Source organism: Bidens hawaiensis, unplaced genomic scaffold (genome assembly GCF_021521415.1).
Source record: "Bidens hawaiensis isolate Kalapana, Puna unplaced genomic scaffold, B.hawaiensis_p1.1 tig00018846_1, whole genome shotgun sequence".
Lineage (NCBI taxonomy): Eukaryota > Viridiplantae > Streptophyta > Magnoliopsida > Asterales > Asteraceae > Bidens > Bidens hawaiensis.
Window position 1 is genome coordinate 61067 of NW_027492863.1, and position 71384 is coordinate 132450.

The 71384-nt window shown below is 35.8% G+C and overlaps 6 protein-coding genes, 2 non-coding genes and 1 pseudogene across 9 annotated transcripts; 5 read left to right on the forward strand and 4 right to left on the reverse strand.

Moving 5' to 3' along the window:
• The first annotated feature begins 5337 nt into the window (after positions 1-5337).
• Positions 5338-9887, forward strand: LOC143557181 (transmembrane emp24 domain-containing protein p24delta9-like). Its single transcript, XM_077046311.1, has 4 exons — positions 5338-5604; positions 7629-7838; positions 8769-8845; positions 9631-9887. The coding sequence occupies exons 1-4, from the start codon at positions 5389-5391 to the stop codon at positions 9773-9775; spliced, it is 648 nt and encodes a 215-aa protein (XP_076902426.1). The 5' UTR covers positions 5338-5388; the 3' UTR covers positions 9776-9887.
• A 5067-nt stretch (positions 9888-14954) lies between these two features.
• On the forward strand, positions 14955-18406 carry LOC143557204 (G-type lectin S-receptor-like serine/threonine-protein kinase At5g35370). The gene is made up of 3 exons (XM_077046331.1): positions 14955-15471; positions 15801-16340; positions 16514-18406. Exons 1-3 carry the CDS (start codon positions 15141-15143, stop codon positions 18262-18264), a joined length of 2622 nt encoding a protein of 873 aa, XP_076902446.1. The 5' UTR covers positions 14955-15140; the 3' UTR covers positions 18265-18406.
• A 3029-nt stretch (positions 18407-21435) lies between these two features.
• Positions 21436-21596, reverse strand: LOC143557214 (U1 spliceosomal RNA). Its single transcript, XR_013139528.1, has one exon. It is a non-coding gene; the product is annotated as a U1 spliceosomal RNA (small nuclear RNA).
• Positions 21597-22813: 1217 nt separating this feature from the next.
• LOC143557182 (uncharacterized) lies at positions 22814-26701 on the reverse strand. Its single transcript, XM_077046313.1, has 5 exons — positions 26337-26701; positions 24805-24904; positions 24405-24525; positions 24227-24322; positions 22814-23120 (listed from the first exon to the last, which is right to left on the reverse strand). The coding sequence occupies exons 1-5, from the start codon at positions 26686-26688 to the stop codon at positions 22983-22985; spliced, it is 807 nt and encodes a 268-aa protein (XP_076902428.1). The 5' UTR covers positions 26689-26701; the 3' UTR covers positions 22814-22982.
• A 4051-nt stretch (positions 26702-30752) lies between these two features.
• LOC143557183 (vesicle transport v-SNARE 12-like) lies at positions 30753-45036 on the reverse strand (annotated as a pseudogene). The gene is made up of 6 exons (XR_013139525.1): positions 44924-45036; positions 34530-34666; positions 33019-33077; positions 32748-32936; positions 31822-31982; positions 30753-31024 (listed from the first exon to the last, which is right to left on the reverse strand). The product of XR_013139525.1 is annotated as a vesicle transport v-SNARE 12-like (transcript).
• Positions 33947-34052, forward strand: LOC143557215 (U6 spliceosomal RNA). The gene has a single exon (XR_013139529.1). It is a non-coding gene; the product is annotated as a U6 spliceosomal RNA (small nuclear RNA).
• A 4292-nt stretch (positions 45037-49328) lies between the features above and the next one.
• LOC143557205 (hyperosmolality-gated Ca2+ permeable channel 2.4-like) lies at positions 49329-56753 on the forward strand. Its single transcript, XM_077046332.1, has 10 exons — positions 49329-49672; positions 49757-49912; positions 49994-50057; positions 50968-51177; positions 51260-51385; positions 51712-52010; positions 52963-53239; positions 53312-53584; positions 55098-55331; positions 56402-56753. Exons 1-10 carry the CDS (start codon positions 49386-49388, stop codon positions 56564-56566), a joined length of 2091 nt encoding a protein of 696 aa, XP_076902447.1. The 5' UTR covers positions 49329-49385; the 3' UTR covers positions 56567-56753.
• Positions 56754-61004: 4251 nt separating this feature from the next.
• On the forward strand, positions 61005-65407 carry LOC143557184 (uncharacterized). Its single transcript, XM_077046314.1, has 3 exons — positions 61005-61140; positions 62941-63127; positions 65012-65407. The coding sequence occupies exons 2-3, from the start codon at positions 62990-62992 to the stop codon at positions 65375-65377; spliced, it is 504 nt and encodes a 167-aa protein (XP_076902429.1). The 5' UTR covers positions 61005-61140; positions 62941-62989; the 3' UTR covers positions 65378-65407.
• Positions 65408-68109: 2702 nt separating this feature from the next.
• LOC143557185 (uncharacterized) lies at positions 68110-71096 on the reverse strand. Its single transcript, XM_077046315.1, has 4 exons — positions 70780-71096; positions 69573-69662; positions 69358-69454; positions 68110-68321 (listed from the first exon to the last, which is right to left on the reverse strand). Exons 1-4 carry the CDS (start codon positions 70997-70999, stop codon positions 68183-68185), a joined length of 546 nt encoding a protein of 181 aa, XP_076902430.1. The 5' UTR covers positions 71000-71096; the 3' UTR covers positions 68110-68182.
• Between the last annotated feature and the right edge of the window lie 288 nt (positions 71097-71384).

Sequence of the window (71384 nt, forward strand, 5' to 3'; positions counted from 1 at the left end):
CTTCAAACACAAACAACATACAATTCATCATATGATGACTCATTAGTATTATTAATAGCTTAATTGTTCAAAAATCTCACGACTAGAAACTTATTTAGAAAACCTCAATCGGAATTAGATTGTATAAATTTCAACCGAATCAAGTGGGCTCGTATATAATTTCATGAGCCGACATGAGTTCACTCAAGTGAATTTAGCATAGATGACTCATTTTATTTGAAATGGAAATACTAATATACTATTAGTCTTTTTATTGTTATATCTATTCATATGTATCAAAATATTAGTTTTAATTGTTATATTTATCCAAATTTGAAAAAAAAAGGGTACAAGACCATCAAAAATTCTATACAAACTGGCAAGAGCTTTATCTGTGTCATGCTCTAGTTTAAATTTCAGCTTGCTTGTTAAGAATTTTTTTATTTTGCCTAAGGTGCCTCATTTATATTCAAGCCTGAGTATGAGTTAAAGTTGAATCGGCTCACTCTTCAAACAACCATAATTAATATACTTATCTATCTATATACTATATTATTAAGCATTTTAGAATCGCATGTTAAGAGTTTTTTTTGTTTCAACAGTTTTATAATTTTTTATGGGAAAATTCTTAAAATAGACTATTTGAGGAGAAAGAGTCTCAAAATAGGCATTTGAAGAGAGAGAGAGAGAGAGAGAGAGAGAGAGTCTCAAAATAGGCAAAAAGTTTTAAAAATTCTCAAAATAACAGCATATACCAACAAATACTTATAACAACAAAAAAAACATCTAATGATAACAAAATATAAATCAGCAAATACTTATAACGTCTCATAATCGAAAATTAGCAAATACGAATAACAGCAAACACCTATAAAAATAAACCTAATAATAACAACAAATTGGTTCTCACCGTTTTCATGTTAAGAATAAAATGTATTTAATCCTGTTTCCGAGAATGGATGTGAATAATCTAATGTTTTTAAATTTAAATTGCTAACAAACACACGACGCCGCCAAATACTAGGAGTGCTTATTAACCGTTGAAATCAAAGCAAACAAGCCAGCTTGAATATTACGGTTTGGTTTTAACATTTCAGTTTAAAACTGAAAATGTCTTTTAATATTTATTGCTTTTATTTTTATTTTCATTTTAGGAATATAATTAATGTTAATATGACACATTTATGAACAATTCTTATCGGTTCCAAATCATATATGTGTTAATTGATATTATTAGGGATTACTTTATAGAATAGTAACCAACTTTAAAAGTTGTTCTAATCAGGTCACTGATAAAAACTTTTGTTATATCTAGAATTGGAACAAAAATGAAAGTTCAATGACTTAATTGGAACAAAAATTTTTATTAGTGACCTGATTGAAAAAACTTTCAAAGTTGATTACTATTTTATGAAGTAATTCCATTTTATTATTATTATCTTTTTTTTTTTGAAAGACATGTTAAATGATATGATTTCAAGAAAATAATATGAATCCTTTTCTTAATACACTTGTGTAACGAAATAATTTTACACCAATCAAATTTTAATGTTTTGAATTTGAAATTTTAAGTATGTTAAGTGAGAATATATAAAATAAAAAATAGTTGCTTATGCCTTAATACTCTTATAGGGCTATAGGCCGTATTTGTGGGCATCTGGCAGCTATCTTTATTTATCGGCCCATTTTGTGTTTAGGAGGCTTATGCTTATTGGTCTTCAAAAATTGAACAAAAATCCCAAACTTTTTTTTGGTTTTGAACGACTAATTTTTTTTACATTAAACATGGTTTAAATTCATGACTTTCTATACCCTACCCAAACCCGATGCATAGGATATGATTGTTAGAGACAATATCTAACCCGAACCCGACCCAATTATTACCAATACCCGATCATACCCGTACCCGATCATACCCGAACCCGGGTATTTAAAAAGCCCGATTTATGCACCTCTACCTTAACCATTTTATAACATCATAAAAGTGAGAATGGCCAAAGAACCCATGACCTCCTTAATTATAAACTATTTATTTTTAAAAATGAGATACATGATATTATTATTAGATGCGTACATTACATTGTATACGGAACACTATACACATTTCACTTGTTTCTAGTCCATCTATTATGGTTGATCGACTTTTTATTGCTTATATATCTTTTTTATTTAGGGCTAATAGCAACCTTAATCAAATAATATATTGTTTTACCGGGTTATGTTTATTTATTATCGGGTTATTTACGTAACAAGTAAAGAAAAATATGTGGCTTTAGTTTTCACGCTGGACTTTTCTTTACTTTTTTATTCGAACCCCGGTTAACACAACTCGAAAAAACCTGAACCCGAAAAAACCATGAGATATATGGGTTGTGTTTCGGGTCTAAAATTAAAACTTTGAAATCCGAAAAACCCAACCCGAGAAACCCAAAACCCGAAGAACACCTCTATAAAACACAACACGTTGGGCTTTTCTTTACTTTTTATTTCTTTTTGTTTTCTTAGACACCCAAAACCCGATTAACTTAACCCAAACCCAAATAACCCGAACCCGAAAAAACCATGAGATTTCAGTTGGGTTTTCGGTCTAAAATTAAAACTTTAAAACCCAAAAAACTCGAATCCAAAAAACATCACTATAAAACACAGATGTTTTAATCCTTACTGCACCACCAACTAATATATTTTTATATTTTTCCACAAAGAAAGCGGTTTCCTAATACCTTCTTCCTTACTCCAATAATAATAATAATAAAACCCTAAACCACAATCACCACCATCACGCCGCCGTCACCACCACCATTCACCGCCATGTCATCCAAATCCGATGAACCCCAAAACCCATCATCCGACAACCTTAAAACCCCCGAACTCAACGACCCACATCAAGAAAACAAGAATCAACAACAAGAACAAGATGAACACGAAGAAGAAGAATGTGGGTTTTGTTTGTTTATGAAAGGTGGTGGGTGTAAAGAAGTGTTTATTAACTGGGAAAAATGTATTGAAGAAGGCGAAAAGAATAAGGAAGATATAGTGGACAAATGCTTTAATGTTACTTCTGTTTTGAGAAGTGTATGGAGGCGAATGCTGATTATTATGGCCCTGTTTTGCTGGCCGGGAAGGCGGCCGAGCAGGAGGCGATTAATCAGTTGAATAAGGAGAAGGACGCTGCTGCGGTGTCTGGGTCGGGGGAGGGGAAAGACGCCGCAACAGCGTCCGGTGATAGGAAAGACGCTGTTGCGGCGTCTGATTCCAAAGACGCTGCAGAACCAGCCTCTGGTGGTTCTGGTTCTGCAGCGTCTTCTTCTGGATATGTGGAAGAGGCCGCAGCGAGTTCTTGAACCGTGAGGAAATGATGATTTAGAGGGAATATTGTTGATCAATGATGATTATTGTTGAGTTTTTGAAATAAGGTAGTTGAAATTGAGGATGTGCATCTAATTATATGGTTGATTAATTGATGAGGTTATACAAGAATGTTTTTGGTGTTTTAAGTTATTTGATTTTTACTGTTTTATGGAGGAATGATTTAATTTTTATTGTTGTTGATATGAGGACCTTGTGTTAGAATAGTATCATTTGGAGGTCGATGGTTCAAATCCTGCCTACTAAAAGTAGATTGTATAAACCTATCTATCGAGTAAACCTTTGATAAATTATGTATCTTAGAGAGGGGTTGGGTTTTTTGTTTTAAGATGATAATAGAGTAACTTGACCGACAAATATGCGAAAATAACTAAACCGAACACATGTTTTGTAAGTTTTTGAAAGAGTTTTGTTGTTTTGATTGTGCATCATATGAAAGCATATAGATATTATTATGCAGTGTGTGTTTCAGTTTTGTTTCTTGTAGTTGGAAACAAACAAACAAGACCATTAGGAAACTGAATTTGAGCTAAAATTTGGCCTGTTTTTAGTTTTTTGGGGTCAAAACTGAATTTGCCCTTTTAGTAACTGATCAAATACTTATAACCTCAACTCTTGTCATATGCTAATGCACATTATTAAGATATCTTGTTTCCCTGAAAAGCATAAGGTTGTTGGTTGTTATTACAGCATGTAGTAACCAACCATAGTAGTCAGAGGCACAAGGCACTCACTAGACACCCAAGCGCGAACATATTGCCTTGAGGCCATTCGAGGCTCGCTGACTATCCAAGCAAATTCTGCAAAAAGAAAAACCATGTTAAGAACTGACATGAAATATAAAAGAAAAAGGTCCAAAACCATGCTCGGTAAAATCTTACCAATAGCAAAGGTCAGTGACGGTGAGATGTAGGTAAGTCATGCCTAGTAAAAGTATTGCTTTAAAAAATCCTCATTTTAAGAGGTTTGCATCTAGTCCCAAACCTCACTCTCTATGCCTAAGGCTCACCATTGTGCTAGTGGTTTGTAGACTTGTCCAAATCAATTTTAAACCCAAAGCGGTTTGGATTAAAAACCGGTTTAGGTTGGTCCACTCTTCGTCAAAACATGTTTGGGATAAACATAATCGGGTTGGAAACCGGCTTTCTGGCACATTTTTCAAATTAGGTCGTGTCCAAACCATTTTTTTTTCGTGTGTGGTGGTGTTGGGTTATTAACCGGTTCGGCAGCCTTAAACCGGATTTTTTAACCTCTAGTGGTTTGCGCAAAACAAAAATAACCAACATATCCATACCGAAATAACTAAACCGAATAAAAACAATCGACTAGTTTGGTTTTATTTTATTTACGAAACCGATTTTTTAGTTCGGTTTTAGTATATTCAAAAATCGAATCGAGATAACCGATTTCAAGTATAATAAACAAACAAATAATCCAACCCAAAATTTTCAAGTGCAAAATTATAATAATCAGTCAGCTATTTTGGGTCATTCTTTTTCACCCTAAATGGTAAAACTAAAACCAAACTCAACCGTAAAAACCCGTGAACGAAACCGAACGAGATAATACTAATTGAATCAGAATATTATTTTAATCGACTTAGTTAGAAGCTCTAATAACCATGAACATTATAATGGTATTTCAACCACAATAATCTTGTTTGGTCCCAAACCCGATGTGCACAAAACGAGTAATTTCAAGAACCATAACTGGGTATGAACCGGTTCATGGTATTAGACCTTTTTCAAGGTTTTTTCCGGGTATTTTTTGTTTCAATTCCAGTGGGCCTGGGTCGGTTCCAGTCCAATACCAGGTCGGGTCCGAAACCGGGTATTCTGTGCACCACTAATTTAAACGGAACACGATCGTTAAAAAAAACCCGTGAACCCATTCTCGGGCCCTACCCAACCCGACCCGGCCCGACCCGGCCCAGTTTCACCTCTTCCGTTAAATTAGTAACACCATTAAACCCCAGTTGAAACCCAATTGACTCTCATCAGTCTCATTTCTTCAAACAAATTACTCTGTTTCAGATCAACTATGAATCTGATTCACCAATCTGCCATCTGGGTTCTTCTAATTATTATCAGGTTTCTATCCACACCCGGCAAATCGATCCGATTCGAGCTGGAATCGGGTCGAACGAAGTGCATAGCGGAAGATATTAAGAGCAATTCGATGACTGTGGGTCATTACAAGATTGTTAATCCCAATGAAGGACAAGCCTTACCTGAATCGCATAAAATTACAATCAGAGTTAGTTCAATTCGTTATAATTTTTATAACTTTATTTTGATTTTTTTTGTTGGTTAGTTGATTTAATAATTTTATAATCTGATTTGTATTATGTTCTAACGCTAATTGAGCTGCTTAGGTTTAATTTTGGGTTAATTGTTGTATAACTTTTGTATTTGGTATGTGATTTGTTGGTGTATTAGAGGTGTGCACAGTTCGGTTTGGGTCGGTTTTGAGCATTGGATTTTTTATTTTTTATTATTATTTTTTAAATGGTTTCGGTTTCGGTCTTTATTTCCGGCCGAAACAAAAAAAAAAACTGGCTCAAAATAATGAATTTAGGGTTAAGTCATTTTGGTAGTTATTAACTAATTGATTATTATACATTTGAGCTAAAATATTTGAATAACGTATTTAATAATTTCTTATAATTTTTTTTTTTGGATTTTTATTTTTCAATACGGTTTGGTTTTGGTATTCGTTTTGGGCCGAAACATAAAAATTGGCTCAAAATAATGAATTTAGGCTTAATTAAATCATGTTGGTAATTATTCTAATTGATAATTACATATTTGGGCTAAAATATTGGAATGACGTATTTAATAATTTCTTATAAATTACTTGAAAATAATTTATATAAAAATGAAAATTTGTAATAAATTTGGTTTTTTCGGATTTTATTTCATGCAAAACCAAGTTCGTTTTTTACAAAATATAAAACCAAACCGTTGGTGGTTTTTGTCTTCGGACGCTTATTTGCAGTTTGAATCTGGTACAACTTGTATGCTTTGGATTGTAGTATAGTTTTGAATGTATAAGGTTTTTATATATTAAACAGATTTGTCTTGGATGAGGCTTCTTGTAAAATCATGTGTTTGATATATGTTGTTTAGGGGTGCAAACGAGCCAAGCCGCTCGCCAGCTACTTGAGATCGGATCGATAAAAGAATCGAAAATTGCTGTGCTTTTTCTAGCTCGATCCGAGCCCAAGCCTCAAATAAAATTTGTTTATTATTGAGCCCAAGCTCAAGCCTTAAATTTCACACTGCACAGCCGAGCCGCTCGCGAGCTACTCGAGTTCGAATCAATGAAAGCTTGAAATGGGCTGAGCTTTTTCGAGCTCGATCCGAGCCCGAGCCTCAAATCAAACTCGTTTAGTTATCGAGCTCAAGCCTTAAAATTTCAAACTGCACAGCTGAGCCGCTCGCGAGCTACTCGAGTTCGAATCAATGAAAAGCTTGAAACGGGCTGAGCTTTGTCGAGCTCGATCCGAGCCCGAGCCTCAAATCAAACTCGCTTAGTTATCGAGTTCAACCCTTTAATTTCACACTGCACAGCCTAGCCGCTCACGAGCTACTCGAGATCGGATCAATGAAAAGCTCGAAATGAGCTGAGCTTTTTCAAGCTCGGAGCCTCAAATAAAACTTGTTTAGTATTGAGCCCGAGCTCAAGCCTTATATTTCATACTGCACAGCCGAGCCGAACCGAGCCGAACTCAAGCCTCAAATAAAACTCGTTTAGCTATCGAGCCTGAGCTCAAGCCTTATGTGATATTAAATTTTACCTCTTTTGGACTTCTATATGTAATTTCACACCGAGCTGTTTTAAGATTTTTTTCAAAGTTTATAAAAATATTTAAAACCGTATATAACTTAGTTTATAAATAATAAACGAGCCGAGCTGTTTAAGATTTTTTTCAAAGTATATAAAAATAGTTAAAAACGTATATAACTTAGTTAACAAATAATAAACGAGCCGAGCCCGAGATTGAAAAAACGACTTACGCGCCAAGCTTGAGCTTTAGAAAAAGAGCTCCAAACGATTGGCTTGGCTCGTTGACACCCCTATTGTCGCTCCATTTAATATTTATGTTTTGAATTATTAGTTTAGGTCATTGTATTTGTTTAAAGTTTATAACTTTTATATAGATATTGTATGAACTTTTGCTGTATTTTTTGTTCGAATTTTATCATATACAATCCGGTACATATATGATATATATAAATTTAAATATTGCATTATTTGCTGTGTTTTATGTAATTTAGGTGACTTCTGCATACGGGAATAACTACCATTCTTCTGAAAACGTGCAATCGGGTCAATTTTCTTTTCAAGCTCCTGAGGCTGGAGATTATATGGCTTGCTTTTATGCCATTGACCATAAACCTCCGTTTAATATTACCGTTGAATTTGATTGGAGGTCTGGTATAGCTGCTAAAGACTGGTCAAATGTTGCCAAGAAAGGTTCAGTTGATGTAAGCGTATTAATTCATCTTTCTTAAGTTATCACATATAATGTTATGCAAATATTATATATCTCATAATGACTATGTGATGAGTGAGCTACAAATTATGATCACAACATACGAGTTATATTATCCACAATATTATAAGTTTATAACTACTTCTGTCTCTAAACAAATGCGCGTTTGAATAATGAATACAGTGGTTGACTGTTTATCAAATTATTAAACGCTTAATATTGATAGGTTAGGAGAACTAGGTGTACCAATATAGATTCTGCAGATATTTTGTAATGACTACTGATAGCAAATGATTAAAATTTGGACACAAAAGATACGATCAATAGCTGAAAGCATTTAAAAATGTCATATGATTAAACGAAAATAACTTTATTAATAAAGCTCAAACGGTAGATCGAAAGACCTATTGATATTGAGTTGGGTAGGAGACTCGTTTTGTCTTGGGACTTAACTTAAAAACCGAGTCGAGTCAAAGTTACCTAAAAAGTGTTGATTTGAAAGGCTGATTCGTAATACACCTAACATGCACCTTGGCACACGAGTATTGCTCGCTCGACTCGTTCCAACAGATGAGTCAGAGAAAGTATAACTCGGGCCGGTTTTGCTTTGACCAACAAGAAACCCTACGAGGCTATTTTTTTGGGTAACATGAGCAGGTCGTTCAGGTTGGGTAACATCTCAAAACGGGCCGGGTCAATACAGGTAGTTTTTGACTTTTGTTCAAGTTGGATTCAAAGACTATATTATTTCAATATTATTATAGACTCGCTTTCTTTTCAACTTACCTTTTTTTAATCGTACATTCGTACCTGCTAGAGATAATAGTCATAAAACATAGCTCGAGTTAATCCATTCATAAGTAAATGGGTTGAAATTGATTTTTTTTTTTTAATAAATTTGTTAACTTTGCTTATATTTCAGGCAATGGAATATGAGCTGAAGAAACTTGCAGACACCATCACTTCGATTCATGAGGAAATGTTTTATCTCCGAGAAAGGTTAGCGAATAATATACCAAAATATTCATATTCCATCACTTTCAGTAAAAATGATATAATATTGGTATATCAAAGGTCCATTTTTTTGTTCTTTATTACTAAAGTTAAATTTATGAGATTGATTTGAGTCAAAAAAATCTTTTTTTTATTTTTATGACTATTTCTACAAAAAAAAATTCATATTCATGAAAAGGTCAAATTTTTACAGTTTCATGGGATTTGGTCAACAAATGATTTGAACTATTTGATTTTTGTTTCAAATAAGCTATTATTATTTGTTCCTGCAAAAATACAAAAAACCGTACATAGGCGACCCAAGTTTTATTTTTGTTTTTTCGGTCAAAACCTCACCAAAAATCGTAAAATGACAAATATACCTCTAGCTCTACCAAAGAAATAATATTTATTCTTTTTGTGAAGAATGTGACAAATAATATTTTTGGCATGTAACATGTCGATACCTAATCGTGACAAATTGATGACAAACAATATTTTTGACCTCTTACACGTCGGTTCCTCGTCAAAAGGGTGTATATGTCTTCGTTTTTCTGAGGGTATTTTTGTCATCCTGCAAGTTGTTTGTTAGAATTTAGAACTAGAAAATGCAAGCAGCTCGATATTTTGGTCAGCGTTATGTAACTTTTTGAACACACACACGGTCAATGTTCACATTATCTTTATCTTTCACATTTTCGCAATAAATAGATAAATTTCAATGATAAGGACATTATGAATATATTATTATCTCTAGTGTTATTAATAAATATTTCATATGTTTATTTCAGGGAACGAGAGATGCAAGAGCTTAACAAAGTGACGAATTCGAGAATGGCGTGGTTAAGTTTTCTTTCGCTGTTCATATGCTTATCGGTTGCAGGCATGCAAGTTTGGCACTTGAAAACTTTCTTTGAGAAAAAGAAGCTCATCTAATACCCATATTTTTATGGATTTTAATTCAATACATGTAGCGTCGAGACATGAAACCGAGTTTCTAAAACTAAGAGAATCATAGACTGATATTTTGTATTTGTTTTTATCTATGATCGTTATTTAGGAGTAAGCTGAGCGGGTTGGGTAACTGGTCAAAATATGTCCGGCTTAAACTGTTGCGGGTCAACACAGCATTTTTCATATCAATAGGAAATTAAACTTAATTTCTAAATTTGGTTTTTTAGTACTGATTTTGTAGTTATATATACTAATTTAGTTCAAACCTAATTGTAATGCATTAGCCGGTCCGACGTGGCAACAAAAATGTGCCCAAAACACAGCGCCGAAGGTGTTAACATTGGAAGGGCGGAGGGGGGTGGCCCACGTGAATGGTGGTGACACACAACTTCGGGGTGGTGGCGCCCCAAGCGTTTCTTCACGACGCAGCCTAAAAATGAATAACGTGACTATGAAATTACGATATATTATATTTGTGTTTTACCTAGGAACATGGTTGTAATAATCCCGTCTAGGCGTCGATTAATCTTCCTTGATTAATCACTAGGCCCCTACCGACTAGTTGTTGATTAATTGCTATTTGATCCAAATTGAAAATTTTATATATAAATTTAGTAAATATATGTAGATAAAGGATGCGATGCATTAATCCTTTATCGTACAATAGGTACGCGACACTCTGGAACATCGATTTTTAATAACCACGTTAACCCTAAAATCACAACTACGCGAGTCGGTCTTTGTCAACCTCTGCTCCCATGGATTATGTCCACCTTCATCATCACCGTTCATCAATCCGTCACTGTCAAGTCCGTCCATTGTCCACCGTCGCGACCATCGTCTACCGTCGTGAACACCATCTTCTTCCGTCACGACCATCAATCGTTGTTCACAGGTGAGTTGATCAAATTGACCGTGAACACCATCTTCTTCCGTCACGACCATCAATCGGCATTCACAGGTTAGTTGATCAAATTGACCAATTAAAATTGAAATTGCTAAATCTAATTGATCAATTAATCTTGAAATTGATCCAATTAATCATAAATTTGAAGCTTCAATCGATCAATTTTGAGTTTTAAGTAATGGGTTTTAACCTTGAATGTATCATGATTTAAGCCTCAAGGGTTTAGGTTTTAAGCCTGAACGTTTTAAGGTTTAACCTTGAACGTTTTATGGTTGGGAATCTGGCTTGAACGCTTTTGGTTTTTTAATATTGAACGTATTTCGCGTACATAATGTAAAAGCAATTATTAATTATTGTATGTTAACACGCCTCTATATATGTATATTTGAAAATTTACTATATATATATTTGACCAATTACATACAATATTTAATCCGATTAATCTCAATTAATAGTCAGTGTTCTATCGAGTTCTACAACACTGCGTCTCGGAAAGGAGGTTCAACTTGACTATGTGAAAATGCTGGCTTGATAAATGATGATGGCAAAATTGTCAACTCTAATCTTCCCACCAAACTAGTGGGCCTTGGTGGGCTTGTCATATCTTCCAAAACTTGGTCTTACAACCTGGCATTATTACGACTCGTTAGACTACTCCCATTGGTGATTTTTGTTTAAGAGATCGGACCAAAAAAAAAATTAAAAAAGCCATGACTAGTTCACGACCACGATCAAGATTGCAAATAAAGTTCGGAGATAGTGGAATCCAAGTGTCACACTTGGGTTGGTTGCTTTTTATTTTATTTTTTGATTTTTCTTTTAACATAATTCATTTTAATTATAATTTGATTTTTCTTAAATAACTTATAATATTTAAAATTTTAAAAAAATTTAAAAACACAATCTTGTTCAGTTTTTTTTTGTGAACATTTCGGTATAAATTTTATAAAAAACAAAGTTCGTTTCAAAATTTGCATTTTTAATACAAATTAAATATTAACATTATCTTCGTCACCACATGTCACGATTTTATATTTAAAAAAAATATAATTACTTAATTATATTTATATAGTTAATCAAAACTAATTATAAATTGAATTTATTTAATAAAAAAAAGGATGAGATTGGGTTGTTAATGAGAGTAAAAGATTGGAGTGAGTTAAATTTTGTAGATTGAAGAGAGAGAAATTAATTTTATAATGTGGGATTGAGATTGTGAGATTGTTAATGGGAGTAGTCTTACAACGTCCCATTTTTACCCTTGAGACCAGGGGACTTATGGGCATTGATTAATTAATTCATTAATACATTAATGATGTCAAGGTTCAACATCATGGAAGAAGTCAATGTTTCAAGATAATATATAGTAGTATGCTCCTTTGCCCAAAATATTTGATATATATAAAATTTATATCTAACATCAAATAGTTATGAATATATGATGTGTGAAGTTGGAAGAATCATTCGAGACGGGTATCTACGCGATCTATTGACATTGATTACAACGTTGATTCGTACTTCATAGACGGAAGATTGGATGAATCGTATGTCAGACGTGGAATTTTAACCTATAGCATATCAAAATTCGTTACATGGAAAGGATGAAATGTGTTACTTGGATACATTGTTGTGCTACGATAATTGCACACTTATAACGGGTTAAAAACGAACTGTGGTAAATGTTTAGACGCACTATTGTCATTTTCGGTGGTGGATTAGATATTTTGAAAACATTGTTTTATAAACGATACAAGAAGACTCGTATGGAATTAAAGATGAAAATGTTTTAGATTCTTTAAATATAAAAGGTGATTTGAAATTAGATTTAGATAAAAGGTTAGCATTTTCTCCTCCTTTACCTTCCAAATATTTTATGATTTCCTATTAGGTTTTTTCACCCTATATTAATTTTAGAGAAAACCCCAAAATAGTCTAATTGATCAAAATAAAATTACGAAAATAGTAACATTTTTGAATTATCAAAATAACCTTGAAATTTTTTCTCTTGTACAAACACCTATACCTTCTACATCACTATTTTCCTTCTTGTGCATCATATGGCACATCATATCACATCACATCCTACGCTAATATCGGTCAACTACAAGAATCTTCAGCGTAAACCCACCAGTTCTTTTGGGTCGTTCTTAGTCCTGCCACGCCAAAACGATAAAATGGTAATTTTCAAATCTCATTGTTATGTTGGTAATTTTTTAGTCAACATGGTTTATGATGATTTTCCCTTAATTTTAACCATCAATTACTTAAAATCCTAGCTTCTATGAAACTAAAAAAGAAAAAAAAAAGACTTTTGATTTGATTTTATTTAAAAATTAAGAAAAGTTTTGTAGGTATAGAAATGTAGGAAAGAAAGAGTGAGATATCCTTGTCTATCCTCGTTTTTTTGGTGTTATGTTTTGTTTTTTCATCAACTTCACCAACCATCTTTCTAGTCACATGTCCTTCTCTTCTCTTCCAAACCATTTTAGCCTAAAAAAAGTAAAAAAAAAAATAAAATTGTATAACTTGCCTAATGTGTATATACTATGTTATGTATACACACGTGTATGTTGTACATGTATTGTTTATTGTGTTAACATATTGCTAGTGATTTTATAAAATACTAGAAACATGCTAAAGCCTGCGAAGAGAACCAACATGTTTTTGTCTTTCTGGCTTTTGATACATTTGGCTCCTTGGCACGGAAGCTATCTGTTTCCTAACCAGGGTCCAACGGGTTGTGCATAGCAATGTGTCGACTCCAAAGAGGCAGGGGTATGTCTTTAGCAGGTTAGAGTTTGCAGTTTAGAAAGGGGTGGCGGCACAGCTTGTTGCCCGTCTACCTGCTATGTTGATGTAATATCTATGTTTCTTATTAAATATATAATATAAATTTTATTTTGTTTTCCTAAATAACTCAAGAAGAATATTAGTTATCATCTATAAAGTTCATGAATTTGATTATTGTCAAATTATAAATTTTAATTACTGTAATTTATGAAGTCATACACCATACACGTCTATTTAGCACAACTAGGTTAACTTTAGCTCAAATGCATATTTTAATCTACAAGACAAACGGCTAAGCGAATGCATTTATAGGCTAAGACGCTAAGTTTAGCCCGCTAACTTATTATCAAACTCAGTATCAACAAATGACAAATGTCAGCTAAAACTTAGCCTACTTAGCATATGTATGACAACTTCTTATTAGCTAAATTATGTAATCCCTGTGGTCGTACGACGAAAGTGAACGTCTATTTTCATAACTTCGTTTTTGTTCAACAATTTTCATTTTCAAAAGCTTAACAAAATAAAAACTATTATGTTCTTGTGGTGTCACAACGACTATCAAGTGGTAGCTGTCAGTATGGTTTATCCAGGAAACGCCCAATACAAACTCTATAGCCAGTGTGGACCCGGTTAATAAAACATAGTCCGGTCAAAGTTAGGGGTGAGCAAAAAACGGTTCGGAACCGTTAGAACCGAAGAATCGGAACCGAACCGGTGCCTCAGAACCGCTAATGTGTGTACCGGTTCGGTTCTCGGTTCTCAGAATTTGCATTAAACGGTTCCCGGTTCAGTTCCGGGTAAAATCGGCGGTTCTAGACTTGGAACCGAAAAACCGGAATATTCAAACCGTTTTAAATAAATTTACCAATCCCCATTTTTTATAGAGTAACTTATAACCGACATCCATTCAATCAATATTCTTTCTTTACGTTCAAGAACTAGCAACCATATACAATTTTGATTTAAGCTATCAAGGTAATTTAATATAAAATTATATGATCTTCCATTAATCTATCGTTGCTAATGATTTATCTAACTTGAACACTAAGGTTTTAATAAAAATATAACGAATGCTCATGTTGTAATCTAAATTAGTTTTACCGTGAAAGAAGACATACAATTGTATAAACTTGTTTTGCAATTTGCAAAGTTTACATAACTCATTTGATAAATAAATGATCGAACCGGTTCTAGCCAGAACCGATTAGCGAGAACCGGCTTTAGCGGTTATGGAACCGAACCGGTTTACTATAATAGGTTCCGGTTTTGGTTCTAACTTTTCACTCATTTTCGGTTCCGGTTCCGGTTCGATTCTTGCGGCTCTGAACCATTGCACAACCCTAGTCTAAGTATGACGACCTAAACACAAGTAAGTCGTCGTTCTGAATAAAATCAAGCTCCCCGTTAGCACAACGGCCACGTAAGCTTCTAAACTAACCTTTTTTTTGAAAGGAAAGCTTCAAATAATTAAAATTAAAATAAAATAATAATAAATAATTAAAGAAACTACACCATCACATTTCATATAAGTCAACTCCTTATAATAATTTAACAACCAAAACCATCACAATAATACAAACTCACCACCATTTTTTATACACACTTCAAATTTAACAACTTTCTCCGGCAGCCAAATCCTCTGCATGGATGGCCGCCGTCACCGCCACCGTCTTCTTCATTCTAAGCCTCTTCACAACCTCCTACTCCGCCATAATTTACTCCGGCTCCATCGCCCCGAATTTCACAACTACTAGATACCGATTAATCGACAACTTATCGGGCGAATTCCTCCGGTCCATTAACCGAACTTACACTGCCGCGATACGCAACCCGCAACCCAAATCGACGTCGTTTTACCTTGTGGTTTATCATACAGCCTCCGACACCGTCATTTGGGCCGCAAACCGGAACCAGGCGATCTCGGATTCCGGTGAAGTTCGCCTGTCGTATGGCGGAATAACCATCCACGACGTGTCAGGTAATTAAATTTTTTTAAGTGTATGTAAGTGATGGTGTCGTTGTGATATTGTATTGATATTATAATTTATCAATACAATATCACAATTATTAATTATATTGTATTATAAATTGCCAATATAATATAATAATTACACGTACTTAATTATGATATTGTATTGGAATTGTTATATCGTAAATTATCAATACAATATCATAATTACATTATTATGTTACATGTATAAGCTTACATCATTTTATTTTTTTTACTTGATGTGAGGTTATACATGTAACTAATATTTATATAAAGCTACCTCTAACATTTACTAATTACATTTGTGTCTAATACAGGTGAACTCATTTGGTCAACGCCGACACTTAACTCAAGGGTGGGCGCCTTACAGCTGTTGGACTCCGGAAACTTAATTCTCGTTGACGATTTTAACAAAACCCTATGGCAATCGTTTGATCACCCGACAGACACAGTCGTCGCGGGTCAACGATTTTCCGCTGGGAAATCGTTAACCACGGCTACTTCGGACGCAGATTATTCCGAAGGCGATTACACATTTAAACTAACCCCCGATGACGGGATACTCCAGTGGCAAAACTTAACATACTTCACTTTATTAATGGACACCAAATCCATCCAAAACTCAAACCCACCCATTACCTATTTATTGGTAAACGGGTCGGGTTTTTATGTGTTTGGGGACCCGGTATCCAAACTGGCTATACAAGTTTTGATTACACCCGCGGCTATAGATTCCGCTTACCGAATATTAAAAGTTACAAAAGACGGTCGTCTCGTTGTTAACCGGTACGTAAATAAAGCCTGGGTAACGGATTTCATGACGCCGTCCGACAGTTGTGGGTCCCCCTTCCAATGTGGTAAGCCACAGTTAAAAGTTAAACTCTTAAGTGTGTGTAAATTAGTAAATGTTTCCGTAGTTTTATAAATAATATTATTATATAACTACAGTAAAAGTTTTACTGTAGTTATATATTTAACTCATATTTACATACTACCTCTAACATCTGTCTAATTACATTGTGTCTAACAGCTAAGCTCGGACTCTGTTCCGCGGGCAGCTGTTCTTGCCCACCCGGGTTTCGAACCGACCCGATTACGAAACGGGGTTGCTCGTTATCGGATACTTCGCTCTCGTTGCCGGAATCTTGTACCGATAATAAAACGCGCCAAAATTCAAACTCGTCGCGCAATTATGTTTACGTCCCACTCGGGGCGGGTATGAAGTATGTTCCGATCGATTTCATGGACCCGAATAGCACCGGAATCGGTTTATCAACATGTAAAGATATGTGTAGTTCAAGTTGTTCATGTTTGGGTTTGTTTCATGGAAACCAATCAGGATCATGTCATTTGATTGATAATAATTTTGGGTCTATTGTTTCACAAGCAAGTAATAGATCAGATGATAAGTTGGGTTATGTGAAAGCGGTGTCGATATCGGTTTCGGGTCGAAACAAAGCCGATGGTTCGGGTTTTTCGGTTATCGGGTTAATATTACTTCCGGGATCCGGAGTTCTTGTGATAATAATTTTGGCTGTTTGGATTATTAGACGAGCGAAAAATAACAAAACGAAGCGAAAATCGAAGCAACCGAGCGAGAATTCGTATTCGGGAGATCTCGAGATGTTTTCGATAGCGGGTTTACCGGTTCTGTTTGATTACGAGGATTTAGTCGAGGCGACGGTGAATTTTAGTACTCGGATCGGGTCGGGTGGGTTCGGGACGGTTTATAAAGGCGTGCTTCGGGATAAGACGGTGGTCGCGGTGAAGAAGATCACCGCGTTGGGTGCTCAAGGGAAGAAGGAATTCGGTACCGAAATCGCGATTATCGGGAACATTCATCATGTAAATTTGGTTAAACTTAAGGGGTTTTGCGCGCACGGGCGAGAGCGGTTTTTGGTGTACGAGTATATGAGTCGCGGTTCGCTTGACCGCACGCTTTTCGGCCCCGGACCGCCAATGGAGTGGCAAGAAAGGTTTGAGATTGCGGTGGGGACCGCCCGTGGTCTTGCGTATTTGCATAGCGGGTGCGAGCATAAGATTATACATTGTGACGTTAAGCCTGAGAATATTCTTTTAAGTGATAATATGCAGGTAAAAATTTCGGATTTTGGGTTGTCTAAATTATTAAGTCCGGAACAATCCGGGTTGTTTACGACGATGAGAGGGACCCGCGGGTACCTAGCACCCGAATGGCTTACAAACGCGGCTATTTCAGATAAAACAGATGTCTATAGTTACGGGATGGTTTTATTGGAATTAATTCAAGGTAGAAAGAATTGTGTGCGGGCCCCGAGCCATGGCTCGGGGAACGCGAGCACCAGCACTGACGGCCAGTCCTCGATTTCATCTGGGTCCCACCACCGTCCTCGTGCACGTGCCTTTTATTTCCCTTTACAGGCATTAGAGATGCACGAGGAAGGTCGGTACCTGGACCTAGTGGAGCCGAGGTTAGCTGGCCGTGTGACAAATATTGAAGCCGAGAAGCTTGTAAAGGTGGCTTTATGTTGCCTACACGAAGACCCGACCTTGCGGCCCACGATGGCCAACGTCGTGGCGATGCTAGAAGGGACTGTACCTGTGGGCGAGCCACGGGTGGAGTGTTTAAACTTTTTGAGATTTTACGGTCGAAGGTTCACCGAGCCGTCCACGGCTGTAACCGGTGCGGAAATCAAGGTACCGAGCGGGTTTATGGTGGCCACGGTTTATAGTAGTAGCCCGAGTGCGTCGCCTAACTCGTTTTCGTACATGTCATCACAACAACTATCAGGACCTAGATAACATTGGTTAAATATTGTATGTATTCTCGTTGTTTAGGATATTTAAAATTTTGTTTTCATAATCTTATTGTTAAGTAAATAAACATTCAAAATCTTTGTACTTATAGTTTTGAGTTTTGGATTGATTGTAATCGTTGTATGTAAATCATTACCAGATGAATATTAATAATATATAATATATGACCATTTTGAGTAAAAATAAGTGTGTTAAAAGCATTTCTAGCTTAAGTACAATGTCATATACTTCTTATGGGTGTGTACGGTCTAGTTTAGGTCGGTTTTGGGCTAAAACCTACTCAAAAATCAAACTTTCGTTTTTGAGTTTTTTAAAACCATTTGGTCTCGCTTTATCTGTTTCGATTTGAGTTTGATTCGATTCTTTTAGTTTTATCATTTAAATTTAATATTTTGAGTCAAAAAAGAAATTTTGGCCCAAAATCATGAATTCTGATCTAAATTACCTTGTTAGTTAATAACTAACTAATTATCATATTTATTAAATTCTTATAAATTATTTTATTTTAAAAAAATGAAAATTTGCAACATTTTGGATTGTTCATTTCGGTTTTTACTACACGTAAAACCAAAAGGAACCATAAGTTCGGTTTTCACAAAAACATAATGTTTCCACATGTCCAAATATCATAGAACTTGTATATTGGTTTATAAATGAAGAAAACTTAAATTTTACAACTAAAAAGTTAACTACAAGTCTTTTAAGCAAAAGTTTCGGTTTAGTTCGGTTTCCATCTCCCAACGAGTTCATAGATGGATTCCATATGCTTAATATCAAAGAACTTGTAAAAATGATTTTTGAAACTCAAATCTAGCAATAAACATGTTTAAACAACTATTTTAATAAAACTAGTAAACAAAAGTTCGGTTTCCGGTTTGGACTAGTTTCGGTTAAACCGAAGTTAGTCTTATATAAACCCACACCATGGAACTTGTAAATAAGATGAACAAACTAAAAGGGTTAGAAGTTTGTCATAAGTGATATGTATAATAAGTTATGTGTGTGTATATATATATCAAGAACACGAAGTCCTCCATGAAGCCTTGCCTTATGACATTCGAAACTTAACCAACCGGAGTCGGTAAAGTAACAAATAAAGGAAACAAGGGGTGTGTATTATATATATGTTGTACCACCATATTCAAGTGTTAGTAATATTAGATGTACAAGTTAAAATGAAAGACTATAGTTAGTTGACCTTAAGAAATCAAAATAACAAAATGTTGAAGATGAATACTTGGATTTGAGAGAGATTTTGGAGAAGATGAACAACCAAAATGGTGTATGGAGCCTTGCTTTTATAATGGTAAGAGTATGGTTCATACAAATAGGGTAAAGATGCATGTGATGGTTGAAATGGTCAAACAAGTTTTTGGTAAATGGCAATAATAGTCCCCAAAGTTTGGTTTAAGTCATTTTAAGGAGTTTTAAGGACCAAAAAGAATGATTTCAAAACCCAACAAGTGTAAAACAATATTGTAACATAAAATCCATCATTTTGATTATATCATAAGCTTTGGTTTACAAAATGGGTCGGTTTACATGATAAACGAATACAAAAACGAATACAAACGAGACCTGAAATTGACGAATGTCACACATAAAGCCAAATCATCGGTTTTGTTTTAGTTTAGTCTTTTCATTTTAACTTTTTTTTTCCTGTTTTTTCGGTTTCATACACGCACTACCTATTTACTTAAAAAATGTTTTAAGAACACGAACTATATATGTCAAATTTCACATACTAAAAAAATGTAAATAAGCAATTCTCTGTATTTTATATTTTCTACAACCAAATAATTGTCATTTCTTAATTGTTAGTCTTCTTTAGAAGATGTGAGATATTCTAAGACAGTTAATACATGGGGGAATGAAGCTAGTCATCCATTTCATATTTTAACACCCACTTGGGTCTCAAAATAATTGTGACATTGATTGATTCATTTGTTAAAAAAATAAAAATAAAAATTTACTTATGGTTGGGATTTTTATGTTGAATCATAAATTCAAGGATCAAGTTGAGGATCACGAGTTTAGATTTAATATTTAACAACAATAATTAATTAATTAATTAATTAATATTATAAAAACTAACGTGTTTTCATTAATCTATACAAGAAAATTTCCATTTGTAATTTTGTACCAATACGTTTCATTTGTTAATTTATATAAAAATTCCTTATTAACATGATATTAGAAAAGCTTGTAACGAGTCGAATCTAAAATAAAGCTCGTTTAGCAAACGAGCTATTCGTGATCTTACTTGAGATTGGACCAGCAAAAAGCTTGAAATGAGTCGAACCTCAAATAAAACTCGTTTAGCTATCGAGCTCAAGCACTGTAGCTCGAATAAAACTCGTTTAGAAAACGAGCTATTCGTGATCTTACTTGAGACTGGATCGACAAAAAGCTTGAAATGAGTCGAACCTCAAATAAAACTCGTTTAGGTATCGAGCTCAAGCTCTGTATGGAAGCTCGTCTCGTTTAGCTACCGAGTCTCAAGCTATGTATGGACTTGTTTATTTGTAACTTGTAAGTTGTGTCTTTTGAAGCCGATCTTTGGCTTATTTTTCTCAAAGGTATATTAAAAACATCTATAAACTAATTAAAACATTAATGAGTTACATACAGTAAGTAATAAAGAAAAATAACTAATACATATAAAAATTTACCTAAGATACAATAAGTAAAGAAAAATAACTAATACATATAAAAATTAACCTAAGATACGTTCGTTTTAGATGTGACCAGGATGGTATCCCAAACCTAAAATTTGGGTACCGGTACCAAAAATTCCGCTCTTAAAATTTGAAAATATTTGGTATCCGTATAGGCATTTTACGCAAAATTCGAGAAACACCAGTACAACTCTCAAATTTGCGTACCAAACTCTCAAAACTGCGTACCAACTCTGAAAGTTAAAAACTGATTAGGATTGTTCACAAGTTGAACCACGGTGGTTTCGAGCTCAAAACTAAACGGGTTAAAGTTAAGCAAGATCAGCCAAAAAGTCAAACAATGATCAAGCTAAGCCAAGGTTGATATTTGCTCAAAGATATTGTGTAAACGGGTTAAAGTTAAGCAAGATTTGGATCAGCCAAAAAGTCAAACAATGATCAAGCTAAGCCAAGGTTGATATTTGCTCAAAGATATTGTGCAAAGGCCGCACAAACACAGGCCTCCGCTGCCACAAATTATGACGTAGGCTCAACCACTTGGGCCGACCTTAGTCAGGCGCCCCTCCATAGTGCAATGAAGGTCACTAACCTAGGCCATGGACCTTCTAGATCACTCATTGACCCCGTCCAGGTAAGTACCTAACTCATTAGCCTCTTCTTCATATTATACTGCCCACTCACCCTTATTCTTTTCTCACCCACCGATGTGGGATGCACTCAAACTATTAATTTTACTCTTGTATGTTTCTTCACTTTTTTTTTTCACGAAACATTAGCCAAATACGTTTTCTAGGCTGAAGTTTTAGCGTAGGTGTCTATTTGCAAGTGATGTTTCGGTAATAGAATTTGGCTCGGGTCGAACTGGTAGAGTTACGAGCTTTGTTTTATAGAACAACAATAAGTGGAGAACATTAATGGGAAAAGAAGAAAAGTTATGAGAATGCAGGACTTTGATGAACATGATGTATGGAACGGGGTTGAAAACGACGTTAAAGAAGAAACTGTATGTCATAGTTGTGAAACCTTTGATTCAGATGTAGTTGGTCCATGCTTAATTCTTTTAACATCCATAACTACTCTCAACTTGTTTGAAGGGGTAATCTGGTACGGCATGCTTGGACTTTGGATATGTTCTTTTTTCGGTTTTCTTGACGAACGCGTTCTTTTTAAGGATTTCTAGAAGTGTTCTGTTTACGTTGGGAAGGATGCGAGATTTGCTATCTTTTATTTTAGAAGAATACGCTTCAAGAATCTACTTGAAATAGTTTATTATAAATTTATGATGTTTCGGTAATAGAATTTGGCTCGAATCAAACTGATAGAATTACGGGCTTTGTTTTTATAGAACAATGATAAGTGGAGAACATTAATGGGAAAACAAGAAAAGTCATGAGAATGCACGGTTTTGACAAACAAGACGTGTGCAATTGGGTTGAAAACGACATTAAAAGGCAACTTGGTTTAACTGATTATGAACCCGTCTATTTAATGTTGTTGGTTCATGTTCATTTGTTTCAACAATCATAACTACTCTAGAACTTGTTTGAAGTGGTAGTCTAGTATGATATGTTTGGACATGTTCAAGGTTCTCTTGATTTATGATATGACATGTTCTTTTAAGGTTCTTTTAAGCATCTTCTGTTTTATGGTATGTAAGATTTGGCTTAACTTTTAGCTCAAAAGAAAAGGCTTCAAGAATCCACTTGAAATGGTTATTTACAAGAGTGGTAATTTATCTTTACTTGTTGATTAGAGACCAATGAAACATACAAACGTGTCGCGAAAGTAAGTCGTATTTTGGTGTAATAAACCATTAACAACGATGCTCAATTGTTTTCATCCCACATATGCGTAAAACGATAAATCAAATGCATTTGCAGAAGGTGTTTAATCAAATTCTTTACTAAATGAATGTAATTAGTTTGTTATATACAGCTTATATATTTAGGAGTATGTATGTATGTATGCATGCATGCATGCATGTGTAACTATGTAGCATGAGTGGATTTGTCTTGTCATATCATATCATATCATATCCTCTTGGTCTTCAAGGGAGCGTTTCTTGGCACTTAAGTTAAGCTTAAGGCTTTCAGGTAGCGGTGGTGTTGTTCCTCTCCGAAACAATACAGCGAGCGCCCTCATCTTCCGGCATAGATCAAATACCTGCATCATCATTTCATATATTCATTTACTTCATTTATATATTTAAAGTATCAATTCAAATTGCTAACTAAAAACACATTTAATTAGATAACAGTTTGGATGAACAATCGCAAACTCCCCAAATCGTTAAAGTCGAGCGGTTTTAATCAATGTTGTAAAAGTAGGTTTACAAGACCGAGTACTCAGGGGAGTTTCTTTAACTCCGCCTAGTTACTAAGAGTCTATCAAAGGTGGTCAATGTCAGCCGGAATACTAAAGAACAAATATCATTTTTTTTAATTAATGATTGGCAATTTTTAGAATAATTTGTTATTTAAAAATGTATTTCTCTTATTTATATTGATATTCACATATTTTGTTATAAATATCAGTAAACTAATGATATTTGACATATATATAATTTCCAAAAATAAATTTTCATTATATTTATCATGTCCGAGTACTCCCCGAGTACTACGACTACGCCCAACTCCCTAGTCGGCCACCTAGGGTCCACCTAGCGAGTTTTGCAACCTTGGTTTTAATAAGCAATCGCAAACTCCCACATAATACTTACATTGTAACTAGAAGCGGTAAAATGGGTTGGTCAATGGGTCAAGACGGTTGCATATCAAAATGTGTAATTTTCCATGTGGGTTTAAACGGGTCGGTTCAGAACTCATTTTTTATTTCTTTGTAAATAGCTAAGTCATAAAATATGGTTATAAAAACTATATTATAACAATAAAACTTCAAGTTTTAGAATAAACGATTTACTAAAATTATTAAAACTACACTTTGGATGCGTCTGATCCATTTAGCCCGTTCCTGTTTTTGCCAAATCTTTTTATTTGGCGTGTTTGAGAAGAAACATAACTCAAATCGACACATTTTATAAGTAAACGGGTTTAAATTGCAACCTTTAATTACCATTATTTTCTATAATATTTATTACACAATTGGATGTCACGGGTAAACATTACTTAGCATTCTTTTCCGCCTCTAATCTTAACAAAATCTTTATTTTGCATCAAAAGCTTTAATATTTGACCACTAACTAACAATGCCTTGTACTTTAGAATTTATTTAAATTTAGTAAAAAAAAACGAGTTAATAATGATTCTTACCGATGAGGCTTCAACCTCTGCAACTCCTTCACAACCTTGACCTCCCCCTTGCAACAGATCACAGTATTTTGCTGCTTCAGTCTCGTCTTCAAATACCTTTAAAAGATAAATTATTATGATTATACTTGGTGATAAAATATCATAAAGTTCATTTTGAGAGTGTATTAGTAGAACTTACAAGAACACCATCTCTCACGTCTTCAACAAGCATCTGGAACTTATTAGCACTCGGTTTCTTCGTTTGATTTCTTAACTTACGCCCTTTTGAAAACAACATCCCAAGTTCCCTTTCAACTTCACTGAAACGCAAGATGGGTCGGTCAGAGAACGGGTCAAAACGGATTTGTGATAGTTATGATTACAAATAACGATATTACAAATTTACAATGATGATTTAAATATATGAATAACAATTTAAGGGGTTATGTGCACTAGTTAAAGACTTTGTGGCGACTGTTAACCCGCTAGCTCTGTTCCCCTTTAGTTAAGTTTTCCATTTTTGGTCCATTGACCCGTATAAGTAAATGGCTAAGAAATGTCACCTAAACAAATATATAGCAAGAAAACAGAAGTTAAACCTGCGATTCATTCGGGTTTTCATGGTGCAAAGCTCGTTTTCCCTGCGGGTTAATACATAGACAGCTTTTGAATCTTCTCTCCATGGGTTGGCTTCCAACACTGAATAAATAGATCATAAAAGAAGCTTTTAGAATTTTGAAATTTGGCAAATATTACATATGAGATTAGCTAGCAAACAAATACAACTGAATATTCACATTCATATATCAATGATCAATCCAACATTCCGACACCTATTATTGTAATTTATTTCCATAATTCATAGAAGAGAAAAATCAAGATTTTTTCCCAATCTGGAAAGTGATAATTATTATTCTTTTTATTTTTCTAAATCACAATTCACAATGGAGCAACTTTGATGAACTCATTGATATCCAAGAAACAGGTAAAAATATGACTACTGTATCTTGGTTTTAAAAAAAGTGTGAGGTACTCAGAGACATTTAGGCCCTAAAAGTCCAAACGAGAGCTTTAAGTACGCGAGGCTTGCTCTATGTACAACCAAAATGTTGAGCCACTTATACTAGATGTCTACTTGGAGCTAAAGTTGTAATTATATAGTTTTAAGCACCCGTCCAACTAGAGTGGTCACAACACAAGTAACTTCCAAGTTAACAAGACCAAATATATCAAATTGTGAACCTCAATAGTGAAACATTTACATATATTGAGTATGCGTTGCTAAATGTTTTGCTGTCATGCTCAGTAGAGTCATCTGTTGCATGAAATCTTTTTTTTTTTTGAACAGCTAAACAAACACCCTTTATGGGAGAGCTTTTAAAACTTGCTTATTTGCTTGTTGAAAAGCAAATAAGCAAAAAAGCAATTTTAAAAGCTCACCCTAATTCAATTTAAACACTTTCTATTCAACTAATTGTGCTTAATTTTTAGTACAATTACATAAAAGATAGGCCTGCAAATGAACCGAATGTTCAGTGAACTTTTCGTGAACCGTTTGGCGGGAAGTTCATTTATGTTTGTTCATTTAACAAACGAACGAACATGAACACATGTTTATGTTTGTGAACATTCGTTCATGTTCATTTACATATTGATAGAAAATTATTAAATAATATTTGTATTTTACAAATTATATCACCCTAATAATATATTATCTAATCCTCGTTTGTGTTGATTTAAGTGTGTTCATTTATGTTCATTTATCTTTGTTCAATTATGTTGGCGAACTGTTCGTGTCCATTTAGATTTTAAATGAACAAACAGTTCACGAACATGTTCATTTGTTAAACGAACGAAGGTGAACACAAACTAAGTGTTTGTGTTTGTGTTTGTTTAAAGTGAAATGAACAAACACGAACGTGTCCTTGTTCGTGTTCCTGCGGTTCGTTTACAGGTCTATTAAAAGAGCTAGCATGATTTAATAATAATAATAATAATAATAATAATAATAATAATAATAATAAACTAAGCTAAAACCAATGCCAAACCATAACAGAAATAACAGAATGAAAACAATGAAATTGTGTATAACAAAAGAGGTAAATTATTATTATTATTATTAATATTATACCATCATAACTGCTGGTATTAAAAGTTTGTTGCAGATGCCGTCTCATATCATAAGCACGAGACGACACCTGCTCAACAAACTCATTAGACGACCTCGGTATCGTTCCGTCTAATCGCAACGCCTTCTCCACCTCATCCTCTTCTTCTTCACCTCCCTGTTCTCCCACAGCCTTCAATTTAAATCTCTCACCATTAATTCTAGGGTTTGAAGTTGTCACGAATGAAGAGATTGAACGTGAAGGATGTCGGTGATGATCGGAATGAAGGCATAAGGAATCGGATCTCCGGCGGTGGTGGTGGAAGGCGGTGGTGGTTCCCGGAGGTAGGATGATTGAGGTGGATACAGAGGACATTATTATTATTATAGATATAATATGTGTGTATGTATGTGTGTGAGGTTTATAATAATAATAATAATAATAATAATAATAATAATATTGATATGTTATATATGGAGAGGTGGTGGTGGAGAAGATGGTGGTGGTTTGGTGGCTGCGTGAACGACTGAAACACCGCCGGAGTGAACGAAAGAAAGTTACTTGGATTTGTATCTATTATTATTATTATTATTATTATTATTATTATTATTCCAGATTTTTATTATAAATATTATTTTATGAATGAAATTGAAACACATATAAATAGAATTAAAAAAAATTCGTGACAAATGTACTCCCAATATACTTGTAGTGAAATCCACCCTTGATGCTAGGATCGTCTTAACGAATTAACCTTTACGTGAATTGTTAGTAAACTGTTGTAAAGGATTAGGAAAGTTCATTTATATTTGTGAATGTCCGTTTACGTTGTTCATTTAGATTTTATTACGGTTGTTTTATTACATTTGTTTCTGTTCGTCAGTTTACGTTTATGTAAGTTTGTTCACTAACGTTTGTTAATAGTTAATACGTTATTATATATAAGAATTTAAGAGTTTTGTGCCGTAAAGCTCGTAGTGGACCACTTTGCAGCACCGGATTGATGGTATTTTGCTTTGTTTTTTTTTTCGGCATGTAACGAATGTAACGAAAACTGGCTGAATGTCAATTTTGTTTTTGTTCTCTTTTATTAATTTGTTTTAGTCACGATACCGTGATGGAAAGCAACCGAATTCGTGTAAACTCACAACGTTTTGTTTTAGTTTCAGTACTGTAACGAAAACCGACCAAATGCTGATTTTGAATTTTTAGCTCCAGTACCATAACAAACATGACGAAAACCGGCCGAATTTGTGTAGATTCACCGCATCAACGTCCGAGATCGATAATGGTTGGTTTACTGATGATCGAATTTTGCTGACCGACGCCACGCCATTGGTCTACCCCAGTTTTTATAATTTTTTTGTTTATTTTTTGTCTTAATTCTGGTACAATAACACACGTAACCAAAACGACCGAATTCACTTCGACGTACCGCATCAACGCTTGGATTTTACTATCGTCCGGATTTTACCGTCCCGTCTGGCGCAGCGCGCCATGAAAAACACTAGTTCATTTTAAATTAGATAGCTTTTAAGCGTATTACAGTTTATAATAGTTTTAATAACTTTTGTAGGCAAATATATTGTTGTTCACGTGTCATTTTAATAAATTTTAGCTCAATTATCTTCTTTCATCTATTTTTAAGCTTTCAGCAACGTTCTTTAGTTTACGATCATGAACCATTCGTTTATATTATTAATAAAAAAACACAGACACCGCTAATTTTCTTAACAAGTGAACACAAACAAAAAAACCATGTACGTTTTATTGATTTATTTGTCACATGTCTGGTTAAATGTGCACGAACGAATATGAACATCATGAACATGTTTCATTCGTGTACATTCGAATCATTTGCAAGCCTACTATCTCCTTTTATAGGTCATATATACTCATATATAGGATAAAATTGTATGTATTGATCATGCATTCAAATTAAAGTACTCATCATAGGTGTACATTACACCAAACCCGGTACGATCTTTTAGTTATTACATTATGTATTATGTTTATTATATTATTATTATTATTGTCTACTAACTAGGCCCATCGGTCTGGGGGTTTGTGGAGGTAACCCCTAACCCGGCCTGGCCCAATAAAGGTTAGGGTTTCATGATGGTAGCCATGGAGTTCCTATATAAGGAGCCTTCAACATTCATTTGAAGGACCTTCTCTTGGACCCCTTGACTCCATACATATTTTTGTGTCTATAAACAAGAGGAAACTCTTAACAGTCACCTCCACTCCCCACGTTTCCATGGCAGATCTCGAGCAACCGGAGAAGAAGATCAAGGCAATGGTTCGTTCATCTCGAAGACCGAGGAACTTGGACATGGATCCGACCCAGAGCCACACTATAACCACCGGGTTCAGCCGAACCCGGTCCTTTTTCGGTTTTATATATAACCTATAGTGTTGAATTAACGAGCGAACCAATTGTTTTTCGGCGAACGAACTCATTATCGTTTTAAAAAGGTATATTCGGCCATCGATCAACTTTAGTTAATAAACATATAAAAATATCGGCCATCGACTCAGCAACCGATCAACTTTTTTCTTCGTCATTCACCTCAAGGTTTCAACCATCGCCAACAAACAATACATGTTAAGTCGCGATTGAAGATATTTTTCAAAACATGAAAACACGTAAGGAAAAATTATAATATGCAATGTCTTTATATTTAATGACTTTGTATTTTATTGAATTCTAACGATATTATTTTGTTATGCTAGTGATATTGCATTTTATTTATCTAACCGAATGATCAACCCAACCCATTCGGGCGTGAAAACTGGACACCGGAAAAAATAAAGCATCGAAAATTCCGAACGCATAAGAAAGAGTTTTTGGCTCCGTCACTGCGGATCCATTCCATGTTTCTTCACTCACCAATAATAATGTTGTAAGATGATGATGATCGAAGATGAAGTAGCAGTGGAATAATGTAAAAGACCGATCGATATGGTTTCTTACAACAACGCAAGACTATATATATATATATATATATATAGGGTTCTATGCAATAAGAATATTTTCACCCACCTTAATTATATTGGTTATAGCTGTTATTTGAGGTCGGCTGTCATCAAGACTTTTTATTTGGAGGCCCCTTAGTTTCCTGATTTAAATATGGTTCGAAGCCAATGAAACCCTAGCTAATTCACTAAAATAAATATTTAGTTATTATTATTAGTATGATATATATATATATATATATATATATTTGAAAAACATAATAAACAAACAATATTATATCACAATTTTTTTAAACCGTAATCCCAGCTACGTACTGTTGGATACGATCGAATTGATCGATACGGCTCAAGCAACGAGCGATCGAAGTTTCAAGGTTGGAAGTAGAACAGGGAACCGATCGAACCCTTTTAAGAGTTAACAGGTCGATCGGGTCTCCTCATTGATCAATAGAATTGAATTGTTTGTTTACCCTATGTATACCGGCTCCGGGTTGGGTATTGATCAATCGGGTCTTCTACACCCAGGTATTGATTGGAATACCCTATTTTCGGGTATTGAAAAAACCCATTTTCTGCAGTTTTCTTTTCTCAACGGGCATGCCTCGTTTTTTTATCCTAACTCCATTATTTTGCATACAAACTTCAAAGTTCAAACATATATTTTGCATACATATATAAACACCTAAACAATGATTAAAAAACATAGATTTAGATATATTTTTTTTAATTCAAGATGGCACAAATTAAAACAAGGCCGTCTCTGAGAATGCTTCGGCCTTCATAGACCTTGTGCGATTAAAAAAATTAGGCCCTAATATAAGTTCATGTTCACACACAGAGTGGCGGAGCAAAAAACTTTTTTCACTGAGTTCGTACCACCTAGGTTTGTTTACATGGAGGAACTTTTAGCGGATAGGTCATGGATCTTTTTTTATAGGGCCGGGTCATTGAAAAACCCGGTTGAATTGTACGTACCACATTTACATATTTGTATACTACATGTAGTAATATGTATGTATACATGTGTTACACCCTTTATACACTCCAATATACCACCTTTACATATTTGTATACTACATACATACAGTATGTATGTATACATGTGTTACACCCTTTATACGCTCGTATACCACCTTATATACGTCCATATGGCATTACATATGAAACAAGCATGCAGTTTGCATAAGTTATATAAGTCGTGCAACATTATACAGCTCATATGATATGACAAGCATGTTGTTCTACAGATTAATGGATGGTGTATGGCTGTATAGCACTATACGATGACCCTCTAAATCTAGAACTAAAATGTTCAATTACAGTTTACAGTCTATAGTCCGAAGCATGTTCTTCTCGAATGTCATCAATACATCAACTCTTTTATAAATAACCCCCCTCTACAACTTAACGCATAACATAACCGAAACCATGTTTGAAAAGAAATCAAGCTTAATATGAATTTTACAACTTAGGTTCAAACAAAAGAGTGGTTTCTAAACAGCAAAAAAACACAAGGTTTAAAACAACATAAGTTTGTTTATGTACACCCAAATACCCAATATGGTCAAATGTGATTTTGCTAATGAAAAAGCTTGTAATACAAGATAAGGATGATTGCAAGCACAAGAGCACCAATCAAGGAGCCAAGGATCCACTTGTTCTTTGACATCCTTCTTGACATTGATGTCAACACTTTCTTGCTCTTATCAATGGCATCGTCTACGCCATGAAGCTGTCAAACATATACTAGTGTTATGAACTCCAATGTATAAAGAACCCTATAGCGAGTATTTATCATACCATCAAAGTTAACATTGAAGGATTAATTTCATATATACCCAACCAAAAGTAAAAATATCATATGTGCCCAACTTTAATAAATTTTTATTTGGTGACCATTCTACCTCTTTCCATTATATTTGTTTAAGCCCTACTTTTAATTTGGATGCGAACTAGAACCGTCATCTCTCCTCTTTTGTTCTCTCGATCGCAGATAAGACTAACAATCGAATCTGTATGTTCGAATCATATAATCGAACTCGAATCAGATGATCAAGCCAGGTGTATTCTTATGATAATCGTACTATAAGCATCTAGCTCGAATTAGATAGTCGAATCATGTATAATCGCATGTGTCTCCATCTGTTTATCGTGTTAGATTATCACATTAGGGCATAAAATTGTATCGGTTTAGACCTTAGCGCATCAGTTTACCAACTTATGTTCATTTTTGTTATAAACGAAAATTGTTGATGAGTATGAAATAAAACACAATTAAGTTAGTAATGGCTAACAAAATTTAAGCTAAAAATGAATGAATAAAAAGTTTGATAAAATTTTCAAGATTTAGAAAAATAGGGGTAAAATAGTCATTTACTAAATTGTTTTTTATCAACTAGGTATATTGGATAGTTTAACTACTTTGTAAGGGCATACATAATATTTTTAGTTTTGCAAGGGCATATATGATAAACTGCCTCTAAAATGTATATCAACCTATTAATGATGATTATGAAGATAATAAAATACCTTTGCATGGGAATTTAAGAGAGTTTCTCGTTGTTGGTGCAAATCTTGAAGAATAGAAACTCCGAGTTCCTCTGTTTCAAACACAGCTCTCCTGCTTTCCTTAATTCTATCACTAGATTGATTTAATCTCTTGTTAGTCTTTCCCGTTGATCTGCAGATGCCTGTAATATAAAATATATTCAAGATATACATTTTAATAGAATTTCATTAATTCAACTTCCATTAGAACACGTTTAGTCAAAACTCAAATCTTTCACTAAAAAATTCTCACATGAACACTAATTTTCTCCAAATCCACCTCCAAAACGTAAACTAATCTCACCACTTGGCCAAAAACCAAATTCACAAGTCCATTGACCATACAATAGACAAATTTAATATTTCTTATTTTTTAAGGGAGATAAAAAGCACTGCTTCTTCACAAATGCATTATTACCATCTATTCTCATACTTGGTTGGCATAAAAGTGAATCATTCAAAAGTGCCGTTTGTTATGCAAACAGTTTAAATTTTAATGAAATTAAGTCGATAAAAAACAATAAAAATACACTATATAAAGATAAACGTGCATCTATGAAAGATATACAGCTAATTTAGATATAAACTTATATCATATTTGTTTGTAATATAAATCTTATATTTAATTAATAGTCAAACAAAATTCTTTTATCACACTAAAAGTCTAAAACTTTGTTTACCGAGTAAAAAAAATAGATTAGATGAAGTATCATAAAATCTCATATATAATTAAAGAGGATTTAAACATCTTCAAATATAACTAAAAAGGATTTTAACATGTGTTAGTGTTATTATAGGTTACGGAAAATATATACAGAATAAACAGATAGGACGCCATATATGCAGAAAAAACCACAGTTTCCAACCTAGTATAAGTACAACAAACGTTTAAAAAACATATAACTTACCATATGAGCATTGGCCAATCCAGATTCAAGTAACTCCTCATGTGCAGTTTGACTGGATTTAGCAGAAGCTAGTTTTTTGACTTCTCGTTTCAATTTGGTTAGATCAGATTTATATTCACGAAGTTTAGCGAGTAGCATTGCTTTCACACCTGGCTGCAAACTTCTTGCCTCGAGATCCATTTTTCTTATCTGGAACAATTTGTTATATGTGAATTATAAACTAGAATCATAAGAAGCTTTGCATAAAAATAAAGTTTAATGACTAATTTACTAGAACATCAGCCTCATCTAATCCAGATTGTAGTTCCGATATCTCTTTGCTTTTTTGCTCTTCATATCATCACAATTACATGTATAAGATCAGTTTTTAATAAAATCAATATGACATTAATTCCAACATTACTCTATTTTTACAAATTAGAGAGACTGTATACATCTAAGCTTAGCATTCCCACATCAAAACAGTTGGTAAATACTAAATCAGAAGTATTTATTAGTCAAATGCCTAATAAACCCTTGATACGTCTTTTACGTGTGTTAATCAGATGTAAAGCTTCTAATAATATCATTAACAAATTTTAGGAAAATTGGTTTTTATTGGTTCCAATTATCGTCTTTTGGTCACCGCCGGTCCCGACTAACGAATTAGCTGCTGACGGTCCCAACTTTTAACGTATTTGTTCCTAACGGTCCACAACTAACAAAATTTTAACGTCGTTAGTTCCAGGTCGTCGGAAAAACGTTTTTGGCAGGAAAACACACATTTTTTCCCGAAAACTCAACAATTTTGTCCCAAACATCATGGTAACTTTGTATCATATCTTTAGGAACCTTTTTCTAGTAAAAGCCCCAATTACTAAGGTCGCCGGAACCCTAGAACCATCGTCGGAATTAGTTGATGGTGTTTAAGTGACGGTGGTTGGTTGGCGGTGAGTCAATTGGTGGTGGTGGCGGTGTTCAGGTGGTGTTTTCCGGCAAAAAAAATCGACTTTCCCGGCCAAAAACGTTTGTCCGGCGACCTGAAACTAACGCCGTTAGGATTCCGTTAGCCGTGGACCGTTAGGAACAAACACATTAAAAGTTGGGACCGTCAGCAGCCAATTTGTTAGTTGGGACCGGCAGTGACCAAAAGACGATAGTTGGGACCAATAAAAACCAATTTTCCCAAATTTTATTCAGAAATGTGTTAATGTACTAATAATATGATGTACCATATTATCTAATAAAATCGGAACGATACAGAGAATGTCAGCATGGCCCCTACGCAAGGATGACGCTAACTACCCTTCAACATAAACATTGTACAAAATCATTAAGTAAAAGAAATAGTCATTGCGTGATAGCACTATTTAATCGTGTATTATATAACTGAAAGCTGAAGAGTCATTAAGCATGGTAAAGAAAATAAAACAGATGAGCACTTTTGAGCATTTGAATGAAGAAAAGTATTTTTGCTTATATGCTAATTTAGAAGTTTTCAATAAACAGTTAGTTTGCTTCTTTAACCTGGTATTCTTGACTCAAAATTATAACTTATAAGTTTACATTTAGCATAAATAAGTTGTTTTCAATAAATGATAACATAACTTGTATTATTTAATCATTCACTAACACCTCATAACATCAAATTAAAACAAAAAAAAATGATGATCTCTTAGTCAAATTAATGAGAAATTATAAAACATAATCTTAACTGAAAGCCAAAAATCTGAAAAACTTAAGGCAATGAAGAATATAGACAAACAAAAGCTGTTATAGAAACTGTTCTAAAATAAACAATACCTTCATCAAGAATTGAACCAGCAGCATTACATTTTCTGGACAAATTTGTAGACAGCTCACAATACTGTCGCTCGTATCCTTCGAATACCTCACTCATCTCTGTCTATCTTCTCCAAGATGCCTTAAATTACAACCTGCTTCAGATGCAAAGCAAAATTACAACATTATTATATCCTTTATTCATAAAACAACTCGAAGCTGTTAACAGAAATCATATTCATTAAATTGAATCAAATTAAATCAACCACATCCGTCATTTCATAATACAATTGCATCTAATAAACTTAGTCAATAACATTCACTGAAAGTATTCATCCAAATAACTTAAAACTAAATTTCTCGATTATAAATCCTGATTACAACCTACTTCAAATCCAAAACTAAATTTACACCACAATCATTTCCTATATTCATTAACTTACTCGAAACTATTAACAAAAATCATATTCACTAAATCAAATCAAACTGAAACGATCGCATAAACAGAACCGTCATTTCGCAACACCATTACAATGTGATAAACTAGTCAATAACATTCTCTAATATAAATGATGTAAGTCAAACGATTAATCCTAATTTATATCGCAACACGATACAATCTAAGAGACTAGTCAATAACATTCACTGAAAACATAAATCCATAGAACTGAAACTAAATTTCTCTATCATAAATCCTGATTACAGCCTGATTTTAACTCCAAAGCTAAAACTACAACACAATAATTTCCTATATTCATAAAGCAGCTCGAAACTGTTTGTAGAAATCAAATTCACTAAATCAAATTCAATCGAAACAATCGCTCAAACAGAATCGTCAATCGCAATGCGATTACAGTCTAATAAACTAGTCAATAATAAAATTCACTGAAAACATCAATCCATAAAACTAAAACTAAATTTCTATATTATATATCGTGCGAGTCGTACGATTAATCCTAATTTTAAACCCTTAACTCGTGATCCGTTCAATAACAGAGAATCAATCTACCTAAAACGTTAAAATAGAACGAGAATAAAAAAACTCCAATTACAAGTAACTTCAAGCTAAAACTGCACCACAATCATTTCATAAATTCATAAACTAACTCTAAAGTGTTAACAGAAATCAAAGTGAATTGAAACAATCGCATAAACAGATCCGTCATTCCCAAACTATTGCAGTTTAACAAACTAGTCAATAACATTCTCTAATATAAATCATGTAATCCGTACAATTACTCCTAATTAATTTCGCAGAACGATTACAAGCTAATAAACTAGTCAATAACATTCTCTATCTAATATAAATCGTGTAAGTCAAACGATTAATCATAATTTATATCGCAAAACGATTACAATCTAATAGACCAGTCAATAACATTCACCGAAAACATAAATCCATAGAATCGAAACTAAAAAAAGTAAAAAACACTATTATATATCCTGATTACAACCTGCTTCAGATCCAAAGCTAAACTTACACCACAATCATTTCATATATTCACAAAGCAACTCGAAACTATTAACTTGAAGAGGTAGGTCCCAGCAGAGCCCAGTTGGACCCGCAAGACTCACCTCAAAGAGAGACATCTGCGCAGTTGAACCCGCAAGACTCACCTGCAACAGGGACGTCTGCGCAAAGGCTAAACTCGCAAAGACTCACCTTGAAGAGAGACGTCTGCGCAGAAACCAACTGGATCCGCATGACCCACTATGCTCAGAGACGTGACGTCCTTACGCGCAGTACGCAAGCTGTTCCCACAGGAAAAGCCTCCCAATGGTCGAGGTACTCCGCCTGTTAACGCAGCAACGGATACTAGCCATCAGGGAAGGCTACCCGCGCAGCAAGGCTACACGCACAAGGCACTTAACTCTTAAATAATTCAGTAATGTCACCTGAAGAAGGAGTGAGCAAGCCGGGAACACTCCCGCACAAAGCCGGGAAAACTCCCGCCCAAATGAGCCAGTCCGTACGATACTGGAGGATCTTTTGTACTGTACCTGACGAGGTATGGACAAAAGATCTGACCAAAGATACGACAGCTCACTGACAACAGTATGACGAGCAGCACGCTCTTGTACTGTATGTCACTATCAGCCGCTACATACTCATCAACCTGTCGGAGGACGTGCATAGCCTGCAATTGGTGGAACAGGAATAGTACACAGCCGGCCTGGTCACTATCAGCCGCTGCCTACCCACCAACCACCAGCATGGCACGTGCGTAGCCCACAGTTGGCAGAGCAGGAATACTATTCAGCCGGCTGTACCTGCTTAGAAACCTACCTTCGGCTATAAATACTCCAACACCTTGGAACGGTATTATCATCTCATACCATCATGTCTGCTCTAGTCATTTCTCTTAATATACACTTATATTCAAGAGCAATCTAGTCTGATTCTCACGCCGGAGGGTGGTCACAAGGAGATACCCCCCCCCCCTTCTCAGTGACGAGCTCACGGTGTCTGTTTTGCAGGTCATCTGAAGAACCATCATTGCCGGATCTAACCCCTCGTGGGAAACATTTATTTAACCCCCAGATTATCCGTAATCTGTCCGGGGTCAATTAGTGTTTCTTCATTGGCGCCATCCGTGCATAAAAGCTAGAACTTATTCTTTTTCAGTTTTTTCAAACTTCTGGAAAGATGGTTAAGGTTACTCCGTTGCCAAGGCCAACGAGTGACCAAGAAACCCCGGTAACCACAACCCCAGCCACTGGGGGGAACACCGGCGAGTACACAGTATTTACGAACACTACCCCAGTTATCCAAGCCGGGGAAAGTGCAGTAAATTTTACGAACACTACCCCGGTTACCCAAGCCGGGGCAAGTGCAGTAAATAATCATCCCCTAGGATTCATTGATACCCAGGCGGAAAGACGACAGACGAGGTTCCCCCGCCAAACACTTGATCAAGTTAAAGCGTGGGCGGAAGCACGTCAGAAGGAATTCCAAGCTGAGTTGGACGAACGCTTACGTTCACTCCAACAGGCTGACGAGTTCGGAAGCACTCGACAACAGCTCAACATGAGCAATGAGTGCGAGTCCTCGGACGATGATCGAGAGTCCGACAGTGACGCAAACCCTCGCCATAGGGCGAAAGGGAAGCGTAACGAAACGGACTTCCAACCGAGAAGGAATTTTGGAGAAACCTTCAAACAAAGGAACGCGGGGGGAAACCCACGTGACTTCTCCAAAACCTTCAGACCAACTGCTGCAAACGCGGGAACATCCAAGTTTGCAAGGGACATTGCGGAAGCAATCGCCCCGAAAAGTGCCAAGCAGATGCCCAGCATCGGCACTTATGATGGTATATCCGACCCAGATGATCACCTGAACAGATTCATAGCGGGGGCAACCGTCAGCAACTGGACGGAACCCACGTGGTGTTATATGTTCCAGATGACGCTGGTTGGAGCGGCTAGAGCGTGGTTTGACCGTCTACCGGTCCACCACATCTACGATTGGGCGGACTTCCAACACAAGTTCAGCCAACACTTCAGTCAACAGAGGAAATATACTGAAGAGCAGTGGACGATCCTCAACTGCGTTAGGGAGGAGGATGAATCTTTACTAGACTTCATCACTCGCTTCAACTCGAAAAAGCAAAGTCTGGGCGTTATAAGCGAAGATCTTGTTCGCGCCGCTTTCATCCAGGGCGCCGAATACCCAGAGCTGATCCGCACGTTGACGGGTAAAGACGGCATGCCATCCACATGAGATGCCATCATGACGACGGCCAAGCGCTTTGCCGAAACAGAGAAGCAGCTGGGTGGGGATCTGTCCCAGGGTACAAGCCTCTACACGCAGAGGACTAGAGAACACAACGTCCGGACCGCCCGACAAAACAAAAAGAGGAAGCTAGGCATTTGGCAGTCAAGGGTAAACTTTGACACCACATCCAGCTCTCGATCTTTAGTAGGCGGAAGGGATAACACGCACCCGTCAAGTCGACACCCCCGGTGGACGCCGCTCACCAAAAGCGTCACGGAGATATTTGCCACTGAAAAACTACCATGGCCAAAAGCTCCAACGGTCCGGCATCGGCCTGACGCGGATCAGAGCAAATACTGTGACTTCCACGGGACAAAGGGTCACACCACTGAGAAGTGTTCATCCTTGAGGGATATTATTGAAACATTCGTCAAGGATGGAAAACTTACACACCTTGTGGCATCAATCAAGAATGGAAGGAAGAATGACAACCGATACAAAAGCAACGGACGAAAGCCCGTTGACATCAGCATCCATATGGTTCATAGTAACATCAGAGGAAGAAAAAGACGGATGACAGAACCATGCGCATGGAAGGAAGCTGAGGTGCGCTTCCCGCGAGTACCGGGAGGACCCAGCAAAGAAGGCCCTATCGTCATCAAAAGCCAGCTGGGGCACTACATCACTTCCCGCACTCTTGTTGACAACGGCGCCTCGTCAACGGTTATGTACAGGCAGTTCTTCGACAAGCTAGACGACGAAGACAAAGAACGCCTGGAAACGGTCTACGCCTCGATGGAAGGGTTTGACGGCAGCACAAACACCCCCCTGGGTATCCTATCCTTCCCCGTCATTCTCACAGACGGGAAACACTCCCGCACAGAAGACGTGGACTTTGTCGTAATGAGGAAGCCACATCACACATACGAAATTCTCTTCGGGAGAGACGGGATGGCAAGATTCAATGCCGTGGTATCTTCAGTCCACGGCATGATGGGATGGCCAACAGCTGAGGGCGTGGCGATGGTCACCGGTATTCCCCAGGTATGCATCGCATCTGTCTCATCAACACCCAAACCAAAGATGGCTAAACCCACCATCACCGAACCAGAAGAATGGGCTTTCAATGGCAAATACCCCGACCAGGTGGTTACCATTGGCCCAACAATCACTGATCCTACGCGCACCTTACTCAAACGCTTACTACAGAAAAACGCTGACATCTTCGCATGGAAACCAGCTGACATGACTGGTGTACCTCGAAGTAAGGCAGAGCATAAGCTCAAGTGTGACCCGGCTTTTACGCCGGTCATACAAAAGCGTAGAGTAATGGGGGCGGAACAAGCTAACGCGTGTAGAACCCAAGTCAAGGAACTCCTTGACGCGGGCATCGTACGCGTTAGCAGATATCAAACTTGGGTTGCAAATTCCGTTATGGTACCGAAGTCTAACAAGCAATGGCGCATGTGCATAGATTTCAAAGACTTGAACAAAGCATGCCCTAAAGATTGTTACCCGTTACCCGAAATTGATCTTAAGGTAGATTCGTTAGCACCGTTTCGCCTTAAATGCTTCCTTGATGCGTATAAAGGGTACCATCAAATCCACATGGCCGTTGACGATCAGGACAAAACCGCATTTCGGACGCCCGATGGCACATTTTGTTATCAAATGATGCCATGATGGACATACCAACGGAATGCCGGGTCCACATACCAACGCCTGATGGACAAAGAGTTTCATGCCCAAATTGGGAGGAACTTGGAAGTATACATGGATGACCTGGTCATCAAAAGCCTTGACCCAGAAGCGATGTTGAAAGACATCGAAGAAACATTCAACACACTCAGAAGGATAAACATGAAGCTCAACCCGAGCAAGTGTTCCTTTGGGATGGAAGAAGGGAAGTTCTTAGGAGTCATTGTTACAAAAGATGGCTTCAGAGCGAACCCTGAAAAGGTCGAAGCCATTATCAAGATGGAATCACCTACTACCATCAAGCAAGCTCAGACACTGAATGGACGCCTAGTTGCACTTAACCGCTTCTTGGCAAATCATGCGGATAGGTCGTTCCCATTCGTGTCGACGCTGAGAAACCGTTTAAAGAAAACGCACTTCCGCTGGACACCAGAAGCGGAAGCAGCTTTTCAGGAAATTCGGTCACGCTTGATCGAACTCCCAACGCTCACAGCACCAGAAGCGGGAGAGGAATTAATCCTATACCTCTCCGCCACAAATAGAGCAACCGGGGCCGTCCTGCTAGTCGAGCGAAAAGGCATCTAGATGCCAATCTACTATGTTAGCCGTCTCCTAACAGACGTCGAAACCCGGTATTCTACCCTGGAAAAATTAGTCTTAGCACTTGTACAGGCTTCACTCAGGCTAAGACGATATTTCCAAGGTCACCCAATCACCATTCTCACCAACTTCAAACTTGCAAACGTTTTAGGCAAACCCGAACTGTCGGGACGCCTAGCCAAATGGGCAATAGAATTGGGAGAATACGCGATAAAGTACAAGCCAAGGCCAGCCATAAAAGGCCAGGTCTTGGCCGACTTTATTGCCGAAGTCCCCGCCTCGTGGGAGAAAGAGTGCCAGGACGAGGCTCAACCCTCTCCAGCACAGGACATCAATGATGTCTAGCGACTTTACACTGATGGAGCAGCCAACAACGAGGGCTCAGGCGCAGGGTTAAAACTAACCAACCCAGCAGGCCAAGAATACACTTACGCTATTCGACTAGATTTTCCAAGTACGAATAACGAGGCTGAGTATGAAGCATTCTTGGCCGGGTTAAGGATTGCGCGTAAGATGGGAGTAAAGAACTTGGAAGCCCATGTGGATTCCATGTTAGTAGCCAATCAGATAAATGGGACGTACACGGCCGTGAACGACACAATGGCCTTGTACCTCGCTCAAGCAAAAACCCTCATGCGCGATTTTAACGATTGTAAGGTCATACACGTCAAGCGTAGCGAAAACAAATCTGCGGATGCGTTAAGCAAGCTTGCGTCATTGGCTTTCACCCACTTGGGAAAGGACATCCGCATTGAACTCCTTGGAGCACCATCAGTCCCACACAAAGAAGTCTGTGTCATCCAAACCGGCACGGAAACGTGGATGACACCAATAATAAATTACCTTGCGGCGGGTATACTACCAGAGTCGAAAACACAGGCAAGAAAACTACGCTGTAAAGCACTGAACTATCAACTCATCGATGACATCCTTTACAGACGTAACTTTCTTGGCCCACTACTCAGATGTGTTGACGACCAAGATGCCGACTACCTCCTAAGGGAAGTACACGAAGGCATCTGTGGGATACACGCAGGTCCACGCGCAGTTGTAGCTAAGCTAAACAACGCGGGATACTTTTGGCCGGGGATGCATACGGATGCACTGGCATACATCAGAAAGTGTAGGTCTTGCCAACTCTACGCACCTAACACGCATCGCCCGAAGAACGAACTTGTTCCAGTCACCTCTTCATGGCCATTTCAGAAGTGGGCCATAGATGTGACAGGCCCATTTCCCACAGCAGCAGGGAACGTTCAATATCTAGTGGTCGCCATTGACTACTTCACCAAATGGATAGAAGCAAAACCCTTAGCCCAAACAACCGTAAAACATATCAAGAAATTTATTTGGGAATTTATTATTTGTCGTTTCGGGCTTCCATAGAATTTGGTGAGCGATAACGGCACCAACTTTGCTGACAAGAAGCTACAACAGTGGCTGAAAGAACTTCAAATCACCCACACCTTTACCTCAGTGGCGCACCCGCAGGGTAATGGTGAGGTGGAAAGAGCGAATAGGAGCATCGTCGATGGCATAAAGAAAAGACTATTGGAACACAGATCCGGCTGGGTGGACGAACTTCCACACGTCCTTTGGGCACACAGAACGATGAAAAAGGCAAGTACGGGAGAAACCCCGTTTAGCCTCACTTATGGCACTGAAGCCATGGTCCCGGTTGAAATTGGTTTACCCTCACCAAGGGTCTTGATTCAACCAGAGGACAATGACGCGGAAAGGCGGTTAGACCTTATGCTAACCGAGGAACGCAAAGACTTAGCCGCAGCGCGTGAAGAGAACTACAAACGACAAATGCAAAAGTACTATAACACGCGGGTAAAACTCTGCAGCTACAATGTTGGAGACTACATACTGCGTAACAACGAGGCTTCGAACCAAGAACGCCCAGGAAAGCTGGCCCCCGTCTGGGAAGGGCCATACATTATCAAAGAAGTTTTGGGAAAGGGCGCATACCGGCTCGAAAGGCTCGATGGCACCCCCATCCCAAGAACATGGAATGGAGCTCAATTACGCAAATGTTACATGTAGATCAATTCCAAACTTATAAAGAAACGGCCTGGGGCCACTTCTAATGGAAATGATTCTCCTTTATCACATTGTGTTGATCGCTTTACATTTACACTTATAAACTTTCCGGACGGTATGCCGGTATTCACCGCATAAATATGGAAAGACGTCGTTGCGTGTGGACGGCGGCAAAACCCGCATAAACACAAAAAATGGCAAACCTTCACGCAGGTCAGTTATAGGTGAAGATTGGTCATCCCACTAAATGAAAGTGACGGTCCTACCCGCACAATCATGATAGAGGAAACTGCACTAACCTATTGACAACCGCGCGTCGAACGGTTAACTTATTCAAAACAATTGGAAAATTGCTAAATTAAACTAAAGTATGCGTGAGCAAGTCATACAACGTTTACAACGCAAGTCAAAAAGATTCAAAAGTAAGCGGGACTATACCCCTTACCTTGGCAACCAAGTAACTATAAGACAGGTGCGAGTACAGTGTTAAGGCAAAACCCTTCACATACTTAGCACCTGCAGGGAATTGAAGCCAGGAATACCTTGGAAGTAAAGTAACTATAAGACGAGTGCGGGTACAGTGTCAAGGAAAAACCCTTCACATACCTAGCACTCCGCAGGGAATTGAAACCAAGAAGGATCTTCTGGGCCATGCTTGCGGAAACGGGAATAACATCCCCGCATAGCGGGAACGTCGAGAACTAGATTGTTTGAAGCTCCAAGATGGAATTGGTTGTTTAACATAATTGATCACTATGTTCAAAACTACCAAAACCTCATGGAGAATCTATACAAGTGGAACTCAACGCTCCTGACTTGCGAGGAGGTTACAGACCTACCCGCATCATACCCAAAGATCAGGCAGAAAAGTCGGGAATTTCTGCACGTGACATTAGGATTTCCGCGGGAAGAATCCCCATGGAAAACCTTAAAACTTAACCCTTTTCAAAACCCTTTGCTTAAGTCCAAAAGTTCACCTCACTTATTAACAATTCATGAGAAGAACATTGGACTGGGGGGACTTGAAGAGGTAGGTCCCAGCAGAGCCCAGTTGGACCCGCAAGACTCACCTCAAAGAGAGACGTCTGCGCAGTTGAACCCGCAAGACTCACCTGCAACAGGAACGTCTGCGCAAAGGCTAAACTCGCAAAGACTCACCTTGAAGAGAGACGTCTGCGCAGAAACCAACTGGATCCGCAGGACCCACCATGCTCAGAGACGTGACGTCCTTACGCGCAGTACGCAAGCTGTTCCCGCAGCAACGGATACTAGCCATCAGGGAAGGCTACCCGCGCAGCAAGGCTACACGCACAAGGCACTTAACTCTTAAATAATTCAGTAATGTCACCTGAAGAAAGAGTGAGCAAGCCGGGAACACTCCCGCACAAAGCCGGGAACACTCCCGCACAAAGCCGGGAAAACTCCCGCCCAAATGAGCCAGTCCGTACGATACTGGAGGATCTTTTGTACTGTACCTGACGAGGTATGGACAAAAGATCTGACCAAAGATACGACAGCTCACTGACAACAGTATGACGAGCAGCACGCTCTTGTACTGTATGTCACTATCAGCCGCTGCCTACTCACCAACCTGTCGGAGGACGTGCATAGCCTGCAATTGGTGAAACAGGAATAGTACACAGCCGGCCTGGTCACTATCAGCCGCTGCCTACCCACCAACCACCAGCATGGCACGTGCGTAGCCCACAGTTGGCAGAGCAGGAATACTATTCAGCCGGCTGTACCTGCTTGGAAACCTACATTCGGCTATAAATACTCCAACACCTTGGAACGGTATTATCATCTCATCTCATACCATCATGTCTGCTCTAGTCATTTCTCTTAATATACACTTATATTCAAGAGCAATCTAGTCTGATTCTCACGCCGGAGGGTGGTCACAAGGAGGTACCCCCCCCCCCTTCTCAGTGACGAGCTCACGGTGTCTGTTTTGCAGGTCATCTGAAGAACCATCTTTGCCGGATCTAACCCCTCGTGGGAAACATCTATTTAACCCCCAGATTATCCGTAATCTGCCCGGGGTCAATTAGTGTTTCTTCATAACTCGAATCAAATTCATTGAATTAAATTAAACTGAATTGAATTGAACTGAACGAATCGGTTAAACAGATCCGTCATTAGCAATACGATTACAATCTAATAAGCTACTCAATAACATTATCTATTATTATAGATCGTGTAATTCGTACGGTGAATCCTGAATTTAAACCCTAATTTGTGATCCGGTCAATAATAATAGAGAATCAATCGATGTAATAGAGCGATAATATGAATTAATTGCGTGAATTCAATTGCGATTATAACGAGTAATTGGAATCGTAGATGGATTACTTACAGAGATGTTGAGGAAGAGAAGAAATGATATTATTATTATTATTATTATTATTATTGTGTAATTGAATAGTGGCTTCTCGGGAGATGGGCACGTATTATTAGTTTGTCCGCGGGTCTAGTATGTTTCTTATTCGATGGTACCTTCTCGGGAGATGGCCAGGCACGCATTAAGTTGTGCCCGAGGTCTAGGGCATGTTTGTGTGAGCGTCACGCATCACAGATTGCTTTTTACCGTATATAATCTTTTGATTCGATAACATGAGGGTTATGATTAATGCTTAAGATCTTTATAAGTTCTTAGGTTTAAGATCTGACTTGATTGAGTATTCCTATTATGGTGAGTTTCCTTCTTCATGGTGTTCCTAGGTAAATTAGGCATGGGGCATTAAATTTAGAAAAGCTCACTCATGTATTAGAAGTAAGTCCAAGCATTTTTCAAAAAGGATATTAAGGGAAAGTTATGAAATCTCCACTTGATCAAGTTTGTTAGTCAAAACGTCACTTTTAATTTTTTTTCCTTAACAAGATGTATCTACTAACATGAGTATTGGATAATACTATAATACGCCTCTATTAACCAGTTAAATCTTGTCACGCGTCTCAAAATGGACAAAAATGCATGTATATTTACTAATGTCGGCGGATCCACATGTGTTTCTACATTGCCTGTCGCCGGTGATTCCACTAGTCTAATATCCTTGACATGAGAAGTCGAGAACGTGGGGCGGTTTTCATGCCATTTAGACATGTTTTTTAATACCGCCCCATAAATGAATTTTGGATTGCTCCAAATGGTGCTTCTAGGCTCAGGTGTGAGAGAGATGGTGTAACTAGATTTTGGTGGTTGTAATCAAGCAACATCAAGACAATGGAGGTTGGCAGCAAGGTGCCGATGGGTATTGGTGATGATTGAATGCTACAATGACCTATGACTTTGAGCAGACTGTGATTAGACAACAATACGTTGATGATAGTGCATAGTGAGCAATCTTAAAGGTTGCATGGTGATCAGTTGACACCAGACGTGTTTCATGAAATTGTTTCCATTCCATCATCCGCTTCATTGCCCCCGTATGGCCATATCAAACAAACTCGTAGGGGTTAAGGACTTAAGGTGTATAGTTTGTTGGTGGGATTGATTGATACGAAACAAAGGGTCACATGTTGGTAATGACAAGATGACACTAAAGAGCCATTTGTTGACAAGGTGCAAGTTGTATGACATTGTCCATCACAACCCATTGACTTACACAAAATGGTGTAGTTTTCATGTATTGCTTTAATCATAAAACATGCCATGTGGTTAACAAATGTGACTGGTGTTTGTATATATAAGTGGTTAAATGCAACATATATGAGTGTGTTTGGCAATATGCTTAATCATAAAGAGGGCGAATCAATTAAGAGGCAACATGTTTCTAAAAATTACTAATTAATAGGCTACATAAATGTCACGTCAGCAAGAAAACTAATGAGGTTTGGGTTTGTTAAGTTCGGAAGTTCCATAACCAAATATGGTGAAAGTTAGGAGAGGTGGATAACAAAACGAAAGTTGAGCGTGGTATCAGCCAACAGATGAAAGTTATAAGTATTAAAAACCATCATATAAACTATAGTAAAAAAAGCGATGATGACATCCATCGGCTATTATGATTTATGACAAAGAAGAAAAACAGGGATGATAGTTTGGTTTTCAAATGTAATAAAGCAATCCACAAATAAATAAATCGACTGATTATAGCCAAAGTTTTTATAAACGTTTCGCTTTATGACGTGCAAGTACAACAAAAATTAAAGGTCAACTTTTAAAAGTATATTGTCATCACTTTCACTTACAAATTTTGAGCACCACATGAAAATTGAAAGAAACGTTAAAATATTCTTCTAGCAAAACTCACACGTCTCACACACGATGTCACCATCCAATTGTCAATCAATTAAACTCATCTCTCTTAATAAACATACTAAATAAACAGTAGACTATGAATATTAAAGTTATTCTCCCAAATATACCGGCCAGTCTGTTGAAATATTCAACGGTAGTCAACCACCTGCCAATCGGTCAACGGCAAGCAATTCAGAACCACATTAATACACACGCGTATATGCAGGTATTATTATTATTATTCGTTCGTGAGAGAAGTTAGGTACGATTTGTTATTAATTTGTTATGATTATGTATTGCTTTGTTAGTTAATCCTACTGTGATATTGTTAACCGTTAGGTTAGGGCAGTTAGACAGCTAGTTGTGTGTTATGCAATTGTGATTGCGAAATTGTAATAGTTTTAGCTTAATATGCACCAAGATCAGTCTGGATTTGTGTGTTCAGGCTGTTGAATCTGTTGAATTAGTTGTGTTATGCTTCTGTGGTAGGTAGGTTGTTAGTCAACTCCACATATATCACTATATCATATATGCAGATACTCAATATCGGTAGTTTGTTAGTAAATATGGAAGCTAATTGAGTTTAACAAGCGCTCAGATACTCGATATCGGTTTATACTGATCTGTTAGGGCAGTTAGTCAGTTAGTTATGTGTGTTATGCATCTGTGATTGTGAAATTGTATTAGTTTCAGTTTAATATGCACTAAGATCTATATGTATTTGTGTGTTAGATCTGTTGAGTTTTACTTGAAGTTGTTTATTTAGTAAGCAGTTAGTCAACTCTACATATATCGTATATGCAGATTTCTTATTTCTGTTTCACAGTGACAGTCAAATATATGATTTGAACGAGAAGTTAGGTACGATTTGTTATTTATTAATCACGATACTTCCGTATGGATGATTAGGTCTGTTATTTTTTTTTCCATCACAATCGAAGTTTTATATAATTTACTATAAAACGATTACAATAAAGTGGCAGGCAAACGGGCAACAAGCTGCGCTGCAACCCCCTTTTGAACAGCAAAGCCAATCCTGCTAAAAACGAAGCTTTGGGACCTAGAAGCTGTCCTCATGTTTTGCTAGATTTAGTTTTTAATAATTGGATGTTATCATGTTATTTCGTTGTGTTTGTGAGTAGATCGTTTTGTGATGCTGTTAATTGTTGGAATATGGAAACTATGCGGGTTTAATAGACGGTTAGATACTCAATATTGACTCATAAGACTGCCCGCTATGGGCTGCCTTAGGGCGCGAAACACCGGCGGGAGGGCGCAGAAAGGGGGGGGGGGCTTCACAACGATGGGCGTCATTCTTTCTCCATCTCTCTCACACACATACACACACACACACACATATATATATATAGGGATTGGATCAAATACAAATGAAATTAACGTGCTAAATGTGAGAATCAAGTAGAGTAATTATGTAATTACTCTATGATAATTACTCTATGATGTAATTACATAATTACTCTACTTGATTCTCACGTTTAGCACGTTAATTTCATTTGTATGTTAACCTTCCCCTATATATATGTGTGTGTGTGTGTGTATGTATATATATAATAGGAGCGCCAATGGGCTTTAAACCACAGCGGCGCATTGTTGGTTGGGGCTTCAATGCCCCCGGTGCTTACGCGGCACTGTGGAGGGGCTTCGATGCCCCCCACCATTGAGGATAGTCTAATTGTTGTTAGGGCAGTTACTTGTGTGTCACGTATCAGTGATTGTGAAATTGTATTATTTTTAGGTTAATATGCACTGAAGATAGATTTGCATTTGTGTGTTCGGACTGTTGAATTAGTTGTATTATGCTTCTGTAGTGAATACTTAGTCAACTCCACATACATGCAGATTTCTTATTTCAGTTTCACAGTGACAGTACAATTATATAATTTGAGCTTCGGGACCTGTCATACACGTATGAGTGTGTATGTCAACTAATCTAGCAAGACTTTGGTAGTTTATTGTTTTTTAGCACCATCATTGGTGAAGCTGTTTATTTAGTTATGTTTCTGTAGTAAATATTTGGTCAATCTCACAAATATGCAGATTTCCTGTATCAGTTTCACAGAGACAGTAAAATTATATGATTTCAATTTAGGACGTCTCATATACAGTGTGTTTATCAACTAATATAGGGAAGATATAGGTTGAATTTTGAGCACCATTATTTACACTCCAAATCTCTATGCAGCTCTGTTGTTTTGTTCTCACTAGCCTGATCTTCTTCACATTATATTTAATTTTGAGAAAACAACCTGGAATTGTGATCTATTTGAGTTTAAAAGGTACTGAAGATCAATGAGTATCTGTGTGTTAGGGTTGGCAGCTGTTGAATTAGTTGTGTTATGCTTTAGTAGTAAGTAGTTAGTCAATAGTCAACCCCATAGGTTAATAAGTTATATGATTTGAACTTGGAATATCTTATATACATATGAGAAATGTCGGTAGTTAATTGTATTTGAGCACATATGCCATTGTTTACACTCCTAATCTAGTAATCTCTATGCAGCTTTGCTGTTGATTCTCACTAGTCTGATTTTCTTCAATAAAAACTTGGGGTTACCAAATGATTATCTCGGGTCTTCTTACGTCTGTTGCAATCAATTTTGCACTATGTGTAATCTTCTTCACCCTGTATTCAATTCTGAGTAGACAACCTGGAAATTATAAAGTTTTTATTCCCCGTTTGCTTCATGAGGGGATGGCCAGTGTACGTAGACCAAGACAGTTTCATTTGAGTAGGCTGTTACCTACTGCTGGTTGGATAAAAAATGCATGGCATCCTACCGAAGACCAACTGCTGGCTTATTCAGGACTGGATGCGGTGGTATTCATGCGAATAATCACCTTTAGGTGATTATGTTTTTAAAATGCTTTCCTAATGTTTAAGATTGATGTTTATTGCACGATAAATAGTTTCTTTTTCTTTATTTTCAGTTTTAAAGTATTCACTATCGCGGGCTTTGTTGGAATCTTTATTCTGATTCCTGTGAACTGCTCGGGAAATCAGCTGCAAGATGTCGATTTCATAAACTTAACAAATAATACATTGGAAGTATTTAGCATATCTAATGTAAACAATGGTTCAGACAGGTAATGCGTGGTAACTTGATATCATATGCTTTCAAATGTGTGTTTATTGAAACCTAACAACTTAGTTGAAACTTCTTGCAGTTTATGGATACATTTAGGAGCTGTGTATTTTGTCACCCTTATTACATGTTATTTTCTATTTTCTGTAAGTTATACTATTTCTGTTTTTGTTGGTAATAATATGCTGAGTTGACTTATCTTACTTAGATTTACTATGTTGTGTTAATAAGTAGACAGTTCATTCTATATTTACAACATATGAAATAATATGGTGAACATCATACATTGTTTTTATATTAAATCAAACTTTCCAGAAAGTAGGCTTGCAAACGAACCGAACTAACATGCATGCGGCATGTTCGTATTTGTTTTTTTTTTAATTTAAACGAACGGGGTTTTCTTGTTCATGTTCGTTCATTAAGAAAATGAATGTGTTCATGCCCGTTCATGTTCTTTCGATAAGGGTACAAACAATCGGCCTACGAATGTAAACGAACGGGCATATTGAGCATTGATGAACAAACATAAATGGACATAAATGAACGAAAACCAATTATAAATAAATATAGCATCAAACTGCCGGGCCTAAAAAGTTAATTAAATTAGACCAAATTGTAATAGGTTATATTTTAATTCCATAAAGCTCAACTAAATTGTAATGAACCTAAAAAATTAAAATTAATATATAAATGAACGTAAACAAACAAATTTAAAATGAACGTAACTAATTGAACATATATTGATGAACATAAACAAATTTAAATGCACGAACGTAAACGAGCATTCAGGAACATAATTGAAGAAACAAGACAAGTGTTCATGTTCGTTCGTTTAACTAAACAAACGAATATAAACAAGCTTCTTGCCGAACGCTTCACAAAAGAAGTCAATCTATTGTAACTTCATGTCTTAAAAGTGGGTGCAATGCAACTACACAGTGTAATTATTTGACCTACCAAAAAAACATCTTTGATTGTGTATTCTTTTTAATAAAAAAATAATAATTGTACTTTAGATAACTGATTGAACTTAAGATCTTACTTTGCATCCTTCAGGAATACAAATATATATCTTCAAAAAGGATTGATTATTTCTGTTCATCGAAACCTCAACCTCATCAGTTCACTATTTTAGTTAGCAATATACCTGTTTCAAAAGGTATCAGTGTTGGCACCAGTGTTGATAACTTTTTCACCGAAAATCACCCGGACACATATCTTTCTCATGTGGTGGTTCATCGAAAGAGCAAAGTTTGGACCGTTGCTGTAAGTTACATTCTTTTACATTTACCGAATTTTACAAGTAAATAATTTGCTAGTATGTTTTACTATAAGTTATTATGTCCAGCATGCCCTGAAGAAACTCTACAAGAAGATTTTCAGAATCAAAAAGGCGTCAACTCAGCAAATGTTCACGCGTGATGGTTTCTTAAATGGCTCGAATGTGAAAGTGAAAAAGGACAAATCAAGAGAGGTAGATCCCAAGTACAATCTTTTTTTATGATCAAATAAAATATTAAAATCAGTAATTATTGCACCTGATATTATGATCAATACCTTAGGATATGTCATTTTTATACTACTTACATATTGAATTTGACAATATACCCTTATACTACTTAAATTTTTTATTTTAGCGTTTTCTTTGTATAAGGGCAAAACAGTAAAACCAATAGTTTGGTGCTGTATAAATCACCTCCCATACATTAGTTATACTTTTCATGAATGATGCAAGCTAGTTTTGCATATTTATTATGACATCTCAATTTTCTATTAATATTTACTTTATTGCTAAGAAAGGAAGTCAGAGCTGCCTTTGTGTCATTCAAGTCCCGTTATGGTGCTGCAGTCGCTCTTCACATGCTACAATCAAATAATCCCACGGAGTGGCGAACTGAGCAAGCACCTGAGCCACAAGATGTTTACTGGCCATTTTTTTCTTCAACATTTATGAGAAGATGGATTTCAAGGCTGGTGGTTATTTTATCATGTGCTCTTCTTACAATCATATTCCTTATTCCGGTTTTTATCGTTCAAGGACTTACAAATCTTGCTCAATTGGAAGCTTTCTTTCCTTTCCTCACAGGTATCCTTACAATGTAAGTAGTTTCCACAAACCACAACATTCTATAACTTTATGAAATATGGGCAGGGCAAGTGGGTTGGCTAACAGGTCAAAACAGCTTCGAGTCCAAACGGGTGATTTTGGTGTCAGTAAGGGTGTAAACGAGCCGAGCCCAAGCTTGGCTTGTTTAACTTGCAGTGAGTTCGAACTCGGCTCGTTTCGAGCTCTATCACAAAAGCTCGAGCTCGGCTCATGAGTACTTTTTCAAGCTCGGGCTCAGTTCGTTTATCAGTTTATTAATTAATTTATCTATATTTATAAGTATTTTTATGTATATTTAAAATATAAGCTTTTTGTATACCAAACTGTATATTATTTAGTTTCTTTTATCATAATTTTACATTTAATAATTCTTATTATAGAAAGATATATTTAATAAATCTAATAAAAATTGTATAGCTAATCAGCTCGTTTAGGCTTGCGAGTCAGCTTGAGCTTGATGAGTAAGGCTCGGGATCGGGCTCAGGCTCGTTTAATAAACAGTCTTACTTTTAGGCTCGGGCTCGTTCTCATCTTGATTGGATTCGAGCTTTTAACGAGCCGATCTCGAGTGGCTAGGCTCATTTACTTCCCCTACAAGTCAGGTTGGGTCGTGCTTATCCTGAACAATTTTTTTTTCCAAAATTTAAAGTTTTTTATATATAATTTTTGCAAAATAAGATTCCAAAGATTATATTATTTCAAGAACAATCTAATTTTTTTCACAAAATTATTTAGGAGGGTTTTCTGCATTCAAAAATAAAAATACACTTTGGGCTACTTTCGATCCGTTTGCAGAAAATTAGATTTTCTAATATATTAAGAGATGTTGAAGTCAACAAATTTTGTGTTCTTGATGACAAAATAATAATGCCTGTACTCAAATAAAAATAAATATAATGAAAATTTTAAGCTCATATCACAAGAAATCTTTTATAATGTTGCAGATCTATTGTGAGTCAAGTAATTACCGGATACCTTCCGAATTTGATTCTTCAGATGTCATTAAAGATTATTCCTCCAACTATGAAACTGTTATCCTCTCAACAAGGGTATGTTTGTAATAGTGATATCGAAAGGAGTGCTTGTCACAAAGTAATTTGGTTCACTGTGTGGAACGTGTTTTTTGCCAATGTTTTATCTGCTTCGGCTTTTGGTCTACTATCTATATTTCTCGAGGTCAAAGATATTCCGTCCAAGCTTGCTGTCTCGGTCCCCGCTCAGGTACATAGCAATTATCCAAAATTTTATGTATCACAAATAACAAATTTTTATATTTTTTAAACGGTTTTGCAGGCATCATTTTTCATTGCATATGTGGTGACATTAGGGTGGACGAGTACTTCATCAGAACTCTTTCGTGTGGTACCTTTCATAATAAGCTTAATATGTAAACCTTTTACCAAGAATTCGGATGAGGTCACGGTTCCGTCTTTCCCGTATCATAAAGACATTCCAAAGATTCTTTTTTTTGGACTTCTGGGATTTACATATTTTTTCTTGGCTCCTCTCATTATTCCCTTTCTTTTGATTTACTTTGCTCTTGCATACATCATCTACCGAAACCAGGTTAGTTTTACTTTGTAAATATTCTTCTCGTTCGTTTATTTAACGAGCGAACAAACGTGAACAGATATTCTCGTTCGTTCATTGTTGTTCATTACTGCACGTTTGTCTAGGTTTTTTAATATAGTCAACTGAATTTTGTAGGCCTGCTACAATCTAGTCTATTTTTAATAACTTTTTAGACCCAACTCATTCATTTAACTTAGGGGTGGCAAATGTGACCCATGGGTTGAATGGGTTGTATTAAAATGTATAGTAGACAAGTGCCCGCGCGATGCAACGGGAAATATAGGCCTTAATAATCACGTAAGAGATTTTTGGGTGCTCATCGTTCCATTTGAAACCGTGGATTAAGAATTATTATTTTAAACTCAATTTAGTAGAAAAGTACAAATGAAACCGAAATCTAACCATTGTTAGTGGTTTGTTTTTGTTGGGTCTTAATTTTCAACGGTTTGGTTTCAGTTTTCGATGACAAAAAATGGCTTGGCTCACGGCTTAGTTTAAAACCATCAAAACCGGACCACAAACACCTATACGTAAGATGTTATTTTTTTAACTGAAAATAAACTATGAACAATATCATACTCAAATTGAAGAGAATTAAATGCTTGTTTTTATGGTGCAATTTTTTTAAAAAAATATTAACGTATGAAAAAGTTATGAACGTTTAAAAATCGTGGGAGAATTTGGGTTAAAAGTGAAATTATAAATAATATATAGTTAAAAGATGAGGGATCAAAGTTGTAACTATTCTTTAAATTTCCAAATGTTGATTAAAGTTGAGGGGGCAATGTTGTAAATAATTTGAAAAAATATGAAAGAAACGTTAAATTTAGTGTTAGAATAAATACTATACCCCTATTTTAGGTTATACTATGTGTTTGAAGAATTGTAAATTACTTAAAATTAAGTGTCTTAATTTGCCCATGGGTGGTGCATTATATATAGTATAGATATAGATAATGGGTCAGACTAAAAAAAATGATTGAAACGGGTCAAAACGGGTTGACATTTCGCGAGATTTTTTTTTTATTTTTAGTATTTTTACATTTATAGTTTTTTATTTATAGTTCAAGTTATAATTTTTTAATTTTTTTTTGAATTTTTTAATGAGGGGTTTTTGAAATCTCAACCCGTTTTGACCCATTTCAAAAACCCCTCATTAAATAATTCAAAAAAAAATAATTAAAAAATCATAACTCGAAATATAAATAAAAAACTAAAAAAGTAAAAGTACTAAAAAGTTTCCTCCGTTTTCTCGTTCAAAAAAAAACCTTCAAGAAATGTCAACCTGTTTTGACCCGTTTCAATCATTTTCTTTTTTTAGTTTACCCATTCTGACTCATTATATACATTTTAATACAACTCATTCAACCCAATGGGACCACATTTGGCACCCCTAGTTTAACTGTTCATGTTCGCTCGTTTGTTTGATTAAAGTCAAACAAACGAACACAAACATGTTCCATTCGGTTTGTTCAAGCTGATAATAAAGGCACCGTTTTTTATGCAGATGTTATACGTCTATGCACCAAAGTATGAATCTGCTGGGAAGTTTTGGCCCATTGTTCACGACACCACTATTTTCTCTCTTGTTTTGATGCAATTCATTGCGTTTGGAATATTTAAACTGAAGAAGCTTCCTTATGCAACATCAGTCACTATACCTCTTCCGGTTATCACTCTTCTCTTCAACGAATACTGTCGGAAACGCTTTTTACCCATTTTTTGTGCTTATTCAACCGAGGTATGTTGTTCATGGTTATATAAATCTTGTCTGAATTCACAAAGAATAGAGGTGCTTTATGTTTTATATCTAATGAGTAACAAAAATAGTTTGGTAAAAATATAACATGTCAAAAGTCGCCCAAAGTGTATTTTATGCATAAAACGTCATATAATAATAATAATATGAATATTAAACACTTGTCCGTTTTTTAAGTTTGGTATAAAGAGTTAATATGTTAACTGCGATTAAAAAATAAAAAAAAATTCTAATGAAGGTATACAAGAGGGTTGTGCATGGGTCGGTTTGAGGCGGTTTTGAGCCAAACCCATAACCATTACTGATATGTTTGGTTAATGGATAATCATAACCGACCTGTTATGGCGGTTTCGATTAATCGGTTTTGAGGTTATAGTGAGTCGGTTACGGGTCCATTAACTGTAACCAAAACAATGTAATTGGGCCTAAAAGTTTGGTACCAATATTTAAAAAAATAACGACATGACATAATCCAACAAAGTTATAATCCATAATATTAATACCAAATATTTAAAAAATAATGACATTATATAATCCAGCAATGAAATTTAACTTAATTTTGTAACAAACATAGAACTAAAAACATCAAAATGGTAAAATCCAAAAATATGTTTTGTGGAAGTTAATCCTAAACATATTGTTGGTTAAATAAATGGGTCGGTTCGGTTATGGTGGTTTTGCAATTATCTTTAACCAAAACCGACCTGTGTTTGATGGTTTTTAAAAGTTCATTAAACCGACCCATCGGTTATGTCGGTTATCGATTAAAATCGGTTCGGTTATGTCGGTTATGGTTCGGTTGACGGTTATGACGGTTAAGTTGCTCACCCCTAGTATACATTAATAAAATATACACTTTGGGCAACTTCTAACCCAACCCGTTTTCTTTTTAGCCAAATATTTTGACCTACTCATTTGGGCCGTTAGTGACTACCAGAATTAAATCATTATCACTAAACAGTTTATTTCACTCACAAATAAACAGTTTTAATAAACAAACACAACCCCCCCCCCCCCAAATTCGTTTACGTAATGTTTCTTTATAAATGTAGACTTTACGAAAGAAAGACCGAGAAGATCAAAGTCTACCTGAAATGCCTCATTTGTTGAGGCAACTTAGCTCCGCCTATCAGGACCCAGCCTTAGTTCCTCTGTCATATTCTTCAAATCATAGTAGTCTTCGTGAACCGCTTATCCCTGTTGCTGAAGTTCGGTGAAACAGTATTCGTTATCAGTAATCACTATTACGTGTGGATTAGATTATATAAAACGTAGATATGAATTTTCTAGTCATTGTAAAGAGACATTTGGTGAATACTGTGTGCATAGATTAGCTTTACATGTAAATGATGCTTCATTTGTAATTTCCGATTGAACATAAAAGGTTTCTAAAACTCGTTTACATTCCACTCTCAACGACTTCTAAACTACACGACTTACAACTAAAGAAGAAAACCGTACTCATCATAAAATCGATAAGCACCACGAAGCTATACACAAACACCAAAACAGCTCGTTCCCATATCCTCGAATCCCCGTCTCCATAACTTAAACTCTTCACCCGATGCTCAAACAAGCCTTTAACGATCGCCATCCCAATCGTCGACCCAACAAATATCATCAAACCAACTCGAGTCTGACCTTTAACTAACGCACCCGACCTCATAACCGCTTGCAGCCCCGAAACATCCTCCCACACTGAAATCACCATACAAAGATCACAAATGATTATAACATAACCCAAAAACGCCAAGAAACACAACACCGATACAACCGCAATGCAAGCAATCGATTGGTGCGATAACCCGATCACAAAAAGCAGTCTGCTAACACAAATTAGTATGATCACAAATAAAGTGACACACCCAACAATTAATCCACAAATCAACAAATAAGTCGTGACAACTCGCCTCCAAATCGTTCGCATAATCAAATAAAATTTAAACGTAACGAATTTTTTTCGCAAGTAAGTGCATTCAACGGAGTACACAACAGCTGCTTTCGAGATCAATAACAAAGTGCAGTATAAAGGGAAAGAAGCCAGGGATGAAATCGTAATTTCTGAAAGTTTTCGACAATATTCCTTCACGAATGGATTCGACGGAAGCCCGCATGATTCGACGATGATTAAAACTGATTTTGTGATTTGTTTTACGATGGATTTATCGACTAGTAGATTCGATAAATGGATAGCTGAAACTGGGTAGATTAGAAGTAAACTAATGGTGACAAATGTAGTTGGATTACATTTCAAGATTCTAACGGTTTCGGTTAGGATTTGTAACGAACTGGATTGTCGAAACGAGTGATCGGATCGGATAACATTGGTAGAATTAGGGGTTTCCATGAAATAAATATAAAAAAAAATATTAGACAAATTGCATGGGGATTGAGGTTTGTATTGAGTTAAGTGAATTTGGTTTGGATTGAAATGAGGATTTGGTGTATGTATATGTATGGTTACATAAACATGTGATGATAATATGAATATGAAGAACAAGAATGTGAAAAGGTGGTAAGTGATTTGGGAATGTAAGAGGATGATGTGCTGATTTCATGGGAGAGGGAGAAGATATAGAGATATTTATTGCTTTTAGAGAATCAAATATAATACTTTTCTTAAAATAGTCATAAATGTTGTTAAAAGAAAAAAGAAAATGTACTTTTCTTGAATAAATAACCTTTTAAGGGTTTTGAAGTCTGGGTTTTGAAGTTTGAATCTAGAAATAAAATAAAAAATGAGTTAAATGAGTTGAGCTGAGTTAAAATTTAGTTTTAGAATTATTTTTCTATTCTTTTTTTAGTTTTAGCTCAATTTGCGATCGACTTATTTATTATTGTTTTAATTAATTATTTTACTTATATTATATATATATATGTACTTATAATATATATTTTTATGCTATTAACTTACTTTATCATAATTTGAATGTAATAATATTTGTTATTTAATTATATACTGATTTTACAAAGCTAAATATTATTATACTTATATAAATAATAGGCTTGTCCAGGCTCACCGTCTATCAATATATTCAAACTCGAGATTTGAAGTTTGGGTTTGAGCCCGCTTAAACTCTATTTAATTAATTTTTTAGCTAGTTTATCTCAATAGCTTAAAACGGTTAAACTTGTTTACAAAATATGTTTGAACTTTATTTTTGTAATTGAGTTGAGAAGAAATATCCTATAAAATCAAACAAAAGTAGCAATTGTTTTATATAACCTTTTTATATATTCTAAAAATATACATATGCACGTCAAGAATGTAATTCTTTAAACATAGATTGAAAGCAATGTAGCTTTAACTCTAAATTTATTTTGCCTTTTTAACCACTTATTCGATATTCACATGTTTTACATGCTTTCTAAGAATCTCAATCACGTCGTGATAAAGTTTGATTACTTTGCAAATTAAAAGTAAAATAAAAAATAAAATATCATGTTATTTTGTTGGTATGATTTATAATGTTTTTCTTACATGTATTTTATGTTGATTTATAATTATTATTCTCTTAATATTTGACCTTTGGTTCAATGTTTGAATCAAGAATCAACCTCCTTGTAAGCTATAACATTGATTTAATTAATAGTTATGAAAGTATAAGTTTTGTTTTTTAGTAAAACGAAAATAAAATAATATAATAATAAAAGTACTAGTTTACATTTATGTTAATAATATAAGTTTTACATTTATGTTAATATATATGAAAAAATTAATAACAGTAATTATAGTAATTATGAAACATTAAATCAAAAGAACAATACAAGTTAACATTTATTTTATCATCAATGAGTAATTAATAACAGTATTTTTTTTAATGATAGCCTAAAGAGACTTTAGTTAGCATTTGACATCTCATAAGTGGGGGGAGGGGTGGTGGATGTGATATGCTCACTCATCACACACTCTACCCAATTAAATGGTGCCACATCATCAACCCTAAATCCATCACATTTGATTGTTTTTTATTAGGGGTGGTGGTGTGGTGTGGTGTGGTGTGGTGTGGTGTGGTGTGATGGTTTTTTTTTTGGTTTTTTTTGTAAGATTAAATGTTACAAAGATAAATAAATAAATAAAAACCGACAAAGAAATGGTTGATGTAGGCCTTATCACGTTTCCGCCAACTTAGCCGACTTTTATATCATTTTTATAGCATTCAAAAGTTCAAGGTTTAATTCGTAAATTATTCTAAATTTTGTTTAAAAGAAATGTGAAAGTTAAGGGGTTAAATGTGTAAATTGTATTTAAAATACATTAATAATAATACTAACAAAACCCACAGCACAACCCTGTTAATTTTCCGGCAATCCATCACTTCCGGCGACCAACAGCACGGGTGCCCCCCAACTGTCATAACCACCCCTCTCCCAACGGCTCTTTTTCTTGGAATCAACCCTTCATCACGCGTGACACCCATCACGCAAAATCCATTTTTTCCGCGTGACAATGGGGCAGCGGCGGTGTGGAGAGGCTCACCACGCGTGATGAGAGCTCCATCACGCACCGCCCCGTCCCCCCTAAGTAACTTCTATTTTTTATTTTTGTAGACTAGTAGTTGACAAATTTTAACGTCCCTGAATGTCCTATAAAACCCATATAAAACCATTAATAACGGAATTATTGTTATGTCTAAATTTGTCGTCATTACATCTATGTTTTCTTTTCAACAAATTTATTAGTATATTTATAAACAAACATAGGCTCGTTCTTGTCATTTGTCGCCCTAGACGAATTTCTTGGTCTTGCATATGGAAATATCTAGTTAAGCAAACCTAAAGATGGTAGGACCTGGCTTGACGATAGCAAGAAAATTAAATTTTGATTTTTAACTGATATGTTTTTATTCACTTATTTTGCTTTCAATTTAATGTCATTTTATGGTTAAATTTTGTTTAGAAGTAATAATACACAACACAACGCATATCAGTCATTGACAATTTCACACCAGCACATATTCACCCTCACGTATAATCACACCACCAACACTAAAGTCATGTTTGGGATTAAGTTTGAAAGTAACTTATTACTTATTAGGCTTTTCAAAAATCAAATAAGTAAAAAAAATGTTTGACACTGACAAAACAACCCTTTTCATTTTAGCCTTTTGACATGGTTAAAACAGTGTTTTTTAAAAGCCATAAATCCTAACGTTTTAAAATGATATCATGAAAAAAGTATTTTGGTATTTTGTCCCCATTTGAAATATGCAGAGCTTTTATCGGGAACTTCCATTGTTATGTCTGAAAAATAGGTTCAACTGATAATTAATCATATAATCCTCCCGGTACCCGTACAATGTACCCAATTTGGTACCTATACAAATTCAGTTTATTATCCATATCGGTCAAGATTATTGAAGATTTGAACAACAAAAAAACAAAACAGTACCACGACAGGTACTGTACAGATACCTATACCCATGTTGTACCAATAAATTCGATACAATACTCGGTTTTCAACATTATTGTTATCGGTAATCGGTTCGAGTACGACACATAAAACTTTAAATCCATCAAGGTGTTTTAGCAACTACATTTGAAATACAAGGACCCAATATAACACATTACAAAAAACACAAACTAAAAACATAAATTTGACAAGTAAACTAAACTAAACTAAAGTTGTTAATGTTGTTGTCCGATAAATATAACCAATGAGCCACTCCGACCACACCTAACGACATTTTCACTTCTAGTTTCATGGCGTCCGTGTAATAATAATCACACAACATCAGATTCCTTAATAATGTTTTAAACAAATTCATATTCCTTCAAGTTTTGCATCTAGGTAATGATTCTAATCATTTTCCCCCAATTTATAATTTAAATGATATTATTTAACTTTTAATTAGATCTCTTATTTTTGCATAATTCACTTGATTTAAAATATTACTTGATAATTTGTTAATTTGTTAATTGTTAATTGTTATATATATATGCATTTATAAACCGTCTGACGTCTAATCCCACACTGTCCGGACAGGGTTCAGAGTTCAGACGGCTGTTTTGATCAATAATTTTCAAAGTTTGACCGGCTGTCTAGATATTGTTTAGACGCAGTTCTGACCAATAATTTTCAAAGTTTTTTTTTTTTTATTGAAACCGATGGCGTTTTGTGATGTGAAATCATATTGGGGTGGATTAGCTAGCTATACACGCACTGTCTGACATCTAATCCCACACATTGTTTTTAATGGATGGCTGTTTTGACCACAAAGTTTGATCGACTATGGTCAGAACGGCTGTTGAGATATTGTTTAGACGGCGGTTCTGACCAGTACTTTTTAAAGTTTGACCCCTTTTTTGTAAGAATGGTCGTCCATATATTGTTCAGATGGCCGTTCTGCCCAATAATTTTCAAAGTTTGATTTTATTTCTTATTTTTAATAATCAAAACGACTGTCTGAGTGTTTTGTGGACGACCGTTTTATTATGTAAAATTAGATGAGTTATATGGACAGCCGTTCCGACCAATAATTTTCAAAGTTTGATTTTATTTTTTATTTTTTATTTTAATAATCAAAATGACAGTCTTTGAGTATTTTGTGGACGACCGTTTTATTATGTAAATTAGATGGGAGTGGTGTAGCTATAGCATGACTTTGGTTGTGTTTTTGCTCAGTAATCTAGAAATGAGTTTTCATGTTTTTGTGGGAAGCAAACATTGCATATTTGTTGTCGGTTTCGGTTAAAGTGTCGATTTTAACCTAAACTGTATCAACTAAAATGGCGTGTCATTGCGTCACATTGGTCACACCATAAAGTCAATTCACTGTGGAACAGAAGATATTATGTTCACAAAATATCGTCATTACCATTGTTACTGCAGCACTATGTGACAGTTGCTTAGCTGTTAGACAGTTAGTTTAATCTTGCTTTAAAACGCGCAAGGTATTGCTCTATGTACAACCAAATAAGCTTTATGTATGACCAAAAACTGCATCTTTTTTACGTGTCGGGTTTTTTTAATCAAGTAAACCATTCATAATGTCTTCGTCGTTGGTCTCTTTTTTAGATTGTTGATAATTTCATCGGCTTTCAATATTAGCGCCAAACGAAAGTTGCGTCTTTTTATTTTGTAACATGTTCTTTCGAGCATTTTAATTAAAAAAGGTACAAAATCTGACATTGGAATGAAATATATAGTCGTTATTGACATGATAAGTTATATGGAAAAGAATTAAACGATTTAGGCTCTAAATCGCATTTTTTATGCAAATAACTTGCAACCGAGATTCTGTTAGCGTTTTCATTTCGGTTTTGCTAATTGAAAGTCCAGTTTTAGGTGATGAAAAAATCTGTCTTTTTTATAGAAATGGCTTTTTAGGCAACGCATAAGCGTTATCGCACGCACGTGTTATTTTGGTCCTTTCTGAAACAAATACTTTACAAATCAGTCAACGGCTCAACGCACATAAATTTTATTAAATTAATGATTTTTTGTCGATTGGGATGAAATGATATTCAAAGTCTATGTAAACCTTCGCGGGACATAATGCCACGTTTATAAAGTTTCCATACTTAAGGATCACTTATATAACTACCTTAGATTGTTAGTTAAATGATTAAACTACCTTGTGTTTTTCAGATGTGATTATATATACAATAATACTGACCCGAAAAGTCAACTAGTCAAGATGGAGGAAGAGATGGTTAAACTGTGTAACATAATGCCAGTGGAGCTTGCAATCAAAAGGGAGCTAGAGTACCGCAAGAAAATCGAAGCGTTAAAAAATGAACATCAAAATGACTTGAAACCGCTCTTACTTGCACAGGTAACTTTCTGAATAATGATCATGTTTTATTTATTTATTTATTTTCAAAATGCATATTATGAATATTTTCTACGACAATTATTATTTAGTTACTTGGTTCTTAATGCTTTATATAAAATACAATACACAAAATTTGGTTTGTTTTTTGCATTATGTGTAGACTTTTGGTGAGTTTGACCTTATTGACTTATTTGACCCATTTGACCTGTTTCTTATTTACCGAACCCGCTTGACCCGTTAGAGAAAAAACATAACCGGAATCATCTCATTCTTTTATAATTGGATCAAAACTGTCACCTCTATCAGCAATGCCGGCTATGAGGTAAGGCCAGGTGGTCGACTGACTCCGGCCCGACACCCCGATAGGCCTGATTTTTTTTGTTTTAAAAAATATATATATAAATATTTTTTAAAAAAATGCGTATCGACCGCTGCCAGACACCCCGACAGGCCTGATTTTTCTTTTGTTTTTAAAAATATATATATAAATATTTTTTTTAAAAACACGTATCGAGCGCTGCCAGACACCCGATAGGCCTGATTTTTTTTGTTTTTATAAATATATATATAAATATTTTTTTTGAAAAAATACGTATCGACCGCAGCCAGACACCCCGATAGGCCTGATTTTATTTTTGTTTTTAAAAAATATGTATATAAATATATTTTTTTTAAAATGCGTTATTCTTAATGTTTAAACCCAATTACTCGACTAACTTAAGGCCCAAATTTTTTTTCACCTTCGGCCCAAATTTTTTTAGCGATTCTCGGAGACAACCCTGTCTATCAGTTGAACCAAGAAAACAGTTAACTTAATGTGACATGAAGAATCAGAATCAGTTTTCGGTTTTGACCCTAGAAACTCCACATTGTAGGGCCCACCGACACAAGCCAGGAGCGAGGATGCTGAGTTGGCACCACCGCGCACGTCTCAAAAGTCTCCAGTGCTGCAGTTTTCTTCAAGCCTCAAAGAGAAAATTGCATTTTCATGCAAAGCTTGTCAGTTGACTTTTAACTCCGTTTTTCACCTTACTTGTCACGTCGAAAGTCAACAGCACAAAATCAACATGTCTCAAATGAAGAAGAGAAGAGAGGCGATTAGTAATCCGATTTGGTGTGAATTATGCGGGTCTCCGTCTTCAAGTTTGGGTCAAATCGAGGCGCATTTGAACGGGTCAAGACATAGTTTGTCGGTCTCAAGTTCAGTCAAAAGGACGAAAATTTAACCGAATTTGTGGGACCCACTTGTCGAAAATAAAGTTGTTGTGAAGTTTTTATCGGTTACAAATAGTTTAGTTTATAGACCCGATTGTTCGTTTGTTTGTTTACATATTAATTAAAATATTTTAGGACCGTTACAATTTAGTCTGTTTTTATTATATTAATATATCGCGTCGTTACATTTTAGTATACTTTTATTAAATTTTTAGGTCCAACATATTAATGTGCATGTTTACTTTGTTATGCTCGTTCGATGTTTGTTATACTATTAATGAACGAACATAAACGGTGATGTGGGCCCAAGTGTAGAAGATCGGGCCATGATGTTTCTGGAGGCCCAAGATCGTGCTTCCAGAGGTGCTACACGAAAATGGGCATAACTTGGGCTACGGGCACCAGTCAAAACGACCGTTGGAACGTGGGCCACGTTGTGGTAACCAGCTGTAGGCGGGTTATCCCGTTTATTTTTCTGAAATAAGCCTTCTAAATAGACTTTTGGGCCACTTTTATGTTTTTTGTCTAGTTTTTGAGTTTTCTTTTGGGCTGTTGTTGTTTGGCCTGTGGTTATTTTTGTGGACCCAAACCCATTTTGGATGCTTTATTAATATGTTAAGTTACTTGTGACTAATCATTGATAAGATTTTACTAAAACATTTCATGCAGGTGCCGGTTTCCGAAAGTCAAACGGCGCTTGACCGGAAAAGAAAGTTACAACCCTTTAACGCGCAGTGTTCAAGAAGCTCTCGGTCGTCTACAAGGTTTGTTTGTGTGGTGTGCCAGGTGGCGTTTGCTACGGCGTACCATCTAAAGATGCATGGTGAAACATTTGCGCATAAAGCGAAAATAAACAACTCAAGAAGAGGTGGTAAAAGCTTAAGTAATCCATTTTTATGTGAAGCTTGTGATATTATGTGTTCAAGTGGTAGAGTTATGGAGCTTCATGTTGCTGGATTAAGGCATGCTGCATCTCTTCAAGAGTTTGAAGATGCAAAAAGAGTTAGAAATTATGGGAGCTTGCCTTCAAATTAATAACATCACAATATTGCTTTGTTTTTTTTTTTTTTTTTATTTATGTTTGAATAAAATTTTTAAATTTGGCTTTTTTTTGTAAGTTAAATAATAAAGACATGTTGGTAAGAAATTATGGGAGTTTGCCTTCAAATTAATAACATCATAATCTTATTTTTTTTACTTTATGTATGAATAAAATTTTAAAATTTGGCTGTTTTTTTTTGGTAAGTTAAATAATAAAGACATATTGGTTTTTAACTTTTTATTAATCCTAATTATTATGTTTTGGTCGTTGATGGTCCCAACTAACGATTTGGATTATGACGGTCCCAACCTCTAACGTATTTGTTCCCAACGGTTCGCGACTAACAGGAATTTTAACGTCGTTAGTTGCAGGTCGCCGAAAAACGTTTTTGGCCATTGGCCAAAAAACTCACATTTTTTTTTCGGAAAAGTTAACATTTTCGTCCAATCATCTTTGTAACTTTGTATCAGACCTTTAGAAACCTTTTTCTAGTAAAAGCCCCAACTTTTTAGGTCGTCGGAACCTAGAACCATCTTCGGAATCTGTTGGTGGTGCTCAAGTGGTGGTGGTGAGACAATTGGTGGGAGTGGCGGTGCTCAGGTGGTGTTTTCTGGAAAAAAAATGTGAGTTTGTTGGCAAAAAAACGTTTTTTCGGCTACCTGCAACTAACGGCGTTAGGATTCTGTTAATCGCGGACCGTTGGGAACAAATACGTTAAAAGTTGGGACCGTCAACAACCAATTTGTTAGTTGGGACGATAGCGAATAAAAAACGATAGTTGAGATTAATAAAAACCTATACCAATAATAAATACTCATTTTGGTATGTTGGAAGGGTGATTATGGTAAGGACAAGTTGTGATAACTTGTAGTTTTATCATTTATGTATGTAATGTTTTATATTGTTATTAATTATTACCTTGAAGTTTTCATGATTATTTGGAAGTGTGCTTAAACGAACCGAATGAATATGAAAGTACGCTTGTTTATGTTTAACCAAATTGATGAAACACATTAAAACGAACGGATTTTCTTGTATGTCTTAAATGTTAAGATAATATGTTTGTTTATGTTCGTTTATACATATAACCCAAGAAACATGAAAAAGCATAAACCATTTACTAAAGGAATATTGGATTTTAATAATCCATATTAAATGGTATTGGCCGATAATAATCTCTATTCATTCTATCGCCACTGGCGGTCCCAAATTTAAAAAAGTTGCCCCCCAATGGTCCCCCGTTAAATTTGACTTAACGGCGTTATAGTTTTTTCTGAATTTCAAACCAATTTTTTAGGGCTTTTGATCGTTAGGAGGATACGAGTCGATTGGTGTAAAATTTAGTTTGAAATAGTGCTTCAAAATGACGAAACAATGCTTCAATTCGGGTGTTTGAGCTAACAATTAACCAAAATCAAGTCGTTTAGATCATTGTTTCGAGCTAAGTTTTACACAAATCGACTCGTATCCTCCTAACGATCAAAAGCCCTAAAAAATTGGTTTGAAATTCAGAAAAAACTATAACGCCGTTAAGTCAAATTTAACGGGGGACCATTGGGGGCCAACTTTTTTGAATTTGGGACCGCCAGTGGCGATAAAACGAATAGGGATTATTATCGGGCAATACCATTTGATAGGGATTATTAAAATCCAATATTCCTTTACTAAAATAGCCTATTAAAAGATATTAAAGTTACCTATATACACACATCGTTATGACTCATTTGAAAAGTGACGCGATATATGGTCCCCTCTGGACCGTTATTTTGTTCATATTTCATCGGGTTATTTTCTTACTAGTTGTCAAGACCGAACGTTAGCCAATCCGTTGGGACTGTTGCCCATCGGGTTATTTTCTTACTTGTTTTCGTGTTTCATGGTTGTTTGGCGGGTCCATCGTCGATTTAGTGTTTTTAATTTTATAAACAACTAGATTTTCATCTCGGCGCGTTGCGCCGGGGCAGCTGGCAAAACCCATACGTTGAAACTCGGGCGTTGGTAAAACCCGAACGTTACGACGATGAGTCGACACGAATTCGGTCAGTACCAGCTTCGTTCGTAACAATATAGACACCATTTGTATAATTTGAGGGTTAAAACCCAAAATATTAATTCGTCAAATTAACATATAAAAGCATTAACATATAAAAAAACAAAATATTTAAGATGATGTTTAGTTGGTTGGCAAACCCAGGCGGTGGTAAAACCAAAGCGATGTCGGTCCCGAGCATTGAGGCGGTAACTTGACACGAATTTGGTCGGTTTTGATTACGTACCTTACGGTACTGGAACTAAAAAACGAAAAAAATAAAAAAAAAACTTGAGATGGACCAACGTGGCCAATTTGGGGGTGGGGGTCGGTCAGTAGCGTTGTCGGTCATGGGCTTTAAATAGAGCCGCGAGTCTGTGCGAATTCGGCCGGTTTCTTTCAGATTTGTTATGGTACTGAAACTAAAAAATTTAACGTTTGATCAGTTTCCATTACGTTTATTGTGGTAACAAAACTTAAAAAATACAAAATTCACCGACCAATACGGTGCCGCCAAGTGGCTCAATAAGCCACTAGCGGCACCAAACTTGTAAATTATATATAGTTATAATTATAATGCTCAAGAAGTCAAGATGTAAAACTGTAAAACTTAACATTTGTCATGTAATCAAGTGATAAGGAAAAGTACAACTAGTCTACAAAAAAAATAATACAATGGTCCAACATAGTCCTTGTTATAAACCATGTTTCCATTAACATTGTTCATGTAATCAAATGATAAGGTACAACTAGTCTACAAAAAGAACTCTTATTCTACTCCGGCCTTCTTTTTCAACGCGGCGATAAACTCGTCCCTTTCTAGTTGTGTCATTCCTTCGGTCGAGCAATCGCCAACTCCCCATTCCGCTCCTCTTATGCAGTATTTATCTTGTATTGATTGTCGATTCCTGAAAATGTCTCACATGTTGAACTCATGTAACAATGATGAATTCATAAGCTAAGTAGCATGAAAATTAACACACTTTTCATTTTGCATGAAAAAAATATCCTTCAACCTAATTTTAATATCTTAAACTATCATATCCTTAAACTTAGAGATGAACAAATTTGGTACCGGTACTGAAATCATAGGTATCTGCATTCTAAATAAGTTTAGGATAAAGTTATTTAGAATGCGGATACCCATGATTTTTTTAATAACTTGTTACCTCTTAGGAGTGATCAAAATTTGATGAAGTAAAGTTGTATGATTTTAAACAAAAATATATATCATTTTATTTGGACCAATTTAGTAGATGACTAGTTACAAGTTTGAAACTTTTTCACAAATATATATACTTTTGACAACTTTATAGTCTTTAATATCTTAAAAGTAGGGGCGTGAACGAGTTGAGCCCGAGCTTGATTGACTTACTATAGCTCGAGCTCGGTTTTTTTCAAGCTCCTTTTTTAAAACTCGAGCTCAGCTCGTGAATTGTTTTTTCAAGCTCGGGCTTGACTCGAGCTCGGCTTGTTTATTATTTATTAATTAAACTATAAATTTTTAATTAATTTTATATATTTTTAGAAAAGCCTTAAACGAGCCTAAGCTCGGCTCAAGCTCGTGTAGTACCTTAAACGAGCCTAAGCTTGGCTCGAGCTCAGTTGTGCAGTATGAAACTAATACATAAAAATCCAAAGAGGTAAAACTTAAAAATAAACAAGGCTCGACGAGTCTAAACGAGTTTCACATACAAGACTCAAGCTTGGGCTCGATAACTAAATGAGCTTCATTTGAAGCTTTGGGCTCGGCTCTTTTCGAGCTTTTTATAGATCCGAGCTTGAGTAGCTCGGTTTGTTTGCATCCATACTTTAAAAGTAGTAAACAAAGTGCATTGCATAGAGAAATGCATACTGTTAAGACTTAACACATTATTCATAAATTATTTTCAACTTTTTATTAAAAAGAAATTTTATATAACTGAGAAATGCATATTGTCTTACTTTTCTTTGTTCAACTTGGATTTTTCAAGCAACTCCTTAAGCAAAGGAGACTCTTTAAATCTTGCATCATTTTCTGCATACCTTTTTTGGTTTTCTTCTGCAATACACAAAAGTTATATATATATATATATAGTTTGTGTTAGGAAACCGGAATGCGAATGTGAATATTTTCGTGTGTTATAAAACTATAAAAGAGTTGGAAAGGAACATGATACCATTGAAGCGAGAGAGTGAATCGAGCTTTGGTAGTTCGGGACCAGGGACTGATTCTATTCCAGGGAAACCCGAGAGTATTCCGGCTTGGGCTATAACCAACATTGCCAAAACAATTAGTCTTGTTAGAGAATCTAAAATAAAGTTTATAAGAAAATGTGTTACATTAAAAGATTGTTACATCAAAGGGTTAAGAGTTGTTTAAAGGAGGCTTAAATTGGCTACTTGTTTTAGCTTACTAGAAACATTTTATGATTTTGTAAACTTTTTATACAAAATTTTCATCTAATCAAGTTTTTTTGACACATGATACGAGCTGTATGATTGGACAAAAAGGTCATATGGGTCCTAGGACTTTGTCAATTGTCACATCAATCATTTATTTGTCGGTCAAACACATTATACCAGTCGTATAATTTTTCCATACTGTCATACAACACATACGACCATTACCCCCCCCCCCTCCCCCGCGGCCAGAAACGGCTAGCCCGAAATTCGGGTTGGTTCTTGGGTCCAAATTCTAGGTTTCGGGTCAACCCGAAAAACCAGAATAAACTTTTAGTTTTAAAATTGTATATATTTTTAGGTATTATATGCTAAGCCTTAGCCGCTGACGTTATCAGAATTTAATCCAAATCGACTGTTCTCATTCCACCTATTATGATCGATTGTTTATTGTTATTTAATATTTCATTTATGAGTAAAAACAACTATAACAGATCACCCTAATCACGACATATTGAAGACGATTATTTCGGTCTTGTTATTATGGTTGAACTTTGTTAAAGTTTATTCCTTTTATGATGTTTTATCGGTTTATTTTTGTTTTGTTATTGGTTTATTTCCATAACTGAGTAAAGAAGAATATGTTGCATTTGAATTTAGCAATGTAGTTTTTTTTCCTAGGATACTAGAAACCCGATTAACCCAACCCAAAAAAAACCCGAACCCAAAGAAACCGTGAGAGATTTGGGTTGTGTTTCGGGTCTGGATTTAAACCTTTGAAACCCGAATAACACCCATAGTTCTAACCCATTAATAAAATATTCATAAATCCAATGATCAATTACATACATGTTAAAACAAAATGAGCCACACATATGTATTTTCAAGATTGGACCAAGGATAAGATAACAATGCTAAAACAACTTATAATATATATATATACATAAAGATAATTTAAACCAATGTGATGAATATTGTATGTACCAGGATATGTTGATAGAAGAAGAGTCATAGAAGCAGCCAAAGGAATAATATTAGACTTATCAAACCAACTTTTTTTCTGCAATATTAATGGTGGTGGTGGTGATGCATGTAAAACATTATTACACGTGTATTTGCTGCCGCGACCGCCAATGATGGCGGTACACGGTGTGGTTAAGAAGCAAGTGTGCCATGTAGGTGCAAATGAAGCAGAAGAAACCATGGCTACTTCTTCACTTCAGTTTGTTAAAGAGTTTAATGAGTGGATGTGTATAGAAATATATAGATAATAAAAAGGTGTAAACCATTGGTTGTTATTTGGATCTGATGTGGCTTTTTTCTATTGGTTGTATAGTTGGGCTTAATTTAAATAGATAGAAATTGTTTTTGTTGGATTATTAGAGGACACATTAAAAAAAACATAGCTAATAATAAAGTTGAAAAAGGCCCAATAAAAAACTGCTCCTGAAAGGAGCCCATCTAACATACCACAAGCCCATGTGGATCAATAACAAGGCCTGTTGAAAAGGCCCAAATTAGGAATCCATTGTGTAACATTGGACAAACTTGATTGCTTGAATATGAGGATTGTTTTGAGAAAAATAATA

What these genes read in the sequence shown, in the direction of transcription:
- LOC143557181 (XM_077046311.1), top strand. Translation starts at nt 5,389, where the DNA reads ATGAATCTGATTCACCAATCTGCCATCTGGGTTCTTCTAATTATTATC. An exon ending in CGCATAAAATTACAATCAGA is followed by an intron (nt 5,605 to 7,628) that starts GTTAGTTCAATT and finishes TATGTAATTTAG; the next exon opens with GTGACTTCTGCATACGGGAA. An exon ending in CCAAGAAAGGTTCAGTTGAT is followed by an intron (nt 7,839 to 8,768) that starts GTAAGCGTATTA and finishes CTTATATTTCAG; the next exon opens with GCAATGGAATATGAGCTGAA.
- LOC143557204 (XM_077046331.1), top strand. Translation starts at nt 15,141, where the DNA reads ATGGCCGCCGTCACCGCCACCGTCTTCTTCATTCTAAGCCTCTTCACA. An exon ending in AACCATCCACGACGTGTCAG is followed by an intron (nt 15,472 to 15,800) that starts GTAATTAAATTT and finishes TGTCTAATACAG; the next exon opens with GTGAACTCATTTGGTCAACG. An exon ending in TGGGTCCCCCTTCCAATGTG is followed by an intron (nt 16,341 to 16,513) that starts GTAAGCCACAGT and finishes TGTGTCTAACAG; the next exon opens with CTAAGCTCGGACTCTGTTCC.
- LOC143557182 (XM_077046313.1), bottom strand. Translation starts at nt 26,688, where the DNA reads ATGTCCTCTGTATCCACCTCAATCATCCTACCTCCGGGAACCACCACC. An exon ending in AAAACCCGAATGAATCGCAG is followed by an intron (nt 24,526 to 24,804) that starts GTTTAACTTCTG and finishes CTTGCGTTTCAG; the next exon opens with TGAAGTTGAAAGGGAACTTG. An exon ending in ACGTGAGAGATGGTGTTCTT is followed by an intron (nt 24,323 to 24,404) that starts GTAAGTTCTACT and finishes TATCTTTTAAAG; the next exon opens with GTATTTGAAGACGAGACTGA.
- LOC143557205 (XM_077046332.1), top strand. Translation starts at nt 49,386, where the DNA reads ATGATTATCTCGGGTCTTCTTACGTCTGTTGCAATCAATTTTGCACTA. An exon ending in GTAAACAATGGTTCAGACAG is followed by an intron (nt 49,913 to 49,993) that starts GTAATGCGTGGT and finishes AACTTCTTGCAG; the next exon opens with TTTATGGATACATTTAGGAG. An exon ending in GCAAAGTTTGGACCGTTGCT is followed by an intron (nt 51,178 to 51,259) that starts GTAAGTTACATT and finishes TATTATGTCCAG; the next exon opens with CATGCCCTGAAGAAACTCTA.
- LOC143557184 (XM_077046314.1), top strand. Translation starts at nt 62,990, where the DNA reads ATGGAGGAAGAGATGGTTAAACTGTGTAACATAATGCCAGTGGAGCTT. An exon ending in AACCGCTCTTACTTGCACAG is followed by an intron (nt 63,128 to 65,011) that starts GTAACTTTCTGA and finishes CATTTCATGCAG; the next exon opens with GTGCCGGTTTCCGAAAGTCA.
- LOC143557185 (XM_077046315.1), bottom strand. Translation starts at nt 70,999, where the DNA reads ATGGTTTCTTCTGCTTCATTTGCACCTACATGGCACACTTGCTTCTTA. An exon ending in TCTTCTATCAACATATCCTG is followed by an intron (nt 69,663 to 70,779) that starts GTACATACAATA and finishes TGTTGGTTATAG; the next exon opens with CCCAAGCCGGAATACTCTCG. An exon ending in TTCACTCTCTCGCTTCAATG is followed by an intron (nt 69,455 to 69,572) that starts GTATCATGTTCC and finishes TGTGTATTGCAG; the next exon opens with AAGAAAACCAAAAAAGGTAT.